Source organism: Hordeum vulgare, chromosome 1H (assembly GCF_904849725.1).
Source record: "Hordeum vulgare subsp. vulgare chromosome 1H, MorexV3_pseudomolecules_assembly, whole genome shotgun sequence".
NCBI lineage: Eukaryota > Viridiplantae > Streptophyta > Magnoliopsida > Poales > Poaceae > Hordeum > Hordeum vulgare.
In genome coordinates this window covers 220,243,730-220,315,818 of record NC_058518.1, presented here as the reverse complement: position 1 = coordinate 220,315,818, position 72,089 = coordinate 220,243,730, and the positions used below count along the sequence as shown (strand labels likewise).

Sequence of the window (72,089 nt, the reverse complement as noted above, 5' to 3'; positions counted from 1 at the left end):
CATAATGCGGAAAGATAGTTGAGTCCATTAAACTAACCTCGATGGTGAGCTCGACTGGCCATGGACGACGTGTTATCTCCGGACAAGAGCTCGTTTGGCGTGCCTTTATTTGCCGGAGAGTGCTAGGACAACGTATAAGGCCATCTCCAATGGCGATCGAGCCATGGGGCCTCCCGTTGCCAGCTATCATCACCAGCTCTGGATCAATAGGCCCCTCGCTCGGGTTAAAGTCCTCCCCTTTCCTCGCCTTCCCGTGATCTCTGTACTTCACGAGCTTGTCGTGGGAGGAGATGTTGGTGAAGTTTTCTGGATGCTCGAGGTCAGACTCACAGAATGCCTTGACCTTCTTGTACGAGGCAGTATGGGCCATCGCATACAGGTCGTACATCTGTGGCGCCTCCGTCTTATTGTGACGCGCCTAAAAGAGAGAGAGCAGAAAATTGTATTGGTAAAGGGCTCAAGATAGCATTAAGAATGAATTGCATGAGGCATGAAGCAAACCACATACCCAGTTCTCCCCAAATTGGATTAAGTTGACGCTCCCTTGATGGTGTGGCACGCCAACCATTTTGCCACGCCTCTCCTTGGCGTTGTTGTGGCTGGTATCCCACGTTTCGGAGCACCACTGGTCCACCAAGGCCTCCCAACAATCCATCTTATCCACACACCATCTAGGGGGCACCTAAGTTGAGAAATTTGAGTGCGTAAGAACCAAATCAAGGAAACTACCTACAAAGCCTTAATAATATGTAATTACCTTCATGTAATGCTCCTTCTCCATCTTAGCATCACGGCACTTCGCCTTCTCAATCCTAATACGCCGCGTGGCATAGTAGTCTTGAACAGCCTGCACCCGAGCCTCGTGCCGAAAGTTTTGAAGTAGGCGGCGACATTCGGTTTCGATAACCTTTGTCGCGTCGTCCTCATATCCCTCGTCACACCTGTAGAAGGTCTGCAAACGAGACAACACCGATTAGTACAATAAATAGCTATGGTTAATTTATAATTGTGTGAAAGAGAAATTACCCAGAACTTTCGGATCACCATGTCCACCCTCGTGTCACACAAAACACCGTCGATCTCCACCTCCGGCGGGGCCGGGGCACCCAAGTAGTGCTCCCAGGTCATCCCTACCTCTCGCTCTCGACCGGGCAACGTAACAAACCCTGGGAAGTTTTGACGGCAAAGAACACCGAGGACGCTGTTGGGCTTGCGGACACCCTTGGCAACAATCCAACCCCTACAGTATGACAAATTAAAGCCAAAACATTAGATATTTGAGAAAACGCGAAGGCAAAAGGTTAAATAAGAGTAAATTAACTTACTTGTCCCCATTTGGCCTAATCGAGCACCTCTGCTTGGGGGTCGCTGGCACGAGCGGGAGCCCCGAACTACCACGCTGGTAGACGGTATCCCCCTCACCCAGCTCCTCGTCGCTACCAGCATGGCCAGTTGGCTCTGGCCAGGGATCCCACTGGGTCTCTTGGGACGTACCCTCATCCCTGCTGTGCTCCGCAGTCGTGTGGAAGGAAGCCTCTGGGACACGAGTCTCGTGGGTCAAAGGCTGGTCGACCTGAGGCTCGTCGACCCGAGGCTCGTGAACCGGAGACCGTGTAGCCTCCACCTCAGACGAATCGACCCTAGAAGTCCTCCTGTGCTCAGGTGAATCAGCTTGGGGTGGTGGCGGAGACCGTGTAGCCCTACCTCTCCCGCGGCCACGTGTACCTTTAGTACAACATAAATACCAACATGAGTAATAAAATGTATATAAATACCAATATGCATACAACATGAGTACAACATAAATACCAACATGAATACAACGTGTACCTTTAGTGCCTCTCGGCTTCGCGGGTGGTCGACCTCCTCTCACGGGGGCCGCTCCTTGCATAGTAGAGAGCAACACTCTCCGAAGAGGCGAGGCAGGAATGGAAGTACCCATCCCATCACCCGCCGACGAACAAGCAGCCGCGGCATGCTTTCGACCCTTTCCCACCATCTTTCAACACCTGTCATGACAAAGAGTAAATGAAATTAGTACAACATAAATACCAACATGACTAATAAAAATTGAATACCTAACATGAACTCAAAATTTATATATAGTATAATAGTTGAATGTGTAGACTGGGTTCGTTTTCCCATGCTCTGCTCCAGATGCGACGCAGAATTTCGGCAGCACCTCCCCGCTGTTCTCCTGATACACGTCTCGGCAATAAGCAGAGAGGATGTGTACCCGGAGAACAACAGGGGAGGCACTGACGAAATTCCGCATCGGATCCGGAGCACAGCATACGGGAAAACAAACCCAATCTACACATACTCGGGCTGTCCATGGATAATGTTAGACAATTCGAAAGGATGGCGGTTATAAATATGCAAAGAAATGCATATTTATAGATGTCGCCCTTTCGAACGGGAGACGCATACTGGTCACGCATACTCATGATTGAAGAAACCTATAGCTAGCAAGTTTCATCGGCACGAAGACCGGGACAGAGCAAATTAAGGGGGTAGGAGGAGAAGTCATTTGTGCTCACCAACAAACGCAAGGGCGGAGCTCGTCCAACGCACGTGGAGGTCGTCGAACAACTGCACATTGAAATTCACCCGATCAACACAAATACGATGTTTTTATAATTAACATGATCGGAAAATATGTGACCTAACTCATAATTTACAAAACTATGACCCCGTGGGCCTCTGGAAGGCCGAAAAGCACCTTCTCGTTCAAAAGAAGGCAGAAGAGGTGTCGGGGGTCGGGGCTTAGTGGCGTTGGGAGTCAGTGCCGTCGAGGGTCGGTGGCATCGGGGGTCGGGGGGTTAGTGGCGTCGGTTGTGGGGGGTCAGTGGCGTCGGGGGTCCATGGTCAGTGGCGTCGGGGGTCCAGGGTCAGTGACGTCGGGTGTCAGTGGCGTCGGGGGTCGGGGGTTGGTGGCGTCGAGCGACGGGGGTCGGGAGTCGTGGGCCGAGGGTCTGGGTCGGGGGCAGTGGCGTCGGGGGTCGAGGGTTAGTGGCGTCGGGGGTCAGTGGCGTCGGGGGTCGGGGGTCGGGGGTTAGTGGCGTCGGAGGTCGATGGTCGGGGGTCAGTGGCGTCGGGCGTCAGGGGTCGGGGGTCGAGGGTCAGTTTCGGGGTGCCGGGGTTCCCTTTTCCTCTTCTTTCTTCTTCTCCTCTCTCCTCTTTTTCTTCTTCTTCTTCTTCTTCTTCTTCTTCTTTTTTCTCCTCCTACTCCCCCTCCTCTTTTTCTCCTTCTATTCTTTTTCTTCTTCTTCTTCTTCTTCTTCTTCTTCTTCTTTCTCCTCCTCTTTCTCCTCCTCCTCCTCTCCTCCTCCTCTTCTTCTTCTTCTTCTTCTTCTTCTTCTTCTTCTTCTTCTTTTTTCTCCTCCTCCTCCTCCTCCTCTTCTTCTTCTTCTTCTTCTTCTCCTGCTTTTTTTCCTTCTGCTTTTTTTCTTCTAACCTAACTAACTAACCTAATTAGCCTAATAATCTAACCAAATAAACTAACTAAATTACCCTATATATAATAAAAAACTAACCTAATAAACTAACTGAAGTAATTAACTTTTTAAAAAGAAAAACAGGAAAAACTCACCGGCAGGGGGCGGCGGCGGCAGGGGGCGCGCGGCAGGGGGCGCGCGGCTGGGGGCTCGCCGCAGGGGGCGTCGGCGGCAGGGGGCGGCGACGGCAGGGGGCGCAATGCAGGTGGCGCGCAGCAGGGGGCGTCGGCGGCAGGGGGCGGCGACGGCAGGGGGCGCAATGCAGGTGGCGCGGGCGCACGGCAGGGGGCGGCAGCGGCAGGGAGCGGCGGCAGGGGGCGACGGCAGGGGGCGGCGGCGGCAGGGGGCGCGCCGCAGGGGAGGTGCTCACCGTGGGCGTGGGTCGCCGCGGGGAGCTGCCCTCACGGGGAGGGGATCCCACGGGGAGGGGGTCGCCGGGGGGGGGGGGTGGGCTCGCCGGGGGGGGGGGGGGGGGTGGGCTCGCCGCGGGGAGGGGTCGCCGCCGTGGAGAGAGAGAGTGGTCGGGGTGAGAGAGAGAGAGACAGTGAGCGAGGGGGGGTAACGGCCGTTATAGGGCTGCCCCTTTGCCGTCCGCCCCCCGACGGCAAAGGGCCGTATGGCAGATGGCAAAGGCCCGCGGACGGCAAAGGCCCCCGGATTTCGGACACGGCAGGCATGGGACCCACGCGTCCCCTTTGCCGTCTGCCCTGGGGCTCTTTGCCCTCTGCTGGCAGACGGCAAAGGACCCACACATGGCAAATAGTATTTTTGCCATGTGTCAGTTCTTTGCCGTCTATATTGTGTCAACTGATGGCAAAGAGGTTCTTTGCCGTCAGCCAGTAGACGGTAAAGAACTGGCTGACGGCAAATTTCAGGATTCCAGTAGTGATGGAGGGAGGAGGAAGAGAGAGGAGCAAGGTGGCGCGGGGTCCTGGAGCGGCGGGCGACACTGGAATGGCGTAGGAAAGCTCGTGGGTGGAGCTCGACAAGGACGAAGCAGATGTGGGGCTATGTGGTCGCCCGAACATTGTCCGGTGGCGTCGAACAATGTCTAATGGAGGTGCACGGACGAATCTAGACCCCTAATTTCGGATCCGAGATATGAAAATGATGGGGAAGGATTGGATTTCAGAACTGGAGGGATGTGGGGCTATAAGGTGTGGTTTTCTACGGGGGTGGCTGCAAATTTGGCAGGGGGAAACCCTAGAGAGTCAGAAGGTTCTCTCCATGGGATTATTTATATATAAGGAATGGATTATGGTGGGATGAGTCTCATTTGTCCGATCGCGTTCCCAGGGCCAGGAACAGAGAGAGAGCTAGGTGGGTCTAGTGGGCTGTGTAGATGGGCTAGTTCTAGAGAAGAGAGGGAAATATTGTGGCCCGTGACATGCTTTAAAATACCGAAAACATCCGACAATTTGATCGGCTATAGTGTCACTATTTGTTTAACGGTTCGGGTGTCAAACAACTTCCGAATGCAACAAAATTTGGGATGCGGTCTAGTTAAATTATATTAAGACCACACACCAACTTTCGAGCCATTCTGAGAAAGTTTGGTACAAAGTTTTTCAAACAATATTTTAATGATGCCACGGGCACGTGCGTGTGTGGTTGGTCTCGAAACGGTCGATAACAAGAACAATAAGAGCCGACAACTAGTAACGGATGCAAGTTTTTGGAAAATGACGGCACTAGAGTGCCGATGTAATGCGGATGATGCACATGATGCGATGATGAATGCGACAAACAAACAAACCACACGGTGATAATGAAATAAAAAGGGAATCTTCTGTAGCGCTGGTCTCGTGCTGTAACAACTCTACTCCACTAACAATAGATATCGACTCTAGATCTTAGAAATAGAAGACGAAGAGAAAAGGAAGAGGTAAGACATAGTTGTTTCTTTGACATACGAGAGAAACCAACAAAACTTAAATGTTGCAAAGAGATGAAGAATGGCACGAGGAACAAGCAAGAATTCAAAAATTAATAAATTGGGCAGCACTTTGGTAGAAAAGAGAAGCAACACTTGATAAGATAGAAAGAACTTGAAAAGAGAACACAACACTCCTTTTGACTGGATAAGGGAGGAAAGAACATAACCTTACCAAACGAGATGATGGATCGAAGAGAGCAACCCTTAGAACAAAAGAATGATCGCAAGACATGAAGGTTGAAAAGAATAAATTATGACTTCCCAAGATTTGGATCAAGCTGAGCAATGAGATAATTGAGAAAAACTTGGAACTCTGGAAAATGAAAAGATGAAGCACTTGGGATAAAGAATTTGATATCATGAAAAATTCCAGTAAGAAGGATTGAAATCACCTCAAGGGAATAATAATAACTATTATATTATGCTTATCCTTCATCAAGTTAAATTGATGACAAGCAACGAATTTGGCATATCACTTATTCTTCTTTGAAAAGATTGAAAATAGATAAAGGCACAACTTACAGAAGTCTTCAATGAAACACCAGTAAGAACTGACATGAATGAGGATACTACAAATGAATGGAGGTGCATGAGAACAAGAGATCATGATCTGCCTAGCAGAGAGCTTGAACGAAGCAACGAAGGGACAACAATTGAGAAGAATTTGAGAACAAAAGCTAAGAATAAAGAATCCTTCTGAAGTGATGGCGTCCGGAGGATAGAGAAATGAAAGCAACATTGAAATTCTCGAGATAGATACAGAAGAAATTACTCATAATTGAAAACAACTGAAGGCGATAGCACGAAGCTTGAACAATTAATCTTTAAGAGAATGACCAAATATTTAAGAGAAACTCTTCTTCAGTCTTCAACATAGAGAATGATGGTGATAAACACCACCAAGAATTGCCGAGACACTCCGGATCAATGAATAAGGAAAGGTTGAGCCAACGGTGAAAATGATTTGAAAGCAATTTTTGGAGACGGACCATGAGTGATGAGATTCATTCTTACGTCAAATTTGAAAAAACTTGAGATCTCCAAAAAATATTAAAAGAGCAAGGTAAGATCCTTGCAATAACCCATGGGTTATGGGCGCGCTCAATACAAAAACACCATTGGAAAGATTGCTTAGAAAGAGAGATTACACTGGTACAATTAAGACATTGATGAGGTGAGACCCTTGAAATAATTCAAAAGGATTTGAATGAAAACAAAAAATTTGAGATGTCTTCAACACTCCGGATAGAATAGAGGGAGTAATAAATAAGAGCCAACATGAGAAATCATTTAACAAATGAAAAGGATATGATGAACACCGACAGGTTGAACTGAATCCACCAGAGAAGGACACGAAGATGAAGAAATGATGAACTTAGAAGTGAGCATCTTCACAGTGAGTCACCGGATACAATACAAAATAAAATATAGCGGAAGCAACAATGAAATAAAGGCATTTGGATGATGATTTAATCATTGAAGAAAAAGGGTGGGAGGGTGGGGAAAAGCAAAGACAACTTGGGACAGATGAGACGAACTCCAAAAAGAAATATGAGGATGGTCTTGCAAATTTTGAGAAGGATAGAATTAAGTTGAAGAGAAGCACATCGGTTGAAATAATTTGACATGAAAATTGGATTGAGCAAAAGGATTAGCACTCTGATAGAAATATGAGAACATCACTTAGAAAAGATATGAAATCACCACTTCACATCGAAGCAACTCGAATTATCATACTCCAACAAAACAAAGTGTTGGTGCACTAGTAATTGGGTACCTATTACTCCTGACTATTGCACACGCGTTGAGAACATAACCCCTCAAGAGCAACCGCCAACCCAAGCGAAGATCAGGAACCAGATGCCGGCAAGACCTACACCAACATCCCAAGACATGACGTGAACCCCCGGCACCTGCTAGGGGCGAGGGCACAAGCATCCTCACCAAGACCCGGCAAGGCGCCACCCCGGCAAGTGCGGGCCAACCTGTGACTGCTCCACCTCATCGCTACATTAGTAACTTGTCGATGAGGTGTCGAGCCCCCACATGGCTAGGTGGCTCTCACTAGATACGTGGCGGCGTGCCGGGAGACAGGCCCTTCCAAAGGCGTGTCAAGACCCCAAGCCACGACCAACTCATAGTTGGCAGAAGCTTGCCGAGAACGCACCACCGCTCGCCACCTAAGGCCGCATTTATGGTGCTTTGTCTTAAGTGCCAGAGTTAGGTATGATAGCTATGTAAGCTATCTGATCATGACTGTTTGCCACTTTGGACGCCCTTTGAGCTATAAAAGGAGGCCCGAGGCAACATAGCGAAGGATTTAGACACTTGGAGATTCAACACTTGGCAGATTAGGTCCCCACGGGATTAGATCCAAGTGTAAGTGTACGTACATAATAGCTCTCGGCGACAACCCTTGCCGGGGCAGAGCTCGGTGCAAACATTATCCTCCCCAATCAATCCACCAAAGCGGGAGTAGGGTTTTACGCTTCACAGCGGCCCGAACCTGGGTAAAATTCCCGAGTGTCATCACCATGTTGCCTGGTAGTCTCTACTCTTTGCTCCATACGACCTATCCGCCGAACCACAATGGGGACAAAGGTCCCAATGGTGATTGTGTGCACATCCCGCACCGATATCTTTGGCGCGCCAGGCGGGGGTCTTCGTTCGCACAAACCTGAGGATATGAGTAGCATGTTGATCTTCATCGCTATTTCCGTTTCATCATGTCTCCCAAGAAGAAGACTGGCGTAGGCACTCATCCTTTTACTTTGAAGGCCACGACGCTTGCAACTGCGGACGCTAGTGGCACCACAACGGCATCAGGCGACGCGAGCACCACGGGTGATGCGGTCGGTGCTAGAGGCACCACCTCGTCTCCCTCGCGATCGAAGCCGAAACAAGGGGTGCCAGAGGCGAACAAAAAACGATGTCCTAGCGAGTTTGGACCTAGTGTTGCTGGCGAAAGGGACACCTACGCCCCACGCATCCACCGCATGAGTGACCGTGCTCACGACAGCGGCGCCCAATCTGAGGCAAACTGTGACCCACCATCTACGCTTGTCACAGGTGCGCTTTCTGGGTGCATGCCTTGTCTAGAACAAGATGGAGTGCTGAGCGAAGCCATGGATCCACGAGCCAATCCTCCCCCACATCAGGCCACCAAGGCAACCAGCACACAGCGACAAGGGCGCGATGAGGCTCCTCCTGGTTCCACCAGAAGTCGAGCAACGTCGCGGTCCGCCTCTTTGCCCATGTCAGACATGGCCTCAGAGGCAATGGCGAGGGCTCAGCTGCTGTTGAACTTTCCACCGGCGGCTGACAAGATGGACGAGTGGAGAGCCACCATCCAAAGTCTGATTGGTTTCACCGAAGCCATAAAATCGGAGCAAGCAGGGCCGTCCTATCACCCACGGATGGTGATGGCGGCCCAAACAGATGGTCGTATTGAGGGGGGCAGACCGATGTTGCAGTCCCCTCCTCAACAGCAAGCTCAAGGGTGGCCGCAACAAGCTCGACGCACTGACGGGACCGACGAGGCATCTATGGCCTCAACTGGCCCGCGCGACCATCGGGACCAGCAGCGTGTCCTGGAAGACCGACGGAAGGAGGACGCACATACCGCCATTGAACGATGCGGGGAAGCACACCGTCAATCCGACAAGCGCAATGACATAAGTGTTGGCGACCCTGCGCCTAGTGCTGGCGGAACCTACCTTACGAGGTTGGGTGTTCAGCCTTCACTTGTGAGCCGCGATAGGTCCGCTGGCTGTCAAGCGGAGCCTTCAAGCCGGAACTGACGGAATAATACGACGGAAATCTCAACCCAACAGAGTTCTTGGGCATCTACACAATTGCCGTCTAGGCTGCCGGAGGAAGGGGTGATAAGGTGCATGCCAACTATTTCCCTTTGACACTGAAGCCGAATGTGAGATCGTGGCTGATGCACCTGCCGGAGAATTCCATTGCGTCTTGGGCTGACCCGTGCAACGAGTTCGTTGGCGCCTTCACGGGTGGCAACCAGGAGCGAGGACAACCGAGTGACTTGGAGGTCCTCCCACAGAAGGAGGGGGAAAACCTGTGGAAATACATCCACATGTTAAACAGAGTGCACTACAACATTCCGGAGATACACTCCGTAGCCGTGATTGTCGCGTTCCACTCGAATGTGCGCAATGAGAGGATGAGGTCCAAGATGAATGTTAAACTCCCCAAGACCGTCAACGATCTGTAAACGTTGGCTGACAAGTGTGTACAAGCCGACGAAGGAAGACGACTACCCGGAGAGGAGGCGGGTATCGAAGTTGGCTCCGATGACGATGATGATGCACCTGGGTCGAATCGGAGAAACCAGAAGGGAAAGGGCAAGGCAGTGTTGGCCGTCGAAGGCTCTGGTGGTCTCAGCACTGGCAAGAAGGTGAAAGCTGAAACCCATGGCAAGGGAGTTGCTTCATGCGCTGATTGCCAGGAGGCCGCAGCGGTAGAGAAAGCTAGAAAATCTGACGGGCCATACTGGAAGATCCATCGCACCAAGGTCCACGATCTCCAAGAATGCCGCCAAGTCGAGCAATTGCTTAGAAGCAAAAGGCAAAATATGAGAAGCTCGGCAAGGAGAAGTGCCAAGATAATGCTGCTAGGAAGGGCCGTGGTGGCATAGTAGGCCGCCGCGGCAAGGCCCCGTACTAAAAGGAAAAGCCCGCGAGAGGCCACAAGAGGAAAGAATATGATGACGCAAGTGATGACGAAGACGATGGAGAGGATTCCAGAGATAGGGAGTTCCAGAAGGCAACTGATTCCATGTGTGTTGACGGGGGTGCATCCTTGCACTCCTCTCGCCGCCAGCTCAGTCAGTGGGTGCACGAAGTTAACGCCATGGACCCAGCGATAGGGTCTCGAAGACCGCTTGAATGGACCCACACACATATCATCTTTGACGGAGACGATCACCCTTACCACGTTACTGTGGTCGGGTGTCTCCCACTATTGGTTTGTCCAACAGTCTGCAACCTCAAGTTTAGTTAGATGTTAGTAGATGGCGGGGCGGGGATGAACCTGATTTCTCCCGAGGTGGTCAAGACGCTGTAGATCCCTGACAGTGAGCTCAAGCCGACGAGTACATTCCAAGGGTTTAACCCCGGCAGAGGCTAGCCAAAGGAAAAGATAACCTTGCCGGTTACATTCGACAAAGAGCTCAACTACGAGACCGAAAAGGTCGTATTTTATGTGGCCGAGCTCTCCCTACCATACAATGGAATTCTTGGTCGCCCGACCTTGGCAAACTTCATGGCATCATCCCATTATGCTTACAATGTTCTGAAGATGCTATGCCCCATGGGAGTGATCTCCATCCCGTCCGACAAGAAAGACGCCGTCATTTCCGTAGACCAGATGTATGGAGATGCTGTGGAAGGTGAAGACGCGGGAGGACCCGCTCCTGTCGGAAGCCAGAAGAAGGAGAATAAGCCTAGCAGGAACACCGAGAACGACTCCGGGAAGCGTGCCTCCACGGAGTGCGCTGCGCCCGTCGATGACCTTCCGGAGAGTTCCAGCAGCTGGATGTCCAAGGTCTGCTATCCTGCAACGAAGAAAGTCGCAACAAAGGCGGATGGCTCTGCTGGTACATTTACCATCAGTGCCACCCTTAGTGACAAATAGGAAAGCACGCTCGTTGCCTTTTTGCAGGCGAATGTCGATGTGTTTTCCTAGAAACCTTCTGACATCCCCCGTGTTTCGAGAGAGGTAATTGATCACCAGCTTCCTGTCTTCCCTCATGCTAGACCCGTCAAGCAGAAGGTTAGAAAATAGACCTTGGAGAGACAATAGTTTATCACCGAAGAAATCAAGATGCTGGAAGTAGCTGGTTTGGTCCGAGGAGAACTGCATCCAACGTGGTTAGCTAACCCGGTAGTGGTACGCAAGGCTAATGGGAATTGCAGGCTTCACATTGATTTCACATACTTAAACAAAGCATGCCCGAAGGACCCATCCCCTTGCAATGCAATCATCAGATAGTTAATGCCACTTCCAGGTGCGATCAACTATCCTTCTTAGACGCATATTCCGGGTACCACCAAATATTCATGGCCAAAGAGGATTAGGAAAAGGCTGCGTTCATAACTCCATCTGGCACGTACCACTTCGTACGAATACCCTTTGGGATATAGGGTGCTAGTTCTACCTTTGTTAGAGCCGTGCAAATTGGATTCGGACCCCAGCTGCACAGAAATGTGGAATCTTACATGGATGACAAGGTGGTCAAGACCAGAGACGGAGCTACCCTCATGCAAGACCTAGAAGAGACCCTTGCAGACCTGTGCAAGATCAACCTAAAGTTCAACCCTGATAAGTGTGTGTTTGGTGTCCCGTTCGGCAAGCTACTTGGGTTCTTTGTGTCTTCGCGAGGAATTGAAGCCAATCTCGACAAGATCAAAGCTATCGAGCAGATACAAGCACCCAAGATAGTCAAGGATGTGAGACGTCTCACCGGATGCGTTTCCACCTTGAGAAGAATCATTTCCAAATCCGTCGAACGGTCCTTGCCGTTCTTCAAAATCTTGAAGAAGGATGGCCTGATGAAGTGGACGCCGGAAGCAGACGCAGCGCTGCAAGATCTGAAGACATATCTCTCTTCTGTTCCCACCTTGGTCGCTCCCAAGCCACAAGAGTCGTTGCTGCTATATGTGGCGACAACAAATCAAGCGGTTAGCGCGGCTTGGGTGGTGGAGTGGGAGATAAATGAGGATGGAGCCGCCACGGCAGAAGTTTCCGGGGATGAAGCCAAAGTATCCACGGAAACATCCAACACAAACTTAGAAGAAACCCCGCAGGCTAGCAAGGAGAGCTCCAAGGAGTTGGCGAAGAAGAAGGTGGTGCAGCGGCTAGTGTACTTTGTCAGCTCCCTGTTACAGGGGGCTAGATCAAGGTACTCCGGAGTACAAAAGATGACCTTCGGCCTCATCATGTCCTCGAGGAAGCTCCACCACTACTTCCAAGCCCATGAGATCATGATTGTCACCTGTTTCCCACTACAACGCATCCTGAGGAACCCCGAAGCCACAGGCAGGGTAGTCGAGTGGGCGCTGGAGCTGTCAAGTTTTTGGTTGAAATACAAAAGCACTCCCACCATCCAGAGCAGAGCACTGGCGGAGTTCATTGCCGAATGGACGCCCAGACAAGACAAAAAAGTCCAAGAAACCATTCTCCCCGGTAGGGAAACACCCAAGGAATGGGTCATGTATTTTGGCGGTGCCTTCTCACTCTAGGGTCCGGGGCAGGTGTGCTCCTTATCACCCCCACCAAAAAACACCTCAAGTACGTGGTCCAAATGCATTTTACCTAGTAAGAAGCTACCAACAACACCGCCGAATATGAAGGGATCCTTGCAGGACTCAAAATCGCAGTGGAGTTGGGAATCAAGAAGCTGGTCATTAGAGGAGACTCTTAGCTTGTGGTGAAGCAGGTCAATAAAGATTATCAGAGTTCGTTAATGGAGGCTTACATAAAGTAAGTGAGGAAGTTGGAAGAATGCTTTGACGGGTTGCTGGCAGAACATGTGCCATGTGCAGAAAATAGGATTGCCGATCACGTGTCAAAGTGTTTTGCGCAGAAGCTTCCTGTGGAATGAGTGGTTTTTGTCCTTCACCTCATTCAACCGTCCATATCCCCTTTGACGATGTCCAGAAAAACAAGAAAACTGAACTTCGGCAAACATTTCCCGACAGAGCTTCCTGAAGCCCCCAATAGAGAAGTTACTAGAGGCGTTTTCGTTTCGCCTGTTGATCCGCTCCCTCCCGTGAAACCCCAGGTTCTCGCGGTAGAGCTTTCCGACAGGGTTTCTATTGGCACACAACCCTCCAAGATGTAACTCAGCTAGTCACCAAGTGTGAAGCCTCCCAATTTGTTTCCAAGAACATCCCCTTATCCTCGCTATTCTCAGTCTGGGGGCTCGATATCTTGGCCCCCTTCCCCCGTGGTGCCGGGGGTTTCGAGTTCTTGTAAATAGAAATTGACAACTTAATGAAATGGCCTGAGGGGGAGCCAGTGAGAAAGGTGACCGCACAGTTAATTATCAAGTTCATGAAGGGACTCGTGTGCCGCTTTGGAGTACTCAACAGAATAATTAGTGACAACGGCACCGAGTTTACAAGCCGCATATTCATGCAGTACATCCAAAGCCTTGGAAGCAAGGTCTCCTGCACCTCTGTTGCACACCCAAGGAGCAAAGGGCAAGTCGATAGGATGAATGCTGAAGTATTGCGGGGACTCAGGACAAGAACTTTCGATAGACTGCAAAAATGCGGCAAGCGCTGGATTGATGAGCTGCCGATGGTTCTTTGGTCCCTCGGAACGCCACCAAATCGAGCTACCGACCAGACACCTTTCTCCCTAGTATATGGGGCAGAAGCAGTTAACCCCACGGAACTCATATACGGGTCACCTCAAGTGCTTGCCTACGATGAACTGGAGCAAAAACAGCTGTGACATGACGATGCCACACTCCTCGAGGAAGATTGTCTCCAGGCTGCTACACGTGCTGCACGCTACGAGCAGGCCGTGCGTCACTACCATAGCCACAGGGTCCATGCCCGGAGCTTTGAGGAAGGCGACCTTGTCCTTAGGCACGTTCAGTCCTCCAAGGGTTCCAACAAGTTGACGCCAAAGTGGGAAGGCCCTTACTGGGTAGTACAGGTCACCAGACCTGGCGCAGTCCACGTGGAGACCGAAGATGGCATCAAAGTGCTTAACTCATGGAATATTGAGCATCTTTGTAAGTTCTACCCGTAAGGTGCTGTTGCCGGGCCCAGTTCCCGGCAACCACCTTTTTTACAAGCCTTGCCAAAGTTGCACATAACACTTTGTACAAAGCCAGGCGCAGACCCTCTGCATAAATAAAGCTAGGCATTGCATCATATAATCATTTACATATGCATCACACATTAACTTGTGTTATGATGTCACTACTTCCCTAGTTTACCAGTTATTAAGAGTGCTTGATGGACTTGTGATACTTGTTATCATTTCTCCCCTCTCTTCAAGAGGACGGAGCATCTCTTTTGGTCCACATGTTTTGCCTCTTGGTGAACGGGATACAACGCAAAGGCAAGGACGAGGAACCATCACACCTTAAGGGGCTTCCCCCAAAGAGATAAGTTTAATGTACCTTATTTTAAGTGTGGTTTCGTTCCTTTTTTTGAGGAAATCCTTTCCGCTCCTTTTCGATTGTGTACAAAGGAACTCATGCATAATAGGAACCCTTGTCGGGACGAGCCGTCCTTCTTCTCTTGTCGCTTATTAGCCTCGGGGGAAGGGCCACGCCGATACCGACAAGGGGCCTTGCCAGGGGAGGATGATCGTGTGTCACCAGGGGGCTTGCTCCCCCTTCTACACTTGCACCTTGTGCCAACCCGATAAGGAGTCATGTGCAGCAAGAACATACAACACAATGCGGATAGAAGGACGAAGGGATAGTACTCAAGAAACATGAACGACAATCATTTTATTCATTTCTTCAGTACAAAATGGATAAAATAGATTACATTCCCACTAGTAAAAATTTAGCGAAAGACTACAACCTTTTGCTTTATAATAATATAAGTTCCCCGTAATGCCCTTCTTGTCCCTCTCCCCTCATGGATTGGATGGATGAGAAGAAGAAGGCATAGAGAGGCCCGAACAGAAGCCCACCCTGACCCCTCCAGGACCAGATGGACGAGGCTCAGCGTGCCCAATGGTGATGAAGACGAATCCGAAGTCCAAGAGGCCTACCGGGGCCCAGCTGGAAGATGATGTAGCGTCCGGGCCAAGGAGCCCCGGCAAGACCATCTCCCCGAGTGTGGGAGGGGCGTGAGCTGACGGTGATGGTGTGATCGGTGGACACAGGTCAGCTGGAGCTCGAGCCATCGTACTCTGACTTGACGGCTCGGGACTCACTTTCGCCATCCTCGTCAGCACTGTCCTCCTCGTCACTTTCGCTCGAGGAGGAACTTTTGGTGTCACTCGAGCTCTCTTTGCAGTATCCAAGACGAGCTCCCGAGTGCCCATAGATCTTGACAGAGAGGATGTCGTCCTCCACCAGTTTGAAGCGGAGAACATGCCCCGCCATGAAGTTATGGGCACGCGCGAAGGTCTTCCACCCGCGCGTCAAGAATATGACACGGGGCATTGGATATTCAATGTGGGCGTACACGGTACCATTGCAGGAACCCTGTACATGGAGCCACACTCCCTGCAGTTTGTCAACCTCCATAACCTTAGCAAAAGGGCGAGGGAGGTGCAGACGGCCACGAGGAGGACCATCCAGCCTGACGATGAACTCCAACACCATGCTTTTGGTGTGTCCCGGCAATGGCGGCACCAGCATCACTGGAGGAGGATCGGGCACAACGCTCCGCCCCCTTCGACCACTTGCTCCTCGGAGACCCCGGACCCTTCCAGTGCCCCTGCCTCGAGCACTAGTGCCGCCCTCCGTCACCACGACTAAAGTGGGTGCATGATCCGAACGGGAAGCTCTTGCTTCCCTCACGAAGGATGGGGGATGCCCATGCTTCCCGGCCATAGACAACAACCAAAGCCACCTCAATGAGCTAGAGGAGAAGAGCAAACCGGGCAACCCTAGGTTGGAAAAGAGGAGAAGGATTGATGAACATCGTCTATCGCACGCCTCCCGCTTTTATAGGGAGAGCATGGGGGGCTGGTTCCCCTACACTCCAAGGGTCGCCGCCCATGTCCACCTATGCTGTTGCCCGCCATCAGAGGCGAATAGGTAACCACCCCATCAATCCAATACACGACGATGTGGCTTCTGCCATGACCAGGCCTTTAAGCCATGTGCACCCGTCACGATGTTCACGCAATGCATGTGGCGCGCGTGGCGGGAACGGCCGGAAGGGGTGGGACAATGCGGAACCGTGGGTTAGCAGTTACCTCTTTGTGAATTTCATGCCCGTGCACGAACTTTGGTCCTGACCGAACAACATTAGGAGAGCGTATATCACTACTAGAATCAGGGAATCTGCCATCAGCCAGCTCTTTGCCGTCTGCTCGCTAATGGCAAAGAGCCTCTTTGCCGTGAGCTTCCATTAAACAGACGACAAAGATTTGGCTGATGGCAAAGAAAGTTTTTGCCATCAGCCAATTCTTTGTCGTCTGCTAGCAGACGACACAGAAGGTGCAAGAAGACAACAAAGGGCCCAGGCCGCACCCACCACTTTGTCGTTTGCCAGCCGACGACACAGAAGGGGCACGCAGATGACAAAGGGGATGCCTAGGCCCCACCCCCTCTTTGTTGTCTATCGCCTCCTCTTTGTCGTCTGCTAGCAGACGGCAAAGGGGATGCCCTATAACGACAGACACAACCCCCACCCACCCATCCTCTCTCTGTTTCTCTCCATCACTCTCTCGCCACCCAGCCCCCCCGTGGTGCCCCGCACACCGCAGATCCCCGCGCCAGCCATCCCTCGCCGGACCTCCTCCCTGCATCGGCCCCACCCCGCAACCGGCGCTCCTCCCCGCACAGGTCCCCACCTCGCAACCGGCGCTCCTCCTCATGCTGACCACCCCACCCCGCAACCGGAGCTCCTCCCCGTGCCGGCCACCCCACCCCGCAACTCGATCTCCTCCCAATCGCCTACGCGGCCCTGGCCCCCCCGCGCCTTGGTGGCCAGGCACCCTACCGCCCCGGCCCCCCATCACTTCGGCCCCCACTGCGCTGGCCCTGCACCGCCCCGGCCTCCGCGCCCTGTGTGCGACAAAAGGAGGTGAAGGTGAGTTTTTTCGTTCTGTTTTGGTTTTTTTGTTGTTTAATGCTAGATTAGTGATAGGTTTAGTTTTTTCTAGGTTTAGTGATACGTTTAAGTTTAGTTCATTAGTCATAATTAAAAGAAGTAGAAAAAGGATGAAAATTATGAAGAAGAAAATAAGAATAAGTAGAAGATGGAATAAGTATAATAATGATAAGAAGATGATGATGAGGAGGAGGAGGAGGAGGAGATGAAGAAGAAGAAGAGAAGAAGAAGAGGAGAAGAGGAGAAGAAAGAAGAGGAAAAAGGAAAATAAGGAAGAATAAGAAGAAGAATAAGAAGAAGAAGAAGAAGAAAAGAAGAAGAAGAAGAAGTGGAGATGGAAAGAAGAAGAGGAAGTAGAAGAAGAGGAAAAGACTAACAAGAAGAGGAGAAGAAAAGAAGAAGAAGAAGAAGAAGAAGAGGAGGAGGAGGAGGAGAAGAGGAGACGTCACTAGCAATATGATTTTTTTCATAGTTTGAACTGTCAATGCTCTCATGTGATGTCCTAAAAAAATTTCACTCAGTAAATTTTACAGGCTTTGTGTTATTTCATCTCCTTGGAGTCAGCGTCGTCGAAGTTTTTGGTCTGTGATCCCGCCATTGTTCGATTACTTCCTCTACAGCCGACGATGACCTATGAATCCATCTTCACCTGCTACGCTCTTTTAGTCATGTCAGTAGATTTCATTTTCATGCTAAGTCGCGTAACCTAGGTGTCTCCTGCATGAAAGGGTTGCATCGATAAACATGCATTCAGTTGCATATTTATCACCGTAACTCATTCGGATTGTCCAGCGATTTCCACGGACAGCCCGAGGATGTGTAGATTGGGTACGTTCTCCATGCTCTACCCTATTCCAAGACAAAATTTTGGCAGCGCCTCCCCGTTGTTCTCCAGATGCACATTCTCTCGGCTTTTTGCCATGACGTGTATTTGGAGGACAACGGGGAGGTGCTGCCGAAATTTTGTCTCGGAATGGGGTAGAGCATGGAGAACACACTCACTCTACACATACTCAGGTGGGATTAGGACCTATCTTTACCTATTAGCGTGTAGGTTGCATGGACGTAATAAAATTGACAAACTAGATTAACTGAGGAATAAACATGTTGAATTATATAGCAGCAAGACAAAATGAGTGATCGTGCGTGGATGTACACCAGTCACACTAGTAACAAAGAGATGACCAAATAATGATTTATAAAAACCAAGGAGTTTGTGAAAGCCGCATTTGCAAATGGCCAGGAAACAAATTGGTGCCCCTGTCCTGGGTGCGACAACTATAAAAAAAAGACATATGCTCTAATGATTAAACACCTCGAGAGGAGGGATTTTAAGCCTAATTATATGGTGTGGACATTTAATGGTTAGTCTAGACAATACACCAGAGCTTAGGTGGTTCATCGTCGCACCGACGAGCATGGTACCTAGATTGAAGGCATGGCGCAATACTTTGATGATGCTCGGGATTCGGACGATGAGATGGAGGAATCTTCAAAGGCCTTCTATGAAATGTTGCAGTCTTCAAAATGTCCTCTCCTCGAGGACACTGAGCTTCATTAGCTGGATGGCATTGCACAAGTAATGGCTTTGAAGGCTCGGTTCAACTTGGGAAGGGAATGCATGATGACATTATTTGTATGCTTTCTATCCAAAGGCCATGTCATGCGTGCAAACCTGTACCAGTCGGACAAAATACTTCATGTACTTAAGATGCCCTATGAGAAGATACATGCATGTGAGAAAGGATGTGCCTTATTTAGGAAGGACTATGCGGACTTGGACTATTGTCCCATTTGCAAGTCTTCCTGATATGTTGTGGTAGACAAGGGTATGGGTCAGAAGAGCCAGACCCAAATCCCAGTTAGTGTTCTTCAGTATATGCTAATCATACCAAGGAATGAATGTCTTTTCATGGTCAAAGAAACGACCAGACAGATGACATGGCACAAATTGGGCAAAAGAACTAAACTAGATGCACATGGGAATAAGATGGTGGTACACACATCGGATGGGGAAGCGTGGAAGGACTTCGATGCATTACATCCAGATAAAGCGCTAGATCCAAGGCATCCTCGAGTTTGCGTCGCTACAAATGGGTTCAATCCCTTTGGTATGATGGAAACCTAATACATTTGTTGGCCCGTATTTTTCATTCCACTCAATCCTCCCGGAAAGATTATGAAAAGAAAGAACATATTCCTGACTTTGATATTTCCAGGGCCCAACTATCCGGGGAAGAATATGAATGTGTACATGCAGTCTCTTAAGGATGAATTGCAAGAAGCTTGGGATAATGGGGTCAAGACATACGACGCCGCTAGAAAAGAAAACTTCAAAATGCATGTCTGGTACATATACTCAATACGTGACTTGCCAGCGTATGCTTTATTATCTGCATGGTGTGTGCATGGAAGGTTCTCATGCCCCACGTACAAGGCAGGTCTTAAGTTTCATTGGTTGCAGCAGGGTCGGAAGCATTCTTGATTTCACTTGCATAGACATTTCGTGGATCCTCACCATCAGTTCAAAAAAGACAAGAAGAACTTTACAAAAGGTAAAGTTGTCAAAACATCGGCACCAGCTGCGTTCACATACCAACAGAACCTAGATCAGTTAAATGCTCTCGAGCCTAATCCAGAGCGTCCATGGTATTTCAAGGGGTATAATTTAGAACACGCCTGGACTCACAAGCCATGTTTGTGGGATTTGCCTTACTTCAAATACCTCGTTCTTCCACAGAACATCGACATGATGCACACTGAAAGTAATATTGGAGAGGCCATTTTTGGTACATTGTTCGGCATAGAGGGGAAGTCAAAGGATAATCCTAAGGCTAGAGTCGATCAAGAGAGTCAATGTCATAGACCGTTACAAAACATGCAACAATTGAAAGGAAAGTAGAACTGGTCGAAGCCAAAGGCCCGGTTCAATCTTGGAAGACCAAATAGGTGGGAAATTATCTTGTGGGTCAAAATGAACTTGATGTTCCCCGATGGGTATGCAGCTAATCTAAAGAGGGGAGCGAGTCTTGAAAAATTGAAAATATTTGGTCTCAAGAGTCATGATTGGCACATATGGCTTGAGCGGGTAATGCCGGTGATGTTATGTGGCTTTATACCAAAGGATAAATGGCTAGTATTGGCAGAGCTGAGCTATTTCTTCTGTGTTCTTTGTGTGAAAGAACTATCTCCAGGCGTGGTATATGACATGGAGGAGTTGCCGCCGGAGTTGCTCTCCAAGTTAGAGAAGATCTTTCCACCGGGCTTCTATAATCCAATGCAGCATTTGATTTTACATCTCTCAACCGAGGCAAGATTGGGTGGGCTGATGCAAAATCGTTGGTGCTTTGCAACTGAGAGGATGTAGAAGACACTTCGAGCTAAATGTAAAAATGAACGTTGAATTTAAGCATCGATGGCCGAGGCATTTAGTACCGAGGAGGTAGCAAACTTCGTGACACCACACTATGAAGCCCAAAATCGTCATTTGCATAATTCGAAGCCTCGGTACAGTGATGGAGACCCTAAAAAGGTGGATACAACCTCAACCTATTCAAAGGGAAGCTCGCACCAACCGGTGCTTCGAAACCAATAACATTTGATGTCGAAGAATGGCGGACCATTTCATTATATATCTTCAACAACCTAACAGAAGTGCGGCCGTACATCGAGTAAGTTCTTGGTACATTTTTACACAACTTCTAATTCCTTTGAACTGCTCTTATTCCCGGATATTTGATACACTCGATACGTCGACAAATTCTCGGATGGAGAGGTCATCCAAATTGATTCCATCGAAGAGTATGAGCTTCTAGCAAAGCATGGAGGCGCTTATCCCGGTTTCATATCTTAGTTCAAACAAACGGTAATTATCAATAATGGACCATTTCATTTCTTGGTCTAATTTGTCGATAATGCAACAATCATTTCATATTAAATTTGTAGGCTAACTCAGAGTCTATGGACGCTAAACTAAGAGAAGCCGCTAATGGTTTTGACTATAAGGTCCATTCATTTGAGAAATACAACAAAAAGAGGTATCACTTTTGTACCTTTGGCAAAGAGCTATCCATGCCCGACCGGAAATCTACAAATTGTGGCGTCTGTGCTATCGGCGAAGGAGGTACCAAGTATTATGGAAGAGTTGGAGCAATTTATGAACTTTAATTGTATGGTCAGAACCCACCGAACGTGGTAGTCTTCAAGTGTTATTGGTTCCAGCCGAAGTAGACTAGAAGGACTCATGAACATATAGGGCTAGTCGAAATCAATCAAATCACCCAATTAGATGTTCACAATGTCTATATTATGGCTCAACAGGTGATCCAAGTTTGCTATCTACCGTGGGCCTGCCAAACTAACAAGAATCTAAATGGTTGGGATGTTTTTATGAAGTGCCGCCACATGCTAGACCACCTCCCCTAGATGAAAAGGGTTATGAACCTCACAATAACCCAGACACATATGATGGAGAATTCTTCCAAGAAACACGTCTTTCGAAGAAACATTTCAAGAACCATTGTACTTCACCCCAGAACATGGAAGTAGACAGTGACAGTAAATCCGACTTCAGCCGTGAGCCAGAACCAGCAGAGCCGGAACTAGAAGAGGTTACTGTTGCCGATGACATGCCAATGCTTGACCGATTACAGAAAGGCCTTCCAAAAGTTGATGCCGGTGAACCCGATGAGCACGTCATTCACGAAGACACGCGTGATAGTGATGATGATGATGCATTTATTGATCCAGACTATTATTAGTTTGTATGCATATATGTACATATGATTATTCATGTCAGGTATTGAATTTATTTATGTTGTACTAATTTATTTTACTCTTTATCATGGAAGGTGTTGAAAGATGGTGGGCGCGGGTCCAGATCGCTCGGCGGCCCACACCAGGGGTACTTCCGTTCCACCCCAGTCTCTCTGTAGGTGCTTCTTTGTCGGTGTCGTTTCCCACCGGAGAGGAGGTCGGGCAGGGAAGAAGGCGAAGGGTACAAGACGTCGTCGTGGGAGAGGTAGAAAGGCTGCTACGTCGTCCTAGCCGCCACCCATAGTTGATTCACCCGAGCACATGACTACTATGGTGGACCCGTTTGAGGTGGAGGCTATGAGGACTCCAATCTAGGAGCCTCTGGTCGACGGGCATTCGGCCCCTAAGACTTCAGCTCATGAGGCTTCAGCCGACGAGACTCCTGTACTAGGGGCTACGTCCACAAGACTCCCGCCCCAGAGGCTTTGGCCAATGTGGAGACGTCAGGATGGGATACGTGGCTGGATTGGACCGAGAGGCCGGGTGGCCATTCTTATGGTTGCGGGGAGGCCGATGATGAGTTACTGATAGTGAGGGTGAGGTGGTTGAGGGGGTCACTGTGTACCAGCATGGTAGTACACGTCTTTCGGTCGTGCCGGCGACCAACAAGAAGAGGCCAGTGATTAGGCCTAAAGGGGAGAAGTAAGTGCATTTACTCTTTTTGTACCTTTTGCCTTCAAGTTTCTTCAAATATCTAATGTGTTGACCTTGTCATACTTCACGGGTTGGGATCACCCCCTTGGAGTCCGCAAGCAAAACACCGTCTTTGGTTTCCTTTGTCAGGAAAATTTCTCGGGGTTTGTCACGTTGCCCGGTGAGGGTGAGCTTCCTACACTAGGATTTACCTGGGAGCATTACCAGGCTACCGAGGCCCCGCCGTAGGAGATTATCGATGGTGTATTGTGCCACACGAGGGCTGAGATGGTGATCAATGGATTTTGGGTAATTTCTTATTTTACACAATCTAAAATTAACAATATAGTTAGTAATTGTACTAATCAGTGTTGTCTCGTTTGATTTCACACCTCCTACAGGTATGAAGAGGGATATGAGGAGGCGGCGACCAATGTTATCGAGGCCATGTGCAAGCGGCAATTACAGAACTTACGCCACGAGGCTCCATCACAGGCTGTTCGAGACTACTATGCCATGCATGGTATAAAGAAGGACAAGAAGTTGTGCCGCGGAAAGTATGTGAAGAAGAATCAGTACATGAAGGTAATTACCCATCCTTAAGGACTTGTACGTAGTTTTCTTGATTTGATTCGTAGGTGTAGCGCTCAAATTTCTCCTTACTAACTTATAGGTGCCCCCGAGATGGTGTGCAGATCAGATGGATTGTTGGTGGATCAGTGGTGCACACGCCAATGGAGAGTCGTCCAGTATAATGCGAAGGACCGGCGTGCCCAAATGGTTCATGTGCCACACCATCAAGGCAGCGCCAACTTATTTCAGTTCAGACGGAACTGGGTATGTTGTTTTCTTCATGATTCATGCAATTCATTCTTCATGCTATCTTGATACCTTTACTAATACTTTGTTCCTTTCTTTTAGGCGCATCACAATAAGACGGAGGTGCTAGAGTTGTACGACCTCTATGGCATGGCCCATACTGCCTCCTGCAAGAAGGCCAAGGCATTATCTCAGTATAACCTCGATCACCCATAGAAGTTCACCAACATGTCCTCCCACCACAAGGTCGTGAGATACAAGGACGAGGGGTAGAAGAGGAGAGGGAAGGACTTTAACCCGATCCAGGAACCTTGGATCTAGATCTGCTGATGATATCTAGTGGCGGGAGGCCCCATGGCTCGATAGCCATTGGAGATGGGCTGATACGTTGTCCTCTCACACTCCTGGAGATCAAGGCGCACCAGATGAGCACCTGTCGTTAGATAAGGCCTCGTACACGTAGAGTTGATATCACCATCGAGGTTAGTTATACGGACATTGTGTGTGTGGCCATCGATGATTACAACACTAACAAGGAGTGGTGTTGCAGGCCACTCTTCAGAAAGAGAGAGCAACAACCCAGACGCTTCTGGAGGAGAGGGACATGACCATGAAGGAGAACTTGACTTGGTTGTTGGAGGAGGAGAGGGAACAAAATGAGGTGGCTAACCGGGCCATGTACGATCTCCTTGTGGTAAGTTCATTTTTCACATTAGCGAAATAATGCATGTAATGTCCGTTTCATTACTAACTGATATGACTAATCCTTCAAAACCAAATGTGCAGTCTACGTGCCTCAAGAATGGTCAGAACCCTCCGCTGATGCCTGGCATTTCTGGTGTTGGAACAGTGAGTTTCATTTCAATGGTCATTAGTTACTAGTATTAACATTTGAGTGTCATCATCCTAACGAGACATTGCAAAATATCTTTGGTGCAGAATAACTCCCCAGTCACATCACACACCCCTTCTCTAGGGCAACCTTCTCCAAGTGAACCCGACCCTAGCAACACCCATGATTCACATCCTTGATGACGACGATGGTAAGTTTTCCCTAGTGTTCCGAAACATACTTAGCTTATTTTCTCCAAAATGACATACTTAGCTAATTATCCCCCAAAATGAAATAATTAGCTTATTTAGTTAATCTATGATATAATTAAGTTAGTTAGGTAAACAATAGCACAAGAACCTTGGTTACCTTATAACATAGCGTATTATCCTCCAAAATGTCATAATAAGCTCAAAATAAGATAAGTAATCATCTTCTCCTTCTTCTTCTAGTCTTCTTCTTCTCCTTCTTCGTCTTCTTCTAGTTTTATTCTCCAAAATGACATACTTAGCTAATTATCCTCCAAAATGACATAATTAGCTTATTTAGTTCATTTATGATATAATCATCTTAGTTAGGTCAAAATAGCACAAGAATCTTGATTAGCTCATAACTTAGTGTATCTTCCTCCAAAATGACATAATAAGCTCAAAGTAAGATAAGTAATGATCTTCATCTTCTTCTTCTCCTTATTTTTTCCTCCTGATTCTTCTTGTCTTCTTCTTCTCCTCCTTCTTATTCTGGTCAAAAATGTCAGCGATCTGGAGCCACATGGCGGGCGTATAATGCTATTTTTGCCATTTAAAGAGTTTTCTGCCGAATCAGAAGGAAATCAAATGGAATTGGAAGGAAATTGGTCAAACAATTTTGCACAAGGGTGCATCTTGGAATGGCAAACAATGTTGCTAAAGGGAGTTTTCATTTTCTTTGGACGTAAAATTCATTTTCCATTTGTGGCCTTGTCGACACCTATACAAGACACATAGGCGAAATTGTTGAGTTTTCTGCCCAGTCACCTCTGTTTAAGCCTATGACCTTCTTCATTTTGTCATGGAGGACCTACAATGCGGGCATAAATAGAGCTACACATGCCAGTGACCTTTTTGGGCAATGGGATTATGACCTTCTTGATAGAGATGGTCAAAAATTTCTACGATTTGGACCCTCTTAGACACCTCATGACCTTTTTGTAGATTTTAGTCATAGATCTATGACCAATAAAACAGCCGTCAATATTTTTTGTCATAAACGAGCTTATTTCTTGTAGTGTCTCCTCCTCCTTCTTCTTCCAGTTTTATTCTCCAAAATGACGTACTTAGCTAATTATCCTCCAAAATGACATAATTAGCTTATTTAGTTCATCTATGACATAATTAGCTTAGTTAGGTCAAAAATAGGACGAGAACCTTGGTTTGCTCATAACTTGGCGTATCTTCCTCCAAAATGACCTTATAAGCTCAAAATAAGATAAGTAATCATCTTTACCTTCTTCTTCTTCTCCTTCTTCTTTTTCTCCTCCATCTTCTAGTCTTCTCCTTCTCCTCCTCCTTCTTCTTATAGTTTTATTCTCCAAAATGACATACTTAGAAAATTTTCCTCCAAAATGACATAATTAGATTATTTACTTCATTTATGACATAATGAGTTTAGTTAGGTCAAAAATAGCACAAGAACCTTTGTTAGCCCATAAATTAGCGTATCTTCCTGCAAAACAACATAATAAGCTCAAAATAAGATAAGTAAGCATCTTCAGCTTCTTGTTCTTCTCCTTCTTTTTCTCATTCTTCTTCTAGTCTTCTTCTTCACCTCCTCCTTCTTCTTCTTCTAGTTTTATTCTCCGAAATGACATACTTAGCTAATTATCCTCCAAAATGACATAATTAGCTTATTTAGTTCATCTATGGCATAATTAGCTTAGTTAGGTCAAAAATAACACCAGAACATTGGTTTGCTCATAGCTTAGCGTATCTTCCTCCAAAATGACATTATAAGCTCAAAATAAGATAAGTAATCATATTTACCTTCTTCTTCTTCTCCTTCTTCTTCTTTTTCTCCTTCATCTTCTAGTCTTCTCCTTCTCCTCCTCCTTCTTCTTATAGTTTTATTCTCCAAAATGACATTCTTAGAAAATTAACCTCCAAAATGACATAATTAGCTTATTTACTTCATTTATGACATAATTAGTTTAGTTACGTTAAAATTGCACAAGAACCTTGGTTAGCCCATAAATTAGCGTATCTTCGTGCAAAATGACATAATAAGCTCAAAATAAGATAAGTAAGTATCCCCACCTTCTTCTTCTCCTTCTTCTTTATTTTATCCTTCTTCTTCTAGTCTTCTTCTTCTCCTTCTTCTTTTTATTATAGTTTTATTCTCCAAAATGACATACATAACTAATTATCCTCCAAAATGACATAATTAGCTTATTTAGTTCATTTATGATATAATTAGCTTAGTTAGGTCAAAAATAGTACAAGAACCTTGGTTAGCTCATAACTTAGCGTATCTTCCTCCAAAATGATATATTAAGCTCAAAATAAGATAAGTAATCATCTTCACCTTCTTCTTCTTCTTCTCCTTCTTCTTTTTCTCCTCATACTTCTAGTCTTCTTCTTCTCCTTCTTCTTCTTTTTATTGTTTTATTCTCCAAAATGACATACTTAGCTAGTTATCCTTCGAAATGACATAATTAGCTTATCTAGTTCATTTATGACATAATTATCTTAGTTAGGTAAAAAATAGCACAAAAACCTTGGTTAGCTCATAACTTAGCGTATCTTCCTCCATAATGACATTGTAAGATTCAAATAAGATAAGTAATTATCTTAATCTTCTTCTTCCTTTTCTTCTTCTTTTTCTCCTCTGTCTTCTTCTAGTTTTATTCTCCAAAATGATATACTTATCTAATTATGCTCCAATATGACATAATTAGCTTATTTACTTCATTTATGACATAATTAGTTTAGTTAGGTCAAAAATAGCATAAGATCCTTGGTTAGCTCGTAAATTAGCATATCTTCCTGCAAAATGACATAATAGGCTCAAAATAACATAAGTAATCATCTTCACCTTCTTCTTCTTTTGTCCTTCTTCTTCTAGTCTTCTTCTTCTCCTTCTTCTAGTTTTATTTTCCAAAATTACATACTTAGCTTATTATCCTCCAAAATGACATAATTAGTTTATTTAGTTCATTTATGACATAATTAGCTTATTAGGTCAAAAATAGTACAAGAACCTCGGTTAGCTCATAACTTAGTGTATCTTCCTACAAAATGGTATAATAAGCTCAAAATAAGATAAGTAATCATCTTCACCTTCTTTTTCTTTGCTCCTCATTCTTCTAGTCTTTTACTTCCCCTTCTTCTTCTTCTTCTTGTTTTATTCTACAAAAATGACATACTTAGCTAATGATCCTCCAAAATGACATAATTAAATTATTTAGTTAATTTATGATATAATTATCTTAGTTAGGTCAAAAATAGCAGAAGAGCATTGGTCAGCTCATAACTTAGCGTATCTTCCTCCAAAGTGACATAATAAGCTCAAAATAAGGTAAGTAATCATCTTCACCTTCTTCTTCTTTTTCTGTTCCTTCTTCTAGTCTTCTCCTTCTCGTCCTCGTTCTTCTTCTAGTTTTATTATCCAAAATGGCATTATTAGTCATTTAGTTCATTTATGACATACTTAGCTAAGTTAGGTCAAAAATATCACAAGAACCTTGGTTAACTCATAACTTAGCGTATCTCCTCCAAAATGACATAATAACCTCAAAATAAGATAAGTAATAAATCTTCATCATCTTCTTCTTTTTCTCCTCCTTCTAGTCTTGTCCTTCTCCACCTTCTTATTCTTCTAGTTTTATTCTTAAAAATGATATACTTAGCTCATTATCCTCTGAAATGACATAATTAAAATATTTAGTTTATTTATGACACAATTAACTTTGTTAGGTCATAAATAGCACAAGAACCTCGGCTAGCTCATAACTTATGGTAGCTTCCACCAAAATGACATAATAAACTAAAAATAAGATAAGTAATCATCTTCACCTTCTTATTCTTCTCCTTCTTTTTCTCCTTCTTCTTCTAGTCTTCTTCTTCTTCTCCTCCTCCTCCTTCTTGTTCTAGTTTTATTCTCCAAAATGACATACTTAGCTAATTATCCTCCAAAATAACATAATTAGCTTATTCAGTTCATCTACGACATAGTTAGCTTAGGTAGGTCAAAAATAGCACGAGAACCTTGGTTTGCTCATAACTTGGCGTATTACCTTCAAAATGACATTATAAGCTCAAAATAAGGTAACTAATCATCTTTACCTTCTTCTTCTCCTTCTTCTTATTTTTCTCCTCCATCTTCTAGTCTTCTCCTTCTCCTCCTTCTTCTTCTTATAGTTTTATTCTAAAAAATGACATACTTAGAAAATTATCGTCCAAAATGACATAATTAGCTTATTTACTTCATTTCTGACATAATTAGTTTAGTTAGGTCAAAAATAGGACAAAAACCTTGGTTAGCCCATAAATTAGTGTATCTTCCTCCAAAACGACGTAATAAGCTCAAAATAAGATAAGTAATCATCTTCACCTTCTTCTTCTTTTTCTACTTCTTCTTCTAGTCTTCTTCTTCTCCTTCTTTTTCTTCTTCTAGTTTTATTCTCCAAAATGACATACTTAACAAATTATCCTCCAAAATGACATAATTAGATTATTTAGTTCATTTATGATATAATTAGCTTAGTGAGGACAAAAATAGTACAAGAACCTTGGTTAGCTCGTAGCTGCGTATCGTCCTCCAAAATGACATATTAAGCTCAAAATAAGATAAGAAATCATCTTCACCTTCTTCTTCTTTTTCTTCTCATACTTCTAGTCTTCTTGTTCTCCTTATTCTTATTTTTCTAGTTTTATTCTCCAAAAGGACATACTTAGCTAATTATCCTCCAAAATGACATAATTAGCTTATTTACTTCATTTATGACAATATTATCTTAGTTAGGTCAAAAAATAGCACAAGAACCTTGGTTAGCTCATAACTTAGCGTATCTTCCTGCATAATGACATAGTAAGCTTAAAATAAGGTAAGTAATTATCTTCACCTTCTTCTTCTTTTTCTTCTTGTTTTTCTCCTCCTGCTTGTATTTTTATTCTCCAAAATGACATACTTAGATAATTATCCTCCAATATGACATAACTACCTCATTTACTTCATTTATGACATAATTAGTTTAGTAAGGTCAAAATAGCATAAGATCATTGGTTAGATCATAAATTATCATATCTTCATGCAAAATGACATAATAAGCTCAAAATAAGATAAGTAATAATCTTCACCTTCTTCTTTTGTCCTTCTTCTAGTCTTCTTATTCTCCTTCTTCTTCTTCTAGTTTTATTTTTCAAAATTACATACTTAGCTCATTATCCTCCAAAATGACATGATTAGCTTAGTTAGGTCAAAAATAGTACAAGAACCTTGGTTAGCTCATAACTTAGCGTATCTTCTTTCAAAATGACATAATAAGCTCAAAATAAGATAAGTAATCATCTTCACCTTTTTCTTATTTTTCTTCTTTTTCTCCTGATTCTTCTAGTCTTCTTCTTCTGCTTCTTCTTCTGCTTCTTCTTCTAGTTTTATTTTCCAAAATAACGTACTTAGCTAATGATCCTCCAATATGACATAATTAGATTATTTAGTTAACTTATGATATAATTATCTTAGTTAGGTCAAAAATAGCAAAAGAACCTTGGTTAGTTCATAACTTAGCGTATCTTCGTGCATAATGACATAATAAGCTCAAAACAAGGTAAGTAATCATGTTGACCCTCTTCTTCTCCTTCTTCTTTTTCTCCTCCTTCTTCTAGTTTTATTTTCCAAAATGGCATACTTAGCTAATTATCCTCCAAAATTACATAATTAGCTTATTTAGTTCATTTATGACATAATTAGCTTAGTTAGGTCAAAAATAGGACAAGAACCTTTGTTAGCTCATAACTTAGCGTATCTTCCTTGAAAATGACATAATAAGCTCAAAATAAGATAAGCAATCATCTTCACCTTCTTCTTCTCATTCTTCTTCTTTTTCTCCTCTATCTTCTAGTCTTGTTTTTTCCTTCTTCTTCTAGATTTATTCTCCAAAATGACATATTTAGCTAATTATCCTACAAAAATATATAATTACATTATTTCGTTCATTTATGACATAATTAGCTTAGTTAGGTCAAAATAGCACAAGAACCTTGGTTAGTTCATAACTTAGCGTAACTTCCTCCAAAATGACATAATGAGCTCAAAATAAGATAAGTAATCATCTTCAGCTTCTTCTTCTCATTCTTCTTTTTCTTTTTCTCCTCCTCCTCCTTCTCATTCTCCTCCTTCTCCTTCTTCTACTCTTCCTCTCCTTATTCTTCGATTTTTCTTCTTCTTCTTCTTCTTCTTCTTCTAGTTTCTTCTTCTTCAAATTTTCTTCTTCTTCTTCTAGTTTTCTTCTTCTTCTTCTTCTTCTTCTTCTAACTTTCTTATTTTCATTTTGCAGATTTAATTCACTTCATGGAACTGACATTCATGGACGTGAGCATTGATGGACTGTGTCGGGGATATACCCCACACTAGAACCCGACTTGAAGTATGACCCGCCAAGGACTTGGCGACTCAGCCGTGACCTGGCGGGCGACTCATACTTGACCCCATAGGCGACTCACACAAATGACGAATGCCCAAGGACCGGCATATACCCTGGCATAAGGCGGCTCATAGAGAGGCCAGGAGGGCCGGTTCACAAGAGAAGGCCCGAGAAGAGGAGAGACTCCCTCACAAAGGAAACAAGACCCGGATTAGGATTCAAGAGACAGTAGTCATATTCCTACTCCTAGTATGACTCTACATGTAAACCTACTCCTTCCACCTATATAAGGACGGGTTAGGTGCCTCAAGAGGGACATATTCACAACTTAGGTCTAGACAAGACAAATCATGAGATAGACAGATTAGACAACCACGAGATTAGAGGTGGTGAGTCTGCACCCTTGTAATCGAGATCATCATCTTCATCAATGAAACAGAAGCATGACGTAGGCTTTTACCTCCATCGGTGGGTCCGAACCTGGGTAAACTCGCGTCTCTCGAATCCGACCAACCCCTCTCAAGCCGCCACATGGTTGCGATGGCCTCACACCTAAGTCCTTGCATGAGGACAAATGCCGTGACAAAACCACGACATTTAACGCCCATCGCGGGGCTAATCGTAGGATGGTATTGTGTTTTTGAAGGGAAATTTTCAGGGATGAAGAGATTCGCGATCGATCAGATGAGAAGGTTCGGCAAGGAACGGTCACATCAGATAACCCGACATGGGACATCCTCAAACAACGAGAGAGTTTTGCCGGATCGCCGATTCCAGCAGCCGCCCTATGCTGCTGCTTCACCAAACCGAGACAAAGATTGGCCAGCCAGCCCAAGACGAAGGGACGATCAGGCGTGACAACAAGTTACAAGGACATCTTGTGTTTGGTCAATTGCTCGAGCTATTACACGTCACCGGAAGGAGATCATATTACACAGGAGAGATGGATAAAGAGGAGCCACGATCTAAAAGAAAAGATTGACCACAGATTTGATGTCATGCCTCGCCCGAGCCGGATTCCCTCCGTGGTCGAAGCATCCGAGACAGAATCACCTTGCCTCACCCGTGCCGCAGTCGCCGCACCTCGCCCGTCACGGATTCGTTTTCACCCTGAGCCGCCGCTGTGCTTGAGCCGCCATCACGCTTCGAGCCGCCGCTGCGTCGGCCTATGCTGCGCCTAGAGCCGTCGTGCCGTCGGTCTTAACCTTGCCCAACTAAACTTTACCTTGGCCTCCACAGCGCCTCGATTCACCGGCGCATGTCTGAACCGCCTTCACCTTGCCATGCTGGCCGAGTCACCCCCAAGTGCCTGCTCGTCTCCCCCGCCACGTCGGCCAGATTGCTCCCGCGTGCTCGCTCCGCCTTCGGCCGATTCATCCTCAAGCTTACACTCCCGTCTTCGCCTGCCTCAGCCACATCGCCAAGAGCAGGCCGTTCTCCATGGCTTCACATGCCTCTGTCGTGAGCTCGCCTCGCCTTGAGCTACATTACGTCACTCTGACTTCCCTAGTCACTCCACGCTGCGACTGCGCTCGGCCTACGTGCGCCTCATCTCCTCGCCATGCCGCGTGCGCAAGTGCGTGCAGCAGAGTAGCTTTGACTCGTTAGATCACAACATGAGGACCTCGGCACACATGCACGAACGAAGCAACCAGTTGATTAAAGGTGTTTGCGATAAAAAATAGTATTAGCATATGTCATGGAATATATTCCAGAAAAGAGCAAAAACTAGTGCAGACTCATAGTCAACACCAGATCGAGTTTCATGGAGACAAGCGTGCAAGCTGCATCTAAATCCATAATTCCAAGAAGCTGATACCGAGAGGATTGCCCAGACGGGTCAAAACACACAAGTTGGGGCCGGAGTCACAGATGCAGGAGTCCGAGTCGTCCTCATAGTCGGTGCAGGCTGATGGCCCTGGCCTCGCCTCACCTCGAGCTGCTGCAACATCATCATGGTTAACCTCACGACACGTCAAGAGAAGGAGAGAAGGATCCATCCACTCACGAGCCACCCAGCCAAAGATTAATCCATCCATCTCATTGCACACACATCCATCCATCTCATCGCACACATTTATCCATAACGCAGCAGGAGGAGAAAAACATCCATCCACCACACGGCCGCTACCCTCGCCCGTAAAAGTCGATATGCTTTTGTCAAGAAAGACTCAAGAAAATTACTCTCCAAGCTTAATATCCAAAGAGATAGCAGCGGGGCAAAATTCGCCTGCGGAATAAAAAAAGAGAGAGCGTCCGTCTGTGCGACGTCGTCCGTCCATATTCGTCCAACAAAAGAAATCAGGTGCTATAATCCCTATCTATTTATCAATATATATTAAAATCCTTTGAGAAAAATTATTCTTTCTTGCTTCTTGTAATATTTTTACACAGGACAATGATACATTACCAAGATGGCATTATATCTAGAAGATGAAGCGTACACACACATTTTTCTGCATCGGTGTTCATTCGAGTTGCATTACTCGCGCACCGGCTTGCGACGCAGTGATCACACTCCCCATCAGCGCCGGTTCACAATGACGCGGCCAACTCTCATGCCCGCGCAACCAAGATGGTTTACAATGCCACGCCAATTCTCGAGTCCATGCCAAATCACCACACAACTCTCGCATTCAAGACCGATAGACGAACGCAAGATGCCGCCCTCACGGTCCAGATTATATCAACCCGCCGGTGCAGTACTCGCCTGTACAAGCCCCCTCGAAAGATAGACGCAAGACACCGCCCTCATAGTCTAGATTACATCAACATATCGGTGCAGTGCTCGCCTGTACGAGCAGCCCAACAGATGGACGCAACACGCCTCTCTCATGATCCGGTTTATATTAACTCACCGGTGCAGTGCTCGCCTGTACAAGCCACCCAACACACGGACGCTAAATGCCACCCTCGCGGTCTGAACGATATCAACATATCGGTGCAGTGCTCGCCTATACGAGCCGCCCAACGGATGCATGCAAGTCGCCTTTGCGGCCCATCTCCCCCAACAACATTGGAGCAAAGGAAAAAAATGTCATTCATGTCTTACACAACATCATCAAAACACGGACCAGCTCTAACTTGTGTCGGGTTGCTCAATGGACACACACATTGTCCAATGCTATCTACTTCAGGATATCAAAAGTAACAGAGTGTTTTTCATGAAGGAAATATCGCTGATGGAGCTACAATTTGAGCTAGCCATCATTGAGCCGGCAATTCAAAGCAACAACAAAAGAAAAGGAAAGTGGTCCTGGAGGAACCACGAGAGCCGGACTACCTGTTGGGTATATTATCTGTTGGGTTACCCGCCCTAGTTGGGCCGGGTCACCAAGCTAGAGATTCATCCTCAAAGTGATTCAGGCTTGGGCCCGGTGAGGCCGGGAGCCAGATGGCGGTTCAAGATCTTTGGGAAGAATCCGTCGTTGGGAAGATCTCCAAGTCTTGGAAAGATGGCGACTTAGAGATAGAAAGAATCATGATTTGTGTAAAGGCAAGGACTCTTGTAAACCCTAAGGGCTCGACCAATATATAAAGGCGAGTCCCAGGGAAGGAGAAGACAGGTTAGAAATTGTCGAGTGCTAGGTCAGGCGAGTTACGCCCTCCTTGTAATCGAGACACCATCAATACAAAACACCAAGCAGGACGTAGGCCTTTACCTCCTCACGAGGGTCCGAACCTGGGTAAATCTCTGTCTTGCTTCCGATCAACCCCTTTGAGTCGCCACCAAGGTGCGATGGCTCCAACACTAAGTCCTTTCACGAGGACATCTGCCGTGACAAAACCACGACAGTTGGCGTCCACCGTGGGGCCTACGCACGGTGGAGTTGAGTTCTCAAAGGGAGCCCTACCAGGGTTTGGGAGCTACACGGCGGGGCTCATGACTCGGAGCTGCTGTGGGAAGTACTACATCGATAACTTGTTGTGGGGGCCCGAAGCCGATTCAATCGAATCCGGCTACAGAATCCCCTTTGGCAAGATCAACGTTTTTGTCGGCATGATCGGATCGCCTACGCCTGAGCCGGACATCTTCATCGACATCGTCGAGCCGGCCAAGTACGTTCGCCCTGTCACAACGCCAAACCTAACCCGCCTGGTCTTTGTTGGTTTCACATAGGGATCTGAGGAACCAGAACGATCGGCGACTCAGGAAACCACGCCGGTCAACACTGATGACGAGTCATCCATGGGCGACTCAAATTCAATTCAGTCTCTACACGGGGCTGCCTCGGAGGTTTGTCACTAGCAATGGACCCCGAGGTTCTTGACCGGACCCGCCGTCAGATCGCCGTTTACATGGCAGGGGTGACTCAGCCCCCACCAAACCCGGAAGGCAAGGAAGGGACTGGCGAAACATCCAGAAGCCCAGCTGCGATCTTGGTGGAGTTGGCGGCGGAGATAACAAGGCTCATGGCGACCCCTATAACATTAGAAAACCAGGACACGATAAATGCCGAATTAACAAAGCTAAGAGATGGGGTGGCAAAGGCTTAACGAGACACTGAAGTAGAAGCCGCCAGGATCGAGACCCGGCAGGCTCAAATTACCGCTGAGGCAGCTCGCTTGAACACCGAAAACTGGCGGCTCGAGAGGCATCAACGCGCATCTGACGCTGTCCATCAGCGGAGGCACCAGGGGCGTTTACCCCCTGATCTCAACCCGACCCGCCTATTCGACACTCCACGAACTCCCGGGGCAGGAGACGCTCCGGGAGGAGGGCCGGGCCAGCCACCAAACCCGCCGCTTCAGCCAGCTGTTGATCGCGTCCCTCTATTCCAAACACCTCGAGGCCACTTTTCCAACCCGGTGGACAACGTCCTCGCCGCGACTCGCCATTTAGAGTCCCTTCCGATTCATGGAAACACCCCGGCTGAGATAGAAGCAAGGAACACCATTGAGATGTTGAAGACGGCGGTGGTTCAAAACGCCTAGTTCTCGCACAACTTCGATCGGCTGCACTCCACCCCCCAGGCGAGCCGCAGCAGGAGTCGCCCAGAGGACCAGCCCGCCATAGCTAGCGGACCGCGACCCTTTCCCCAGGTCAACTCGCCTGATCATCGGGACCCGCCGGGTCAGGATCACCAGGACATCCAAACCGGCCCAGCACCGCTTGTTGGAGGTGGCAGACAGGTGGGGGTGCCATGTTTGGCCCCCGGCCTTCGCAATGAGCGAATGCCGAAGGATTTTAAAGGACCAAGAAAGGTGCCTAAGTACACCCCGGACCTTGAGCCGGCGTCATGGGTTGAGAGTTACGAAATCGCCATGGACATGCTCGATGTAAGTGAAGCAGTCTGCGCCAGGTACTTCACAATGATGCTCGAGGGAATGGCACGTACTTGGCTAAAAAACTTGCCCCCCAATTCCATCCAGACTTGGGCTGAATTGAAAGAGCGTTTCGTCGAAAACTTCCGGGGGACTTGCAAGCGCCCGATGACAATAGACGATTTACAGCACTTCGTTCAGCACCCTGATGAGTCGGCCCACCACTGGACATGGCGGGTCGCGGAAATCATTCACTCGTCGGATGGCATCACGGCGGCTCAGGCTGTGCTGATCTTGGAGCAAAACTGCCACTATGAGCCCTTGGTACAGAAGTTGGGGCGACTGAAGCAAAAAGTCCAAGATATGGGGGAACTAATGGACACCCTCACTAGGTACGATGAGGCGCACGACACCAAAGATCCAGGAGAGGATGGTGGCAAGGCGAACTCGCCGAGGAAAGGTGAGTCATCCAAAAATCATACCCGGTTTCAGGGACGCACCCGACATAATCATGGAGGGAACGGCAAGAGAAGACAGTAGGAAGAGTCTTCGGACTTAGTCCCCAACACCAATGCCAACAACGGCAACCAGCGCCAGAAGAAGAGGGGTTACAGTGGCAAAAAGCCACGCAATTATAACAAGATACTCAAGGGCCCCTGCCCGCACCACGCCATGGCAGACGGACCGGCGACTCATTCCTGGGAGGACTGTTACATGATGTGGGAGTTTCGGGCGGACGCGATCAAAAGAGGGCAAGGAGTTGACCCGTACCAATGGCAGGAACCGTTTGGTGCACCTAATCAACGCCAGAACCCGTTCGGCGGCTTCCCCAAATCGGGGGATGAGGGCGGCTCGCAGCCAAGCAGTGGCCAGTATCTAGTGCATTACCAACGACGGTATAACCCGCCCGGGGTTTTTCAACAGCCACCCCCACAGGGGGCTCCGCAGGGGCAAGATGATAATGGTGGTTTCCGCAACAATCCCAAACAATTAAGCAATGGGCAATACCATGTCTTCACCACCAATGCCTGCAGGCGTGATAAAAAGGTGAATCACCGAGCGTACAGTGTATCTGAGCCGACACTCCCAAGGTACCTCCCCTGGTCCGAGCAGATTATATCATGGAGTAGGGAGGATCACCCGTCCAGAGTCGACAACCCCGGCGACTTAGCATTGGTCGTGGCTCCTCAAGTCGGGGGATATACCTTATCGAAGGTACTAATGGATGGTGGTAGCAGCATCAACATATTGTACTTCGACACTTTTCAAAGGATGAACCTGCTGGAGAAAGATTTAATGCCTTCAACCACGGTATTCCACGGAATTGTCCCAGGTAAATCAGCATACCCCATAGGTGGAGTTAGGCTCACATATGCGTTTGAAACAACATCTAACTACACGAGTGAGTCGCTTATGTTTGAGGTGGTCAAGCTAAGGAGCCCCTATCATGCGTTGTTTGGGCGACCGACTTACGCCCATTTCATGGCTCGCCCTTGCTATGTTTACCTTAAACTCAAGATGCCCGGTCCTAAGGGACACATCACGGTTGATGGTGACAGGAGGATTGGAAGAGAGTGTGAAGAAGGGGATGCGGCTTACGCAGAAGTCGCGTGCGCTGCGGAATATCTCAAATATCACCATGCCAATGTCGATCCGGTTTACATGTCACCTCTAAAGAAACCAACAACAAAGCTGAGCCGCCCCTCAAGTTCAAACCAACAGACGACACTAAGATAGTGGATTTCGTCCCTAGCGACTCAATCAAGCAGATCACTATCGGGGCGGGTCTGGACCCCAAATAGGAAAGCGCGCTAATCGAATTCATCCGTGAGAATCGGGACATCATCGCATGGAAACCTTCTGACATGCCTGGTGTACCGAGAGAATTCGCTGAGCACCACCTTAATGTTTACCCAAAAGCAAAACCGATTCAGCAATATCTTCGTAGGTTCAATGAGGAACGACGCAAGGCAATCGGGAAGAAGTTGCCCGTCTATTGGCCGCCGGATTCATCGTAGAGGTATTCCACCCCAAATGGTTGGCTAACCCGGTCCTGGTGCTCAATAAGAACGGCACCTTCCGCATGTGCATTGATTACACAGATCTTAACATAGCCTGTCCAAAGGATCCTTTCGCCCTTCCCCGTATCGATCAAATTATTGATTGAGTGGCGGGCTGCGAGCATTTGTGCTTCCTCGACGCTTATTCCGGGTATCACCAAATCAAGATGGTTGTGGAAGATCAGGAGAAGACAACTTTTATAACCCCCTTCAGGGCTTTTTGCTATGTGTCCATGCCGTTTGGGCTCAAAAGCGCGGGGGCAACTTACCAGCGCTGCATCCAAAATTGTCTGCATGGTCAAATCGAACGCAACGTCCATGCATACGTGGACGGCATTGTGGTCAAAACTCACATGAAGGAGACACTCTTGGAAGATCTAAGGGAAACTTTTTATAATCTGCGGGTATACCAGATGAAGCTTAATCCCACCAAGTGTGTCTTTGGTGTTCCTGCAGGAAAATTGTTGGGTTTCCTGGTATCTGAGTGCGGCATTGAAGCCAACCCGGACAAAATCGAGGCGGTTACTTCGCTTGGGAAACCAGCAAATATGAATCAAGTTCAACGGATGGCGGGTCGTATCGCGGCTTTAAGTCTCTTGATAAGCCGCCTGGGAGAAAAAACTATTCCCCTTTATTAATTGCTTAAGAAATCTGACCGTTTTGTTTGGACAGACGAGGCCAATGAAGCTTTTGAAGCCTTGAAGCAGCAGCTGGTCAACCCGCCGGTTTTGGCCGCCCCGACTGAAAAGGAGCCTATGCTTCTGTATATTGCGGCGAACTCCAAAGCGGTAAGCGTGGCAGTGGTGGTCGAAAGGAAGGAAGAAGGGAAGGAATATCCGGTGCAACGCCCGGTGTATTTCATTAGTGAGGTGCTAACTCTCTCCAAGCAACGATACACGCACTGCAGAAGTTGTTCTATGGGGTTTTTATGGCAAGTCGATAGCTCAAACACTATTTCCAAGAGCATCCGATCACGGTGGTTAGCTCCGCTCCCCTTGGAGACATCATCCAGAACCGAGAAGCGACAGGGCGAATCACCAAGTGGGCGATCGAACTTGGGCCACACCACGTGCGATACACCCCTCGTACGGCTATCAAGTCTCAAGCCTTGGTTGATTTCGTCAACGATTGGAACGAGTTACAGATCCCGGAAGACAGGCCCGACCTTACGTACTCGACTATTTATTTTGACGGGTCTAGGCAATTGGAAGGCTCGGGGGCTGGCGTGGTGCTGATTTCGCCCCAGGGAGACAAATTTTGCTATGTTCTCCGACTCATGTTTCCATGTACCAACAACGCTGCAGAATACAAAGCCTTGCTTCATGGTTTGCCACTCGCCAAGGAGATGAACCTCACGCGGGTCAGATGTTTCGGCGATTTTGATCTGGTGGCTCAGCAAGTTTCAGGTACTTAGGATTCTCGGGACCCCCTGATGGTGGCTTACAAGAGGGCTGTGTCTGATGTGGCGGGTGATTTCCATGGTTATCAAGTTGATCATATCGACCGGCGCCTTAACGAAGCAGCTGATGCCCTTTCGTGTCTCGGCTCACAGCGTAAGCCGGCTCCTCCCAATGTCTTTCTGGATACTTTGGATAATCCTTCCGTAAGGTTACCCTCAGAAGAGGAGTTGGCAATACCAGACCGTGAGTCCCTGTTCGTGGCGGCTCTCCGGGTTACACTGGATTGGGTTCTTCCGTATCTGGCGTATCTCGCCCGAGGCGAGTTACCTTCGGATGAAGTGTTGGCTCGCCAAATCGTTCGTCGGAGCAAATCCATGGTCATCATCAAAGGCGAATTATATAAGCGAAGCACTTCGGGGGTATTCCAACGATGCGTTTCTTTCGAAGAAGGATGCATGATTCTGAACGACATCCATGCCGGAGATTGTGGGCATCATGCCAGATCACGTTCCTTGGTTTCAAAGACGTTCCATCATGGTTTCTTTTGGTTGACGGCTCATGCAGATGCAGAAGAGGTAGTTCGTTGATGTGATGGTTGCCAGCGTTACGGACGACAGGCTCATGTGCCGGCTCAAGAACTGAGGATGATACCTATTACTTGGCCTTTCGTGGTCTCGGGGTTAGACATGGTTGGCCCCTTTAAGATGTCGTCCAACAGAAAAACTCATCTGCTGGTGGCGGTTGATAAATTTACCAAGTGGGTCGAAGCAGAACCTGTTGGTGCTTGTGATGCGGAGACATCGGTCAAATTCTTGAAAAAGTTGATCTTCCGGTTCGGATATCCACACAACATTATTACTGATAATGGTACTAATCTATCACAAGGTGCGATGCAGGAGTTTTGCCATGGTGAGCACATCCGGCTTGATGTCTCTGTAGTGGCTCATCCACAATCTAATGGGCAGGCCGAACGGGCGAATTAGGAAGTATTGCGAGGAATCAAACCTCGACTTATGGTTCTCCTGGAACGTACCCCAGGGTGTTAGGTTGAGGAGTTGCCTTCAGTACTATGGAGCATCCAGACCACCCCAAACCGTTCTATGGATTTTACTCCCTTTTTTCTGGTATATGGAGCAGAAGCTGTTCTTCCACTGACATTAGGCATGACTCGCCCAGAGTGGCTGCTTATGTGGAACAGGACAACGAGTTGGCGCGTCAAGATTTTTGGACGCTTTGGAGGAACCACGCGATTTGGCTGCCGCCCGATCGGCGATTTATCAGCATAACTTGCGGCGTTACCACAACCGCCGGGTCAAGAGCCGAACCTTTCAGGAGGGCGACTTAGTGCTTTGATTGATCCAAGATCGCACTGGCATGCATAAGTTATCACCACCATGGGAAGGACCGTTCGTCGTCAGCAAAAGCCTTCACAACGGTTCATACTATCTGGTTGATCTTCGGCCTGATCGGCCAACCACAGAGGCTGAGTCAACTCGCCCCTGGAACATAGCCCACTTGCGGCCTTATTACACTTGAGCTATTAGTTCTGCTTTTTGTAAGTTTTTCATTTTTTATGAAGCAATAAAATTGATGCCTCCAAGCTCCGGGGCTTTCCTTCTATTTCATCTTATTGAAAGTATGGATCTTTTATTTTGCTCTTCAATAAGTCGCCCAAGCATGGATGCTATCCATACCAAAGAGCATAAGTCGCCATGATGCACTTATTACAAAACTGGGTATCGATAAGCCAAAGAGGATCGAAGTCGCTACAAGCGCGCGCTTCAAACAGAGGCGCCTTATATGATTCTGTGGATTAGGCCGGCTTACTTGGGGACAATTTGTTCTCAAGTCGTTTTGTGGTAATAACGTATACGCTTCTACAATCCTATGACCGGTATTTCCCCTAATCATAGATCACATGGGGGCTTCCTCTCACTGAGATCAGCCTTACTGCCCATTTGGCCTGTGAAAAATTACCGCATTACAAATGGTTATACTGGATTGTGTGTTGGCCGAATCGCCATATGGACCCATGAACTCTTGGCGAGTTACTCCGCTTTATGGACCCCGAACTTGCCTTGGTTAAAACATGTCTGGTACCGGCTAGCGCCCCACATGGAAAATAGAGAAACCATTGGTTCACTGAACCCGCTTCACTGAAGCTTGACTCGTGCTTGATCAGCCGGTCTAAATACTTGAGATTTTTTATACAAAAGTCTCCCTCGGGTAGCACTTGAGTTTATATAACTCGTCCTATCCTGTCGCGACCTGATGAGCCGACGAAATTCTAATTTTTTACCTTCCTAGCACTGCCACAAGCTTTTTCAGATTTTTTCCGACTCGCCTTAACATCTTGAGTCGGTTATTGTTTATTATCATCCATTACTCACTGAAATGGTTTGATGTATGTTTTTATGCCTAACAGGTTGATGATTAAAATCATTATTGCCACAGTGGGTCAAGCATCATAAAACGCCCTGCGGGCGGGTCAAGCATCATAAAACGCCCTGAGGGTGGGTCAAGCATTATGTGCCCTAAGGGCGACACAAGGGTTTTAAAGACATCACAGAAGTGGTATGTTCTCTATGAAAGACTTATTACATGGCTCTGATGGCCAAATCCATGAAGGATTATTCTACTGATGTCCCCGGGTCAGCCTGCTTTGAGCTCTGACCGACTTCAATTTGCAAGTCGCCCAATACCCAGTTACACTTGGATAATGCAGCAAATTCATCTTCATCGTTCAGCAGTGATGAGAGATCCACCTCCAAATTAAAAGGGTTCTTGGGTCGACACGGAGTCAAGCTGGTTGTCACAAAGGTTGGCGGATTAACTTTCTTGTTTTGTGGTCATAGGCGGCTTGATACTTTGATAAATCCAAGCTTGCTGCAAGCTGAGTCGCTGCCAAGCGGGATTCTTTGACAACACGCTGGTAATCCTCTTGAGAAAATTCTGACCCGTCGTCCTTGAGCTGGGGAAAGCCTGCCGCTACTTCTTCGGGTTTTAATTCTAGAGCATACGACAGACACCGACTCAATGTAGTCAGTAACCCTTTTCGGGCAGCTGACCGGGTTAGTTCACCGATCTGAGGCGGAAGAGTAGATAAGCAGCCAAGCATCTTCTTTATTGATGTTATGGGTTCCTTGGCACCCATCACTGCTTTCACGGTCAGCACACTTCCGGTATACAGCTTCTCTGTTAACGTGTAAATCACCTTCAGCATCAGGACGTAGTCGTTCTGAAGATTGGCGGCTCTTGGACCTATATAAGGGATAATGATGGTCAATAACTTATACTAAGTTATTTATTTAGAAAGTGCAAGGTCAGGGTCTTGTTTTTTTACCAAAGACAACTTGTGTCATGTTGGAGATATGTTGCTTTAAGCCGGCCAGCTCTTGTTGCACGGTATCAAATTTAGCTTCAGCTTTTTCTGCTCACTTTACCACGGCATCTTGATCAGCTTGAGCCTTTTTAAGGCGGCTTTCAGCTTCTCCATCTCAGATAAGATCATTTGACATTTTTCTTCTGATTTTGCCCGTGCATCTTGCTGATCGGCTAAATTTTTATTTAAGTCGCCAAATGCTGACTCAGCTTGGGTAAGTGATTCCTGTCAAAATATATTATCAAGAGGCAAGTCTCAGAATTATTGCAAGCAATATCCCTGACACTTGGGGGCTAATTATAATTTTTAGACGAAATTATAGAGTACCAAGACCCAGCTCATCTTTTCACAAGATGACCAGGCCCTTGGGGGTTACAGGTCGAAAGTTTTCTTCAATGATCAAGACCTGGTTCATCTTTTTACAGATGACCCGGCCCTTGGGGGTTACAGGTCGAAAGTTTTCTTCAATTATCAAGACCCGGTTCATCTTTTTACAGATGACCCGGCCCTTGGGGGTTACAGGTCGAAAGTTTTCTTCAAATTTCAAGAGCCGATTCATCTTTTTACAGATGACCCGGCCCTTGGGGGTTACAGGTCGAAAGTTTTCTTCAATTATCAAGACCCAGTTCATCTTTTCACAGATGACCTGGCCCTTGGGGGTTAATGAGGATAATATAGTATGCAATAAGGCGTACCTCATGTATGTTCTTCATCATAAGGAGCAGACTTTTTTCCATCTCATAACTCGCCTCCAGGCGACTTGGAAAGCCAGAGCAGAGTTCTTTAAACTCAAGATTCTCATATTGGGATAGCTTAGCCTTGGAAATTTCATGTTCGATGGAAGGTTGAGCTGATGATGATACGTGCTTCGACAAGACTGCTGAAGCCGGCTTAGAAAAGTGAGTGCCAGTAATAATCACAGCATTTGGATCTTCTGCCATTTTCAACGGACTTGGCGATTAGGCGTTTCCATGCTTTCCTTGGGCGAGTTCGGGAGATCCGCTTGATCTTCAGGTTTATCCTTGGCCGGGTTATCCTGAATCGGCGCCGGTTTTTCAATAGGCTCCGAAGTTGTAGTGGGAGTTGACCCGTCAGTTTTCCTCTTCTTCGCTTGTGCCCTAAAAGAAAGGGGGTGCACTTAAAAACAGACATTATCATCATCATGACAATGTAAGTATTATAAAGAACTTACCCTGGAACGCGGATCATCAGCGGAAGTGCTGACATTACTGAGTCGCCTGACGAAGGAGGAGAATTCTGCAAAAATAACGCCTCAAGGTGTGAGCGAGTTATATGATCCAAAGGAAACAAAAGGAGATGCTATTAAAAGGATACCTCATTCTGCCTCTTCTTGGTCTTCGTTGGTATCCCGGACACCAAGTCTCCAGAATGACTCTGAGTTTTCCGATTGGAAGCATATTGCGCTTTCTTCAAAAGGAAATTAGGATCCTAACAAGCGTTTGGGTGAGACATGGGAACTTTCCCACAAACCCGCCTGGCCGGCTTAGGTGGAGGAGAAGGTGAGTCGGAGGAAACATAAATTACCTCTACGGAGTCTTCCTGGCTTTCGTTGTCCTTATTCTATACAAGAGATAAGGAGGCGTAAACACAAAACTATAACAATGAATGGCGAGTCAAAGAAGACATAATTTTACCTGTGAAAGTACGTCGCCGACTTGGGATTCGTCTGCGTCAGACGGTTCAGTAACGGCGGTTTTGCCTTTGCCCTTGGATTTCTTCTTTGGGTGCGGCTTGGCTTGCTTTAGGGCCATCTTTTTTAGTCTCTTCGACCAGAATTTGTCGCCTTTCTGAAATGGCATTTTTATTATGAGAATCATAATTTGAGTAAGTCGAAAGGAATGAAGTAAAGGCGGGTTAAGTTATTTACCTTTGGCACCGGGTTGATCTTGCAGAATGGTTTAAGACCTATTTGGCCACACTTGGCCAAGGGATCTCAGGTCAACTTTTGATGATGGATACGATGTCGTTTTCTGTCAGTGCTGTACGAAAGTAGCACTGGGGATGGTCCCACTACAAAGAATATGCTAATACAGGACGCTATTTTTTCGTCGCTACATCGTCACAATTTTTAATTTACGACGATCTCACGTCGAAAAACCAAGCGTCGAAAACGTAGCGTCACAAATGAACAGCAGCGACATTTTGATCAAAATCGTCGTAACTTTTACGACGATTCCTGGATCGTCGTAACCTTTACGACGATCCTAAATCGTCGTTGGCAATCAAACCCAGTCCTATGTGGCAGTCTACGTGGCAAAATTATGACAAAATTAAAACGTCATGGTTGAAATCAGCCCAACCCATTTCAATTGATCACATGGGCTGGTTTTATTTTTTTGGGCCTTAGCCTATTTACAGCCACTTTAGTATTTTTTTAATTTTTTTTATCATTATAATTTGGGCCCTGGCCTTTTAGTGCCCAAATACATTTGGTCCAGTTTCAGTTTTGGCTTTTTTTTCATTTTTAAATTCAGCAACTTTTTGTTTCAGAACTTGGTTTCATTTCTATTTATTGGGCCTTTTCAACCCAATTATTTGTCCAGTATTAAATCCAACATTATTTCATATTCAAATCAAGAAAAATCCAAGTCGAATTAAAATCATCCATCATATAACATCACAAAATACATATCCCACGTTTACATAACACAATAAGTCATCTCATGAATACATTTCTTTACACACGAATATAGCAATAACAAACATAATTGCACAATAGAAAAATGGCACATCTGCAACACATAGGTTCGGAATTTTTTATGTTGTGTTGATTTAAATGTCCCAAGTAGGCATCCTCGACATCTTCTCACCACTTTCCTAGCAACACAGAAAGAGACAAAACAAAAAAACATTAGACCGGATAGGAGCTTCAGTAGAAGAGCAAACCAAATTGAATCAAACATAGACCGACATTTGCATATGGATATTTTTGTTTGACTCGTTTACTACTCCTACCATTAGTTCTAAGAACTACATTTCTGAATCTACTAGTACTTAACAAAATTTACATGAATACATTCAGTTACTTGAGTATACTGACATACATGATCACTCTAAGATAAATTGCACACAAAAATAATAATATTCGGGAAAACTTAGAAGGAAAACAAGTATGATGCACCAGTTGATTGTAGAATCCGTCAATGTTCACCAGACCGATTTGATACACAGTTGCGGGAAAGACATATACCGGGAATAAATACCAGTAGTGATAGAAAAACGCAATGCATGAGTCGACATTGTTGATTACTAAATGATCCAATCCCACCCACAGAAACACAATACATTTGCAGTTCTCTGAAGAGAGAATATTAGATCGGAAGCACTCACAGTATTTCTTCAGGAACTCAGATATCTTGCAGTGGCACCCCTTTGTGTGCTTACCCACAAGAGGGCCTTCTGCTACTTTAAACTGGGATGTAAAGGGAATGTATTTCATACATGACATGATAAGGCAAACATATTGGAATACAACTCGGATTTTGGCTTGTTTCTCACATAACTATTGTCTTAAGCCCTTAACCCATGGTATGGACTCATCGTCAATGATTATTGTTAGCAGAACGCCATGGTCAAATTTCTCAATTGAGCAATGTACCCAAAAGGAAGTCAGGTAATGGCATCCATGATTAATTTATGACATTGGAAAGAAAAGTTCTAGATGACAAAAGGGGGATTTGAGTTTTCTCTCATTGTTGCTGCACCAATCTTTCTTAGCATGAAAGACAAAATCCAGCAACTATTGCACATATAATAAATAAAGATGTGACACTTAGTCTAATGATATATGAGTCTTGACCTCAAAACATTATTTGCACCGTAAATTTACAGGCCACTTCATGTGTTTCTTCATCGTGGTTAATTTTTCCATGCAGACAATAAAACAAACAAGAAAGCAAATAAGGTTTTAAGATGACATCGATAGCCAACCCCTTCAGCAACTAGAGAACTAGAGGAAAACACAAGTCATTCTTGGAACATATACATTGTGCTCTACCTCGTGGTTTTGGGCTGCATGTGGAGGTATGTTCTTTTACTTTCACATTTGCTATTCTAATAAGTACTCCAAAGATGGAGCCTGACAAAGAAATCGTTTAACCACAAAGCGTAGAACACAAATCATATGATCAGTCAAATTATGAATTAAAATACTATAAATAAATAACAATTATATCAAGTTTCATTTGGAGGTTTAATATACAATCTTTTGCTTGTTTACATTGTGCCCCTTTGGCGACTGATCGGCAGTACATGACTGAAAGCAATACAGGAATACGCACACATTATGCACGTACAACAGCTATGAGATTTTTTACATCAAGAAATATACAGTAAATAAGAACTAATCATAATGACTTAAGGGATAAAATATTTACCTCGGCCCAGAGCTCGTCGGGCTTGGTGTGCGCCTTGATGAAGTAGTCGGTACCCCACTTGATGTACTCGAGGCTGTGCGCGAGCTCGCCGATGGCTGCCACGTTGCCGCCGTACTCAAGCAGGCTCCACGACAGTATGGTCACCGTGAAGGCCATGGGCAGCCCGAACTTGACGTGGTCGCTGGCATTGTAGTACCCTCCCACCAAATCCATCTAATGGAACCAAACAAAGACATAGAAAGCAACAGATAAATCCAAAGTGAGCACCCAGATCCCGATCGACCGACCAAACGATACGATGATTGATCGGCCACCCGTGCCGGCCGGGAAGGAAGGAGGAGAGACGGAACAATTCGACGATGGGGACGTACCCCTTCCTCGAGGCCGTCGATGAGGCCAAAGTGGTCGCGCCAGGCGACACGCTGGCCGTGCGACAGCCGCCCCGACAGCTGCTCCTCGAAGTAGAGCAGGCTCATCTGCATCACATCAAACAAAAATTATTCAGGCAACATCACCATGCGCATGAGCAAAGACAGTGTCTGGATCCTGTTTGATTCAGCTGGTTGATAAGGGGGTAGAACGCGAGCTCGATGTCGTTGCTGTCGAGGGCGATCTCATCCTTGACCTTCTCGAACCGCAAGATGGTGACCCCGTCGAGTATGTCCACCTTCATCATCTGCAACCACAGCAGAAATCAGTCAATCACACGCAAGAAGTTCGTCTACTTGCACAAAGAAAGCTAGATCCGTGCAGCAAATCCGCACATACACTGTAGTATCATCAACCGCAGTATCATCCCATGGCATCCATCCAGTGCCAAAATGTGGACAACGGTGCTAGTAGGTGACCAGTGCCAAAATCCCGACAACCCGATGATGCTCAAGCAACGCTACTACTTTTGTGCTCACGAGCGACTGGGTCCGGAACATAAGCAAATTGCTGCTCTATTCTGCTCAATGTAGGTGACCAGTGGACACCAAGGAAATGTTGTCTAGTATCGCTATGACCGTGACTGAGGATCCAGATTTTTCAAGTGGAATTAATCTACTGTCAAAAGTTGTAGTACTGCTGAGTAAAGCATCCGTGTTAACGGAAACAGATCCAACCGAAATCCGGCGCAGCGTGTCCTAGGAAGCTTTGACCCACGACCAGCACGGCACGCACAAAGAAAAATCGCAAGCACCCAAGCATGTCGCGTCGCACCACCTCTGCAGGGGGGGCTTACAGTCCCATCCCTGCAGCGTGGCCGTTGTCGAGGAACATGAGGAGGCGGAAGACGAAGATGCGGTTTAGTCGACGACGATCCATATGTGGAGCGGGTGCGCGCACAGGCGGTACCTCCTCCAGTTGATGGAGACGATGATTCTGAAGTAGGCAAGCAAGCAAGTCGTCAGGCGTGCGAACATGGATGGACAGAAGCTGCAGAGGTGGAGGAACGGGAATGGGAGCGTGGACACGGGAAGGGTTTGGAGGGACGTACACGCTGGTGGCGAGCATGGAGAGGAAGAAGCTGTCGTACCACTTGATGGCACAGCACAGCCACCACTGCTGCTCGTCGCGTCGTCCGCCACGTTTTTGGCGGGCACGGGCTACGGCGCCCGCCCGGGCAACTCGGCGCGGTTCGACCTGTTCCGCCTTGCGACGGCGTCCCTGGCCGACTGGGCGCGTAGCGACCGGGAGTGGATGGCGTTCATCACCTTGCACGGGAAGCACCTCATGCGGGAGACCGTCACCGATCCGAGGGCCGCTGTGGCTTTCGTGATGCCGCTGACCTCCGGCGCGTACACCTCCTCCCGGATCTCCATCGTCTCCGACGCCAGGATGGTCTTCATCTTCGTTAGTGAGGGGGTGGGTCGGCGGCGGCGCGGAAGGGGAGGGGAAGGAGGCGAGGGTTTGGGGAGAGAGGGTGGGGTGCGGACTGAGGGTTGTGTGTTTATAGGCTGGGCTCTCCGTTGGGCGGCTGGGCCAACCTTTCTCTGGGTCGCACACAACACGAGCATCACAACCTTCTTTCTCAGAGGAATCTTGCTCTCCATCCCACAAACGTTTTTCTTAACCATAAAAAAAATTCTCAAAAATGTTCCATTAAGGTTATTTGAAGCCGTCGTTGTCTAATGTTTCGTCATTTTGCAACTAGATTTTGTTTCAGGTCTCTGGTGCTGACATTGAAGGTGCGCGGACCTAAAATTGCCTAGACTAAAACCTTGTAGGTTTTCAATAATCATATGACTACATGAGTCGTCTATCTTAATATGTGGAAATCTAATACCGGTGAACACATTTTGTGACTAGGGGTGATAAATAGTACCAAAGTGGGTTTTTTATGCAGGACCTACCGGTGAACACACTTTTCATTTTCTTTGTACAAAAAATGCATTTTCCATTTTTCCAGTGTCCAAAGTGGGTTTTTTGTGAAGGACCTACCAAATATTTGTTGCAAAATTGGACTAAATATTTTTTCTAAAATTTCAAGTCTTATTAAATATACAATTGACCAAATTGTTTGGTGACAAAAGCTTTTAATCCACCTCTCGTGAAAAAGGCAAATTTCCTTTGATTCAGGTGGAAACAGGTCAAATATGAACTACAACTGTTTGATAGATTGCTCTTTAATTTTCCAAAAAATCATTTCTAGGTACATAATTATCTATTTAATCATAGAAACACCAACATATTTGCAAGAATGAAGCCGTACCTACGAACGGTCATACCCGCCGTTTGGACCGTATTTTGAAACATACATGAAAAATTCAAAACAAATTAAAAAAATTGAAAAACATCTGCGTTATGTCATTATATGTGACCAATTTACAAGGAAAAATAATAAAGTTGTAATATGGAATTTATTTAAAAAATATTCTCAGAAATGGTCTATCATGTGTGAAGATTCATGGCTTTCAAGCCAAATGATCAATCTTATGGCCACATTCATGACATAGTTTGTTCAAATGATCTAATATTGTGCAAAAGGGTGTGTATTGGAATGGCAAACAATGTTTCTTAAGGAAATTTTTATTTTCGTTGTATGAAAAATTCATTTTCCATTTTTCAAGTGTCCAAAATGAGTTTTTTGTGAAGGACCTACCATATATTTGTAGCAAAATTGGACCAAATTATTTTTCTAACATACTAGGACATATTTAATGTACAATTTACCAAATGATTGGATGTTAAAGACTTTTATCGACCTCTCATGAAAAAGACAAATTTTCGTTGAATCAGCTGAAAGCGAGTCAAATTTCAACTGCACCTACATTATAGTTTGCTCTTTATTTTTCCTAAAAATCATTTGTAGGTACACAAGTATCTATTTAATCGTAGAAACACCAAAATATTTCCAATATTCAACCACTAGGTAGGAACGGTCATACCGCTTGTTTTGACCGCGTTTTGAAATGGCCATGAAAAAATCAAAACAAATTCAAAAAAAATGAAAAACCATTGCATTGTGTCATTATATGTGATAAAGTTACCAGGAAAAATAATAAACTTGTAATATGAAAATTATTATAAATAAGTGTTCTTAAAAATGGGCTATCATGTGTGAAGATTCATGGCTTTCAAGCCAAATGATCAATCTTATGGCCACATTCATGAGATAGTTTGTTGAAATGATATAATATTATGCACAAGGGTGCATTTTGGAATGGCAAACAATGTTGATTAAGGATTTTTTTTTTATTTTCCTTGTATGAAATATTCATTTTTCAATTTTCAAGTGACCAAAATGAGATTTTTGTGAAGGACCTACCATATATTTGTTTCAAAATTGGACCAAATCATTTTTATAAAATACTAGTCCATATTTAATGTCCAATTGACAAAATGGTTGGGTGTTAAAAGCTTTTATCCACTTCTCGTGAAAAAGACAAATTTATGTCGATTTAGTTGGAAGTGGGTTAAATTTGAACTACAGCTGCGTTATAGTTTGCTCTTTATTTTTCCTAAAAATCATTTATAGGTATATAAGTATCTATTTAATCAGAAATACATGGTGTAGTGCCTTGACGTCGAGGTTTGGATGATGGTCGAGGGCCCCAACTCCAGAGCGCGTGAACTTGCATGCCAGCCGCATGGTCACCGCCTGACCGTTGCATTGCCACACGTTCTAGGTGGAATAGGCATGTCTGGTGGGTTGGACAATCCCTCAGTAGGTGTTAGCGAGAAGAATACAATAGAAGAATCTCACGAGGAGACTGAACTAAGCTCAAACAGGAATTAGCACACAAGTGTTTGATTAGTGTTGCGGGTAATTCACATAGACAACGGGCCTAAATTTTGGCTGAGGGTGATCATCTACTAAGGATACTCTCTTGGCAAATTTTTAGCTCAAATGGATGAATCTAGGTGGCACTTGCTTTGCAAAGTAACACGCTGTGTAGAAATATGGATGTTGAAGCTGGGATCAAATGAATGAATGGATTGAGCTGAAATTTGGTGTATGATGTTAATTTGGGCATATGGAGATACTTTATATAAATTATATCATTTGGACATGCCAAAGTGACACTTCCTTCATAATGTGCCAATCTGGACAGAAAATTGTAATTGAAACTGGGCTCACATAGATAATTGGATTGAGTTGTAATTTGTAGGCGGTTGATAATTTGGGGACAATAAGGTACTATAAAAATTTCATAAAATTTTGATAAACAAAAGTTGTACTTCCTTCACAATGCTCTCCGCTGAATAGAATATTGCGAAAAGTATTGAGGGAAGGTGGATGAATTAAATGAGCTAAAATTTGGTAGAGTGAGGTTATATGGTGAGTGCCATCCTGTGGTAAATTTTCATCAACTATAAAGCAATATAAAATGTAGTTGGTTCACAAAATGAAAATATTACCAGAAACAAAGATTGGATGATGAGCTCACATGGATTGTTAGATGTGGCTAAAATTTTGTGGAGAGCTATGTTTTGGGCACAAAGATGATGTGGAAAAATTTCAACTCATCAGGATATTCCTATCTAGTACTTCCTTCACAAAGTTGTTACCTGAATACAAAGTTTGGAAATTTGGTGAGAAAGATATACTAGGAAAATCGTTACGAAATTTTTCATGAGGCAATGATTTGGGTAGGAATGAGCGCCCAAAAAATATGAGGGTAATCAAATAAATAGAAATAGCACTTCCTTCACAAAGTGCTATTCTGAACAAAATAGGAAAATGAATATTGCTGAATTATTTTTGAACTATGGAAGGAAGGGTTTTCACATATTTGAGAAATATGTTATACAAAGTATTTATGATAATTTTTCGAGAATTTTTGGAATGACAGAATAGTAGGTTGGTTCACAAACTAGGATGAGGTGGGATATAATGGACCCACGAGTGACATGTCAACATAGTTAGAACTTGTTACGACATTTTTACAATCGTAGTAAAAGTTATGACGATCTCATCTTATGCGGTTACGACGTTTTGGACTCACATTGTCGTAATTTATATGTAGATTTGATCCCCTTAAACGGTTTACGGCGATCTTGGATGAAATCGTCATAGATTTATGACAAATTCATCAACGACATCTTAAAAAACGTCATGTATGAGCTTATTTCTTGTACTGTCCAAGGTGCCATCAAACTCACACATTAGGCCATCCCGGCGACTTAAGGGGAGGATTCGCTATTCAACCCAGCAGCGGATCAAATCGACCCTAGTAAGGCCGTTGTTTGTCAGAGATCTTAACTCGGATAGCACTTGAATAAAATCTGACTCCTCTTCTTCGGTGAGCTTGTCTGGGAGTTTGAAGTTTGTTGGAAGGCGGTCCTCCCTGTAGCCAAGGAGCTTGTTCTCACCCTCCGGAGAAGTTTCCTGGCAGTAAAACCAAGACTCGCCCCAGCCTTTGGGATGGCTTGGCATGGCGAGTGAAGGGAATGGACTGTCCCTACAGCGTTGAACATTGACGCCTCGAAGTTCCAAGCTAGGGCCATTGGAAAATTCTGTGTGGCAATTCAAACGAAAGAAATACCAGAATAAAGGAACTGAAGGTTCCATCCGCAAGTAGGCTTCACAGAACACTTGGAACTGACATAACTTGCTCATCGAGTTAGGCCCTAAGTCTTGGAGGCAGACATTCATGAAGGTTATGGCGTCTCTGAGGAATTTTGATCCGGGCGGTTTAAATCCCCGTTCGAGGTGCTCAACAAAAACAACTATTCCCCCTTCCTTAGGGTTGGGAATCTCTTCTCCCAACCCAGAATGCCAACCGATAACTTCTTTGGGGTCAAGATTCCCTGTCTTCACACTGTTGTTGAGAAGAGTTTCATCAACTTTGGTCGGGAGCTAGCTTTGAAAACGGTACCCATGCTACAAAGGGAGAAATTATGGGTAAATTAATTCGCCGAGCGCTTACTAAATGGTTAAAAGATCCGTTGACTCGCCAAAAATTTGACGGATGACCAAGGGAGTTTGTTGACTCGCCAACAAAAGGCCGGGTCAGAATACCAGGGCAACTTATGAATTTCTTACTACTTAAGAGAGATGGTTCAGAGCTTCAAAGATATTCGCTAAAATGGTGAAGTATGGATCTACAAACAGGTTTCATACGACACGCGATAACATATAGATCTACGGAGCAGGCAAAAATGAATGAGAAAAGCTTGGATAAAGAAAAACAGCCTAGGGCTAGGGTGAAAACAGTACAACTGATCTGACGAAAACCTTTCTAGATCTTCCAACCGAAGCTAGTCAACTAAGGGTATGGAAGATGCTACTGTGCTTACTGTTGTCATCATGAGCTAACCAGCGATTACGGACGCGTTCAAGGTGTTCAAAGAAACCGGCGGGCATGAACCTCGAGGAACTAAGATCTGCCTCTAATGGCGGGAGACTGACCTGGTAATGGCGGCTGGAGGCGACCAAGGAAGATCCACGGCGAGTGTTGCGCATTCAGCGGGTGTCGGAATGCGACGGATAAGGCGGTCGAAGACGGAGGTCTTCGGGCGGCGAAGAAGCTCTCGGGCGGCGACGAAGCTCTCGGTGCGGTGGCGAGAAAGAAGGGGGCGACAAGACGGGTAGGTGGAAATGTGCCGTGTCTTGTCCCCCCGGATATTTATTAGGTCAGGCGCTGGAATCAAGGCGCCACGCGTGGGAACTGCCAAAGGGATAGAGATTCATTATGATGGCGCCCAAAATTTTCGGGATATCTGTGCCGAAGGATCCGTTGGGTATTGCGTCATTATCTCTTCCGAGATTAAAGGGATAATATGATGCCAACAAGAAGTGGTTCGGCGACTTAGGTATCTCCGCAACAAACGGCAGTTTTAGTGCATGGTGCATAAAAGGAGCGGAATGAGTCGCCCCTAAATGGGTGAAAATTTTGGCGTGAACAAATTCAAGTCAATCTGGGGCCTAATGTTGGGGATATTATCTGTTGGGTAACCCGCCCTAGTTGGGCCGGGTCACCAAGCTGGCGACTCATCCTCAAAGTGATTCAGGCTTGGGCCCGGTGAGGCCGAGAGCCAAATGGCGATTCAAGATCTTTGGGAAGAATCCGTCGTTGGGAAGATCTCCAAGTCTTGGAAAGATGGCGACTTAGAGATAGAAAGAATCACGATTTGTGTAAAGGCAAGGACTCTTGTAAACCCTAAGGGCTCGACCTATATATAAAGGCGAGTCCCAAGGAAGGAGAGGACAGGTTAGAATTCATCGAGTGCTAGGTCAGGCGAGTTACGCCCTCCTTGTAATTGAGACACCATCAATACAAAACACCAAGAAGGACGTAGTCCTTTACCTCCTCATGAGGGGCCGAACCTGGGTAAATCTCTATCTTGCTTCCGATCAACCCCTTTGAGTCTGCACCAAGGTACGATGGCTCCAACACTAAGTCCTTTCACGAGGACATCTGCCGTGACAAAACCACGACACTACCTGAGAATTAAGCACAGGTCAAAAGTCAATTATTCACCATCAACCCTATGCCGGTTTATGTCACAATCAAGTATGGAGATTCTCAAGCCGCCTCCTTGAGTCGACTTAAGACTCGGGGGCTACACAGGCATAGACTCGGCAGATTCAACCAGGCTAAATAATTCAAGAATCCCGGGTCACTACAGGAAAATTAAGCCAATCCCAGGGGTGCGACCTTATTGGCGGATGAGCTGCCCAAGAAGACAAGTCGCCATGATGCGACCGCCCAAACATGGGTGCTCGACCTTATTGGCGGATGATTTAAAAGCCGTTCAAGCATGGACGCTATGAGTATCAAGGAGGATAAGTCGCCACGATGCACTTGTTCAAACATGGGTACTGGTAAGCCAAAGAGGACCAAAGTTGCAACGTTGGTCGGTTCAAACATGGGCGCCTTATATAATTTTGAGAATTAAGCCGACTTACTTAGGGGCTACTAGTTCCCAAGTCATTTTGCAGTAAGAGCATAAACGCTTCTGCAATCCTATGTCTGACTTTTCCCTAATCATTGGTCACTTGGGGGCTTCTACTCACTGAGTTCAGCCTGAATACCCTCTTGGCTAGCAAAAAATTAACGCATTACAATGGTTATACTGGACTGTTTGTTTGGCGACTCGCGCTATGGTCCCATGTACTCTTGGCGAGTTAATCCAGTTTTGGACCCTGGACTTGCCTTGGTTAAAACATGAAGGGTTCTTGCGGGAGCTGGCATATGGAAAATAGACAAACCATATGTTCACTGAACCTGCTTCACTCAAGCTTGACTCGCGCCTCATCAGCCGGTCTACACAACTAAGGCTGTTGCAAAAGCCTCTCTAGAGTAGCACTAGAGCCTGGCAAGCTCGTCCTACCTGCCGCGACTCATTGAGCCGTCCACCATGACTCATTCAGCCGGCTTAACTCTTTTGGTACCACTAGAGCCTTACGAGATCGTCCTACCCGCCATGACTCACTGAGCCGGCTTATTTAAAATAACTTGATGCCATACTGTGTTGCCAGCATTATTCTATCATATACATGCATCATATTGCACTGCATCATGCATCATACATGCATATCATGCTCGTCTTCAAATGAGGTCGAAGCATAAATTTTTGCAAGAGAAAATAAATCATTGATAGCCAATTTGGCTGGATTTTCATCATGGTTTACCATAACCAAAGTCAAATGATTGGGGTTTTTAAGCCAAATCAGAAGAATCAATTATTTCTCGAAGAGCCGCCCTATCACATATAATGCTGGGTCATCTAATTGACCGACTCATGGATTTTCTTCACCTCGTGCTCTGTAGTAAACTACAACACTTATGGATTTCTCAACCATATATTTGTCTGGTTACATTGCAACCATGGCCAAGGATTTCTTTCATCACAAAGACATCATGAGAATGGATATGATTTTATTCTACAATGGAAGGAATAGTCCCAAGTCGCTGCACGCACGCAACCCGGCATTTTGGGGCTACATTATTCAAATCAAGATTACATCGAAGTATAAAAGTCCCATGTCGTTGCAAGCTTGCACTATGACACTAGGGGGCTAATGCAATCCGCTTTTCAGGTCATCACATCATCAATGGACCCAGCTACCTCAAGGACATAAGTCGGCCCTAGAGGGCTACAAGTCGCTTTTTATTCACGTATGGATTCAAGGAAGAACCGGTTCATCATTTTTATAATGCCCCGTCCCTTGGGGGCTACACATTCCTGCTCAAGGTTACATTATCAGATTTACAAAGTCCATGCCCATTATTGCATAATGACCCGGCCCTTGGGGGCTACATCATATGATGTTTTATTTTCAAAGGAGAAGTACGTGGAAGTTCTAAGTCGCCACAAGCAATCAACCCGGCACTTGGGGGCTACACTATTCAGGTCATAATTTCCAAAGTCCCAAGTTGCTGCAAGCAAGACAACCCAACACTTGGGGGCTACAACACTCAGTTGTTTCACAGATCATGAGGTCCAGACTAAAGACCCGGCCCATCACACACTGATGAGCCGACCCTTGGGGCTACACCAGCTGAAGCTTTATAAGTATAAGATGACTACAAGTCCCAGGCTGCTGCAGGCAAGATAACCCGACACTTGGGGGCTACATGGTCAAAGATATTATTCCAAATCTCCAAGTCATCATGAGCTGCTAAACTTGGAGTTTGTGGGCTACAGGTAATATGCATATATCAAAAAATTGAAGAGCACTTTCAAGATGTTAATTATGATCATGACCGGCTCAACATATTTTTATCTAGTTGAAGCATTGAAAGACCGGTTCAGCATTACATGAATTTCTTTATACCCAATAATTTGATCAAGTCAATTGGAGTTCAGTTGTTTGATAGGGCGTTACCAACAATCATAACCCGCCATTATCAATCATAACCCGCCGAGGCAAAGATAAGACGGTTCAACATTCTGTGTATTTCTTATTCCCCAATTTACATCAAGCCAAAGCATTGAAGGCCGATTCAATGGCATATGTATTTTATTGTGGAGGACACGTACATGCAAAATGATTGAAGACAGTTTAAAGAACAAACCTCGATTTTTCAAGGAGCCACTTGAGTAAATCAAGCCAGCCAGAGGGGCAAGCCGATCCCTTAACATATTTATTATTCTTGATTCAGGAGCTTACCATGAATAAATTCAAGCTAACCTGGGGGCTAATGTCGGGGATATACCCCACACTATAACCCGGCTTGAAGTATGACCCGCCAAGGACTTGGCAACTTAGCAGTGACATGGCGAGCGACTCATACTTGACCTCACAGGCAACTCAGACAAATGACGAAGGCCCAAGGCACAGCGTACACCCAGGCATAAGGCGGCTCATAGAGAGGCTAGGAGGGCCGGCTCACAAGAGAAGGCCGAAGAAGAGGAGAGATTCCCTCACAAAGGAAACAAGACCCGAATTAGGATTCAAGAGAGACTAATCCTATTTGTACTCCTAGTAGGACTCTACATGTAAACCTACCCCTTCCACCTATATAAGGAGGGTAAGGCGCCCCAAGAGGGACAGATTGACAACTTAGGTCTAGACAAGACAAATCATGAGATAGACAGATTAGACACCCACGAGATTAGAGGTGGTGAGTCTGCACCCTTGTAATCGAGATCATCATCTTCATCAATGAAACACAAGAAGGACGTAGGCTTTTACCTCCATCGAAGGGGCCGAACCTGGGTAAACTCGCGTCTCTTGATTCCGACCAACCCCTCTCAAGTCACCACATGGTTGTGATGGCCTCACACCTAAGTCCTTGCACGAGGACATATGCCGTGACAAAACCACGACAGACTGCTACTGTTTACTTTCTGTTTTTATTTGTATTGATAAACAATGTCAAATTATGTGTATGTATGGAGATAAGATAAGTACGTGTATGTACGATGATTGAAACTATGTGTAAGTATTGGAAGCTAGCCTATTTGTTGTCTTGCTCTTATATGATGTTCGATACATGGCCTATATGCTGCTTATATGATATGTGTATTTTGAAACTATATGTGGGTGTTAGAAATTACATATATCATATGTGTATTTTTAAAATGCAGGGAAATGACTAAAAGCAAACAAAACAGTGGCAATGCTGGTGTTTTGTCGTCTCCCAGCGGATGGCAAAGGGGCCACGTGTCACCGACCTATGCAACCTGGGGCAACCGGCTGGACCATATGGTCACTTTGCCGTCCACTGCACATGGCAAAGGGGGGCACCTGGAAGACGGCAGATAGCAAAGGGGGGCACATGGGGGGCACCTCGCAGATGGCACACGACAAAGGGGGCACCAAGCATACCGCAAAGGAGGGGCACCAGGCAGACATCAAAGGAGGAGCTCCACGCAGATGGCAAATGGGTGGTCGTGGTAGAAAACAAGGGGGGGCGACAAATACTCTGTTAGCCACCTAACATAGTAGGTGCGCATGGGCTGTCATCTAAATAATTTACCGTTTGCTTGCCATGGACGACAAATGGCAAAGGCCTTTGTCGTCCGCTGCTTACCGAGAGACGGCGAAGAAGGCCCTTTACCGGCGGTAGAAGCCGTAGAAGTTTTGCCGATCACCGGCGGACGACAAAGGGCTTTGCCGTTCGTGGAGTGGCCCTTTGCCGTCCCCTATGGCACACGACAAAGAAGTTGATTCCTGTAGTGTATGGGCTAGGCCCGGGGGCTCCTGTCAGTGCACTGGTAATGGGGTACCTAGTGCCCGTGACTTTTGCACAGGTGTTGAGAGCATAAACCCTCAAGAGAAACCACCAACCCAAGCGAAGAGTCGTAACCAGATGCCGGCAAGACCTACACCAACATCCCAAGACGTGCCGTGAACCACCGGCACCTGACAGGGGCCAGGGCATAAGCATCCTCACCACGACCCGACAAGGTGCCTCCCCGTCAAGTGCGGGCCAACCTGCCACTGCTCCACCTCATCGCTACACCAGTCACTTTTCGTTGAGGTGTTGAGCCCAGTGTCACGCCCAAGATGCGACCCTATCCTCAATTTGGCACGAAGGCCTCGTCAGGGATAGAAGCGCATCTCGTCGTGTCGCAAGAATGGATATCGTTACAAGTACATGTACTGAAAAGGAAAGATATATAAATAGAGTTGGCTTACACTTGCCACAAGCTACATCAGAGTCACAGCAGTACAATACATAATCATCAAGAATAAGAGCAAGGTCCGACTATGGATGAAAACAAACGAGAAAAGAAGAACGACATCCATCCTTGCTATCCCAGGCTGCCGGCCTGGAACCCATCCTAGATCGATGAAGAAGAAGAAGAAGAAGCAACTCCAAATGAAAAATCAACATGCTCGCATCAAGTATCCTTTACCTGTACCTGCAACTGGTGTTGTAGTAATCTGTGAGACACAGGGGACTCAGCAATCTCATTCCCAAAGGTATCAAGACTAGCAAAGCTTAATGGGTGAGGCATGGTTAAGTGGTGAGGTTGCAGCAGCGGCTAAGCATATATTTGGTGGCTAAACTTACGAGTACAAGAAATAAGAGGGGGAAGATCTACGCAAAGCGGACGTGACTACTGATGATCAAATGAATGATCCTCAACACCTACCTACGTCAGACATAACCCCACCGTGTCCTCGATCGGAGCAGGGGCTCACGAAAGAGACAGTCACGGTTATGCACACAGTTGGCAAGTTTTAATTAAGTTAACTTCAAGTTATCTAGAACCAGTGTTAAACAAATCTTCCACGTTGTCACATAACCGCGGGCACGACTTTTTTGAAAGATTTAACCCTGCAGGGGTGCTCCAACTAGTCCATCAGAAATTACCACAAGCCGCATAGAAATCCTCAATCACGAAGCTCGCGATCTCGTCGGATTCCCTAGTGGAAAACCTCAACTCTGAGATTACCCAAAAGCATCACCGGAATCCCGATGCACAAGATATCTCGTCAAAGGTAAAACTAATCCAGCAAGGCCGCCCGACGTGTCGACGTACCCGAAAGGAGCCGCGTATCTCGTTCTCAGGACACGGCGGATGGAACTAGCTACGAGTGCCAAACCTCGAGTTTCCTCGCGGTGGCCCCGCAGGCAGACCGTTTGGGACCAACACCATCAGCACAGCCCCCCTGTTTATGTAGAATTACTCCTCGGGTAGCGCTAACTCCCTATGCATTTCAGTATTATCAAATTATTATGTTGGGCAAATGTAAAACCAATGTTGGGCATTGCCGGACCAGCTTTAATCTAAAACGAATTATCAAGGGGGTCCCCATAACAACCCCGATCGTGTTAGGAGCGCTCATTTATGGAACATAACACCGGTAGCCGAAACTAAGGGGGCAAAGGTGGAACAAAACACTAGGCTAGAAAGGCCGAGCCTTCCACCTTTTACCAAGTATATAAGTGCATTAAATTAAATAGCATTTAATAGGGTGATATGACAAGGAACCCATGTAATCACATGGAAGCAACTGCACCTGCAACTAGCAATGCTAACACAGGGTTAAGCAAGCGGTAGCATAGCCAATCAGTGGTTTGCTAGGTCGAACAGGTTGAAGGTTATCATGGCATTGTTGAGAGGCTGATATTTAACATGTGGTAGGAAACGAGACATAAACGATAGAAGCGGTAAAACTAGCATGGCAATGATAGTAATGGTATCTGGGGAAATGGTCATCTTGCCTGAGATCCCGCTTGGAAGAAGAATGACTCCGTGAAGCAGACGAACCGATGTAGTCGAACGGGTCCTCACAATCCGACACGTTGTGGAACTCTATTGAGACGAAGCAAACCGGAAACACAAATCAACACACGAAATTCACCACACGATGCACAACACATATGATGCATGAGCAGCTGAATATGCAAGCCACGGCATGACAATTCACACAAACAAACACTACACATTAAGTGAAGTTCAACATGCAACGAGTTGCATATTTACGAAACTCCACGTTTATTTATTTAGTTCTATCCCGATTAGATACATGGCAACATTAAATATGGTTAAACATGGCAAGAGGTGAAGCACAATTAATCTACCTAACTAGGCATTTTAAATGAGGTCGGATGTGACATATAGCACCTCCGAGACGGCCTCACATGTTAATTTTCAATTCTGTCCAGATCTGAACTAACACATTTAATTAGTTGTTCAACAGCAAATCAAATAGGTTCACGTGGTTCGACGCGTCATTCTAGTGAAAAGCTTATATAGCTCATCTCATCTCCAATGGAGTTACGGTTTAAAAGATACGAGCAACACGAGATCATATGACTTGGATACAACATGCATGCAAATGATAGACGCGACACGTTTCGGTCCTGACAACTCGATGAGATATCGGTGCAAAGGAATGGTTTGCGTGTGCATGTCATGTCAAGGAGTTATGGGGTGATCCCGGTTACCGGGTTCCCATGTGTCGGGGGCACGATAAAAGAGGGACAACGTGCAACGATCAAACCTATATGGTGCAAACATACGGTTCATCTCATAGCACAATGCTTGTCTAGGTTATTCATGAAATTGCATGAGTAAAATAAACATAGGCCGACTTGCAACACAGTGCAACGACCTAGATTTGAATCAGGCCCAAGTGCCTGAGTGTGTGCATGCTTTTGGAAAAGAAAAGAAAAAAACAACTAACACATGCAAAATAATTGATCTTCCTAGAATTTGATCCCAGGACCTCCTCGACGTGAATGCTAGGAACCGACCAACAAGGTAGCATAACATTAGTGGCATGATCAGGTTCGAACTAATATTAAAGAGGAACAGCGATGTGAGGCAAAACTGATGACAAAAAGGTGTGCATCCGCGGGGATTCGACCCTTGGTCACCTGGGTAGGATCCAATAATGTGAACCAGCTGAGATAGGCCTTGGTTTAAAATACAGATTGGACTTAACAACTGTAAGGCATTACAACGAATGGATCTGAAGGAAACTGAATTTCAGATCGGGAGGGGAGTTCCTCACAGCAGGGAGAACAACAGGCTGGTCTAGGGACTGCAGCACGGCGGCGGAAGTCCATAGGGTCAGGGACGGGTGCGAGGTTGGATCCGGGGGCGGCCGTCCCATTCTCGACGGCGGCAAGGTCCGACGGCGTGGGGGCGATCACCGGCGAGCTCCTGGCTGTCGTGGCACTACTGTTGCCTGAAGAAACAAAGAGACAAACAGAGTTCAGAGAAGAACGGGGAAGGAAGAAGAAAGAAGAGAGGGATGAGGAAGCAGAAGGGGCTCGAGGCACGGCGACCTGGGCCACTCTTTGCCGGCGATTAGCTGGCTTGCGACACGTCAAAGAGGCGGGTGCGCAGGCGCCGGGTGCTTGGGGACGGGGCAGATGGTGGAGCTCCGATGCAGCGGCAGAGCCGAGCCGGCGCTGCTGCTCCACCTGCAGAAGACGATGGTGATGGAACCGAAGCCAAGCTCGAGCCATGGCGTGATGCTCTTGGAGATAGAAAGAGAGACTTGAGAGAGAGAGGGGAAATGAAGAAGGAAGGAGGTTGATCTGGATCCTACGGTCACGACCGCTGGGTTCGGGTTCCGGGAGGTTTCCGGGTTTGGTTGTGCGTAGGGTCGGTGCACTGTGCAGAGGGGCTAGGCAGGGATGAGAGGGAAAACGACACCCGACAACTATTTTAAAACACCGACAAAACGTCCGACGATAGCCCGAATACGGTGCCGCTACGGTCGACCGTTCGGGTACCAGACGGGCTCTGATCGCGACGAAATTTGACAGGCGCCTACCTATAACTAATTACGACCGCACGTCAAATTTCAACCCAATCAGAGAAAGTTTTATGCACACTTTCAAAACAGGGTTCGACGATGCCGCGGGCGCGTGCCTGTGTGAACGGGTTCAGAACGAACAACGACGAGAACCGGCAACTAACAACGGTTGCAAGTTTTGAAAACTGGCGGCAACGGAGATGCCGATGCAATGCAGATGGTGCGAATGATGCGATGATGATCTGACAACTTAAAATACCCACCCGACGGAAACGGAAAGGAAAGGGGAATCTTCTGGACCGTCGGCATCGGGCTGTCACACCCATATGGCTACGTGGCTCTCACTAGATACGTGCTGGCACACCGGGTGATAGATTACAACCTGTTGACACCCGTCCATGGCCGTGTCAAGACCCCAAGCCACGACCATCTCATAGGTGGTAGAAGCCTGCCAGGAACGCACCCCCACTCTCCACCTAAGGCCGCATTTGTGGCGCTTCGTCTTAAGTGCCAGAGTTTGGCATGATAACACTATTAGCTATCTGATCATGACTGTTTGCCACTGTGGATGCCTCTTAATCTATAAAAGGAGGCCCAAGGCAACCTAGCAAAGGACTCAGACACTTGAAGATTCGACACTTGGTAGATTAGGTTCCCAGGGGATTAGAACCCAGTGTAAGTGTACGTACATGATAGCTCTCCCCGGCAACCCTTGCCGGGGCACAGCTCGGTGCAAACTTCTTCTTCTCCAATCAATCCACCAAAGCAGGAGTAGGGTTTCATGCTTCACAGCGGCCCGAACCTGCGTAAAATCCCCTGGTCTCATCATCGTGTTGCTTCGTACTCTCTGCTCTTTGCGCCATACGACCTCCCCGCTGAACCACAAAGGGGCCAAGGTCCCATAGGTGATTGTGTGCACATCCTACACCGACATAAAGGATGAGGCTTCCTTATTAAACGAGAAACAAATACATAACCCACCATGCATTTGTTGGAAGTATAATCCTAGGTAACTTACTTGAATTCCTAGCACAGAACTCTTGAAATCTTCTTGTTATGCAATCGGGTCCACGGATACAAGGAGCAAAACCTCACACAACTCCTAACATGATACTATGCTCCAATGTAACATCCATCAACACATAACCAGAGGTCTCAGAAACTCATCTACCTCAAACCCTCATAATCACAACGATATCAATTATGACAGTACATCTAGACTCTCTCCCGAGTACCAGGTGACGCCAAACTCCTCTCGCCAGAAGGAGTAGTGAAGCAATTGCGAAGATTCACGTCCTACGATACTGAGGAAGCTGGAATTTAGTGATGTGTCAAGAACTCCCTTCAGCTCTACTCCTCAAAAATAGGAGGCACCAAGTACGAAATTCCGTCACATATACATCATAGAGATTCTTAAATACCCGCTTGTTCCAAAAAAAGTCAGTGAGAAGAGGGTAGAATTAAAATTCATACGTTAGAATTTCTCACCACAGCAGGGAAGAGGAGTAAAAAGAACCCAACTCTCTAATATATAACTAGACTCAAAATAGTTTTTTCACTAGACTCGACTCGGTCAAGTTCGATGAATCAAGGCGTCTCCGATGTCGGTACTTGATACCTCTCCAACGTATCTATAATTTTGATTGTTACATGCTATTATGTTATCATTGAAGAACACTTTTTAGGCACTTATCTACCAATTTATGTTATTTGTGAGCACTAACCTATTGACCTAGTGCCCAGTGCCACTTGCTGTCTTCTCCATGTTTTCCCACTTTTCACGTTCCAGTACGAAACGAAGCCCAATTGACCTGAAACTTTTTGTGATTGTTTTCTGGACCAAAACAAGACCGCGGAGCATCGGAAAAAGGCTAGGAGGCACACAAGGAGCCACAAGCCATTAGGGAGCGACGTGGGGGGGGGAGCCCAACCTGATGCCTTGTGCACGCCTCATGGCTCTCCCGACCCTGTTGTTTGGCTTATAAATTCCTATTTACCCTAAAAACTCCATAGGAGTCGCAAAAACACTTTTTACACCGCCACAAGTCCTCGTTCCGATGGGACGCCATCTAGAGCTCCATTCCGGCACTCTACTAGAGGGGGATCAATCATGGGGGAATTCTTCATCAACCTTGATACCCTCATGATGATTTGTCATAAGTTCACCACAGACCTACGGGTCCATAGCACTACCTAGATGGCATATCTTTCTCTCTCTCTCTCTCTCTCTGATCTTAAATACAATGATCATATTCATCTTCTTCTTCTTTTTCTCCTCCTTCTAGTCTTCTCCTTCTCCTCCTTCTTATTCTTCTAGTTTTATTCTCCAAAATGACATACTTAGCTCATTATCCTCCAAAATGACATAATTAAATTATTTAGTTTATTTATGACATAATTAGCTTAGTTAGGCCAAAAAAGCACAAAAACCTCAATTACCTCATAACTTATGGTAGCTTCTTCCAAAATAACACAGTAAACTCCTTCATCTTCTTCTCCTTCTTTTTCTCCTTCTTTTTTAGTCTTCTTCTCCTCCTCCTTCTTCTTCTTCTTCTAGTTTTATTCTCCACAATGACATATTTAGATAATTATCCTCGAAAATGACATAATGAGCTTATTTATTTCGTCTATGACATAATTAGCTTAGTTAGGTCAAAAATAGCACCAGAACCTTTGTTTGCTCCTAACTTACCGTATCTTCCTCCAAAATGACATTATAAGCTCAAAATAAGATAAGTAATCATCTTTACCTTCTTCTTATTCTCCTTCTTATTCTTTTTCTCCTTCATCTTCCTGTCTTCTCCTTCTCCTCCTTCTTCTTATAGTTTTATTCTCCAAAATAACATACTTAGAAAATTATCCTCTAAAATGACATAATTAGCTTATTTACTTCATTTGTGACATAATTAGTTTAGTTAGGTCAAAAATGGCACAAGAACCTTGGTTAGCCCATAAATTAACGTATCTTCCTGCAAAACAACATAACAAGCTCAAAATAAGATAAGTAATCATCTTCACCTTCTTCTTCTCCTTCTTCTTCTTTTTCTCCTTCTTCTTCTAGTCTTCTTGTTCTCCTTCTTCTTGTAGTTTTATTCTCCAAAATGACATACTTAACTAATTATCCTCCAAAATGACATAATTAGCTTATTTAGTTCATTTATAATATAATTAGCTTAGTTAGGTCAAAAATAGTACAAGAACCTTGGTTTGCTCATAACTTAGCGTATGTTCTTCCAAAATGACATATTAAGCTCAAAATAAGATAAGTAATCATCTTCACCTTCTTCTCCTTCTTCTTTTTCTCCTCATACTTCCAGTCTTCTTCTTCTTCTTCTTCTTTTTATCGTTTTATTGTCCAAAATGACATACTTAGCTATTTATCCTCCAAAATGACATAATTAGCTTATTTAGTTCATTTATGACATAATTATCTTAGTTAGGTCAAAAATGGCACAAGAACCTTGGTTAGCTCATAGCTTAGCGTATCTTCTTCCATAATGATATATTAAGCTTAAAATAAGATAAGTAATTATCTTCACCTTCTTGTTCGTTTTCTTCTTCTTTTTCTCCTCATTCTTCTTCTAGTTTTATTCTCCAAAATGACATACTTTTCTAATTATCCTCCAATATGACATAATTAGATTATTTACTTCATTTATGACATAATTAGTTTAGTTAGGTCAAAAATAGCATAAGATCCTTGGTTAGCTCGTAAATTAGCATATCTTCCTAAAAAATGACATAATAAGCTCAAAATAAGATAAGTAATCATCTTCACCTTCTTCTTCTTTTGTCCTTCTTCTTCTAGTCTTCTTCTTCTTCTCCTTCTTCTTCTTCTTCTAGTTTTATTTTCCAAAATTACAGACTTAGCTTTTTATCCTCCAAAATGAAATAATTAGTTTATTTAGTTCATTTATGACATAATTAGCTTATTAGGTCAAAAATAGTACAAGAACCTTGGTTAGCTCATAACTTAGTGTATCTTCCAACAAAATGATATAATAAGCTCAAAATAAGATAAGTAGTCATCTTCACCTTCTTTTTGTTTTTCTCCTCATTCTTCTAGTCTTCTTCTTCCCCTTCTTCTTCTTCTTCTAGTTTTATTGTACAAAAATGACATACTTAGCTAATGATCCTCCAAAATGACATAATTAGATTATTTAGTTAATTTATGCTATAATTATCTTAGTTAGGTCAAAAATAGCACAAGAACATTGGTCAGCTAATAACTTAGCGTATCTTCCTCCAAAGTGGCATAATAAGCTCAAAATAAGGTAAGTAATCATATTCACCTTCTTCTTCTCCTTGTTCTTCTTTTTCTCCTCCTTCTTCTAGTCTTCACCTTCTCCTCCTCCTTCTTCTTCTAGTTTTATAATCCAAAATGGCATAATTAGTCATTTAGTTCATTTATGACATACTTAGCTAAGTTAGATCAAAAATAGCACAAGAACCTTGGTTAACTCATAACTTAGCGTATCTTCCTACAAAATGACATAATAATATCAAATAAGATAAGTAATCATCTTCATCATCTTCTTCTTTTTCTCCTCCTTCTAGTCTTCTCCTTCTCCTCCTTCTTATTCTTCTAGTTTTATTCTTAAAAATGACATACTTAGCTCATTATCCTCTAAAATGACATAATTAAAATATTTAGTTTATTTATGACACAATTAGCTAAGTTAGGTCATAAATAGCACAAGAACCTCGGTTAGCTTCCTCCAAGATGACATAATAAACTCAAAATAAGATAAGTAATCATCTTCACCTTCTTGTTTTTCTCCTTGTTTTTCTCCTTCTTCTTGTAGTCTTCTTCTCCTCCTCCTCCTCCTTCTTCTTCTTCTAGTTTTATTCTCCGAAATGACGTACTTAGCTAATTATCCTCCAAAATGACATAATTAGCTTATTTATTTCACCTATGACATAATTAGCTTAGATAGGTCAAAAATAGCACGAGAACCTTGGTTTGCTCATAACTTGGCGTATCTTCCTCCAAAATGACATTATAAGCTCAAAATAAGATAAGTAATCATATTTACCTTCTTCTTCTTCTTCTTTTTCTCCTCCATCTTCTAGTCTTCTCCTACTCCTCCTTCTTCTTCTTATAGTTTTATTCTCCAAAATGACATACTTAGAAAATTATCCTCCAATATGACATAATTAGCTTATTTACTTCATTTATGACATAATTAGTTTAGCTAGGTCAAAAATAGTACAAGAACCTTGGTTAGCCCATAAATTAGTGTATCTTCCTGCAAAAGGACATAATAAGCTCAAAATAAGATAAGTAATCATCTTCACATTCTTCTTATTTTTCTCCTTCTTCTTCTTCTTCTAGTTTTATTCTCCAAAATGACATACTTAACTAATTATCCTCCAAAATGACATAATTAGCTTATTTAGTTCATTTATGATATAATTATCTTAGTTAGGGCAAAAATAGTACAAGAACCTTGGTTAGCTCATAGCTTAGCATATCTTCCTCCAAAATGACATAATAAGGTCAAAATAAGATAAGAAATCATCTTCACCTTCTTCTTCTTTTTCTCCTCATACTTCTAGTATTCTTGTTCTCCTTCTTCTTATTTTTCTAGTTTTATTCTCCAAAATGACATACTTAGCTAATTATCCTCCTAAATGACATAATTAGCGTATTTATTTAATTTATGACATAATTATCTTAGTAGGTCAAAAATAGCACAAGAACCTTGGTTAGCTCATAACTTAGCGTATCTTCCAGCATAATGACATAGTAAGCTTAAAATAAGATAAGTAATTATCTTCACCTTATTATTCTTTTTATTCTTCTTTTTCTCCTCTTTCTTCTTCTAGTTTTATTCTCCAAAATAACACACTTAGCTAATTATCCTCCAATATGACATAATTACCTTATTTACTACATTTGTGACATAATTAGTTTAGTTAGGTCAAAATAATATAAGATCCTTGGTTAGCTCATAAATTAGCATATCTTCCTGCAAAATTGCATAATAAGCTCAAAATAAGATAAGTAACCATCTTCACCTTCTTCTTCCTTTGTCCTTCTTCTTCTAGTCTACTTCTTATCCTTCTTCTTCTTATTCTAGTTTTATTTTCCAAAATTACATACTTAGCTTACTATCCTCCAAAATGACATAATTAGTTTATTTAGTTCATTTATGACATAATTAGCTTATTAGGTCAAAAAAAGTACAAGAACCTTGGTTAGCTCATAACTTATCGTATCTTTCTACAAAATGACATAATAAGCTCAAAATAAGATAAGTAATCATCTTACCTTCTTTTTCTTTTTCTTCTTCTTTTTCTGCTCCTTCTGATGGTCTTCCCCTTCTTCTTTTTGCTGCTCCTTCTTCTAGTCTTCTCCTTCTCCTCCTCCTTCTTCTTCTAGTTTTATTATACAAAATGGCATAATTAGTCATTTAGTTCATTTATGACATAATTAGTTAAGCTAGGTCAAAAATAGCACAAGAACCTTGGTTAGCTCATAACTTAGCGTATCTTCCTCCAAAATGATATAAGAAGCTCAAAATAAATTAAGTAATCATCTTCATCATCTTCTTCTTTTTCTCCTCCTTCTAGTCTTCTCCTTCTCCTCCATCTTATTCTTCTAGTTTTATTCTCCAAAATGACATACTTAGCTCATTATCCTCTAAAATGACATAATTAAATTATTTAGTTTATTTATGACACAATTAGCTTAGTTAGGTCATAAATAGCACAAGAACCTCGATTAGCTCATAATTTATGGTAGCTTCCTCCAAAATGACATAATAAACTCAAAATAAGATAAGTAATCATCTTCACCTTCTTGTTCTTCTCCTTCTTTTTCTCCTTCTTCTTGTAGTCTTCTTCTTCACCTCCTTCTTCTTCTTCTAGTTTTATTCTCCAAAATGACGTACTTCGCTAATTATCCTCCAAAATGACGTAATTAGCTTATTTAGTTCATATATGACATAATTAGCTTAGTTAGGTTAAAAATAGCATGAGAACTTTGGTTTTCTCATAACATGGTGTATCTTCCTCCAAAATGACATTATAAGCTCAAAATAAGATAAGTAATCATATTTACCTTCTTCTTCTTCTCCTTCTTCTTCTTTTTCTCCTCCATCTTCTAGGCTTCTCCTTCACCTCCTTTTTCTTCTTATACTTTTATTCTCAAAAATGACATGCTTAGAAAATTATCCTCCAAAATGACATAATTAGCTTATTTACTTCATTTATCACATAATTAGTGTAGTTAGGTCAAAAAATAGCACAAGAACCTTGGTTAGCCCATAAATTAGCGTATCTTCCAACAAAACGACATAATAAGCTCAAAATAATATAAGTAATCATCTTCACCTTCTTCTTCTCCTTCTTCTTCTAGTCTTTCTTATTCTTTTTCTTCTTCTTCTTCTTGTTTTATTCTCCAAAATGACATACTTAACTAATTATCCTCCACAATGACATAATTAGCTTATTTATTTCATTTATGATATAATTAGCTCAATTACGTCAAATATAGTACAAGAACCTTGGTTAGCTCATAGCTTAGCGTATCTTCCTCCAAAATGACATATTAAGCTCAAAATGAGATAAGAAATCATCTTACTTGTTTTTCTCCTCATACTTCTAGTCTTCTTGTTCTCATTCTTCTCATTTTTCTAGTTTTATTCTCCAAAATGACATACTTAGCTAATTATCCTCCAAAATGACATAATTACCTTATTTATTTCATTTATGACATAATTATCTTAGTTAGGTCAAAAATAGCACAAGAACCTTGGTTAGCTCATAACTTAGCGTACCTTCCTGCATAATAACATAGAAAGCTTCAAATAAGATAAGTAATTATCTTCACCTTCTTCTTCTTTTTCTTCTTCTTTTTCTCCTCCTTCTTCTTGTAGGTTTATTCTCCAAAATGACATACTTAGCTAATTATCCTCCAATATGACATAACCACCCTATTTACTTCATTTATGACATAATTAGTTTAGTTAGGTCAAAATAGCATAAGATCCTTGGTTAGCTCATAAATTAGCATATCTTCTTCCAACATGACATAATAAGCTCACATTAAGATAAGTAATCATCTTCACCTTCTTCTTCTTTTGTCCTTCTTATTCTAGTCTTTTTCTTCTCCTTCTTCTTCTTCTAGTTTTATTTTCTAAAATTACATACTTAGCTTATTATCCTCCAAAATGACATAATTAGATTATTTAGTTCATTTATGACGTAATTAGCTTGTTAGGTCAAAAATAGTAGAAGAACCTTGGTTAGCTCATAACTTAGTGTATCTTCCTAAAAATGACATAATAAGCTCAAAATAAGATAAGTAATCATCTTCACCTTCTTCTTCTTTTTCTCCTCATTCTTCTAGTCTTCTTCTTCCCCTTCTTCTTCTTCTTCTAGTTTTATTCTACAAAATGACATACTTAGCTAACAATCCTCCAAAATGATAATTACATTATTCAGTTAATTTATGATATAATTATCTAAGTTAGGTCAAAAATAGCACAAGAACCTTGGTCAGCTCATAAGTTAGCGTATCTTCCTCCAAAGTGACATAA

General features: G+C 44.8%; 1 protein-coding gene across 6 annotated transcripts; it reads right to left on the bottom strand.

Annotated features, from left to right (window-relative positions):
• Positions 1-45,674: 45,674 nt before the first annotated feature.
• Positions 45,675-49,328, bottom strand: LOC123429059 (endoglucanase 16-like). Of its 6 annotated transcripts, none has more exons than XM_045113122.1 (5): positions 48,919-49,328; positions 48,207-48,803; positions 47,810-48,114; positions 47,439-47,651; positions 47,212-47,317 (listed from the first exon to the last, which is right to left on the bottom strand). In XM_045113122.1, the coding sequence occupies exons 3-5, from the start codon at positions 47,918-47,920 to the stop codon at positions 47,255-47,257; spliced, it is 387 nt and encodes a 128-aa protein (XP_044969057.1). In that variant the 5' UTR covers positions 47,921-48,114; positions 48,207-48,803; positions 48,919-49,328; the 3' UTR covers positions 47,212-47,254. The 6 variants fall into 6 exon arrangements, with proteins under 6 accessions (XP_044969094.1, XP_044969057.1, XP_044969063.1 ...); XM_045113128.1 differs by having other exon boundaries at positions 48,545-48,803; XM_045113136.1 differs by having other exon boundaries at positions 48,603-48,803.
• Between the last annotated feature and the right edge of the window lie 22,761 nt (positions 49,329-72,089).

What these genes read in the sequence shown, in the direction of transcription:
- LOC123429059 (XM_045113122.1), bottom strand. Translation starts at nt 47,920, where the DNA reads ATGCAGATGAGCCTGCTCTACTTCGAGGAGCAGCTGTCGGGGCGGCTG. An exon ending in TCGACGGCCTCGAGGAAGGG is followed by an intron (nt 47,652 to 47,809) that starts GTACGTCCCCAT and finishes TGGTTCCATTAG; the next exon opens with ATGGATTTGGTGGGAGGGTA. An exon ending in CCGACGAGCTCTGGGCCGAG is followed by an intron (nt 47,318 to 47,438) that starts GTAAATATTTTA and finishes TATTGCTTTCAG; the next exon opens with TCATGTACTGCCGATCAGTC.